Genomic DNA, 72,089 nt, shown 5'->3' on the forward strand with positions numbered 1-72,089 from the left:
GTGAAACTATGTAACATAACCTTTCACATGTGGATTAAAATTTTCACATGAGATTTCACAGGTAATGCCATGCAAACAAAAATGAGGAATATGACACAGTGATTTTACAATGTTTTCAACTCACATATTTGACACACATGAGTCATGACTACTTTGTGTATTTTTATTCATACAGTAGTTATTTTTCAACTTGTGCTTAACTGGGATTTGAACTCTCAACCACTTGGTTCACGACATTCCAATCTTCCTGCTACGCCACCATGTCTGTGTCAGTAACTGATTTAACCTATACTCCTACACTTTGGACTTCTAAGTAAATCTTAAATACACTGAAGAAAAACAATTATATTTTATCATAGTGATTCAGAAGTAACATTAAAGCAGAACAATTATACCCTACAAACATTAGACAACTATACAGAAAAACGTAAATGAAATCAATGATGTGAGAATAGTCAGAATAACTGATAACTAAAATAGCAGCGCAGATGGAGCTCTTTTGCTAAGTGCAGAGATATATTATAGGTAATGAGTGTTTAGGTGAATGCTACAGACTTTGTGGCTCAGCAGAACGATTAACGGTACCTTAAATCCAGATGTTGTGAGTTTAAGAGAGATCAGCCACAGATTTATTGGCAAGAATACATTTCTGCACTTTACTAAAAGTAGCCCGGAATCAAGTCAGTAATTGTGCGATTATCTGACAACACCAACTAAAAAGTAGCAGTGCTCAGGGACACTTGACATTAAGACCTAGATTCAATCAGATAAAGCGTAAACACGTGATAGCGTTAGAGCTGTCAAATCGGTGAGTGGCTGCTCGTGTGGTCATTGTCACGAAGCCACACCCATTCTACTTGAGTTAGTAGTTCAGATCGAGAAAATGTAGGCTATATACAAATAAGGACACTCAAATTGAAAATCATTAAAGAAAATAATGAGAATTTCTATCAGTCTTATCGAGGTGTCGAATACATCACATTCAGAGATTATAGAGTTCAAACACCATATTAATAGATTGCTTTTTATAAATAATGTTTTGTTGTTACATTTAACTGACTAAAATGCTGTTATCGAGGTCATTTCCTTAGTAGGTGATGTCAGAGGTCAGCATGTGGGAGAAGTCGGAGCTCAGGGACGATAGACGCATTTCTCACCAGTTGGAGGGCCGTTCAAGTACATTTTTCCCAGTCGTATGTGATCATTTCCCTCTACCCACTTGGCTATGAATGCAGCATTAGGTACACTCATTACTGCACTTTGAAATGTAGGTGGGGCAATTTGCTGTGGAAATGTTGTACCAGTTTAAGTGGTTTTATTGTTATGTTGCTCAAGGTTGAGCACCTCTTTTGACATGGTCAGTTCTGCAGTCTTTGTATGAACTTGTGACACTCAAGAGCTGTGATGTTAAGAGGTTACTGTGCATTTTTCAGTAGCTTAGTGGCAGCTAGTTCACAGAAAGTTAATGTTTTAAATTTCAATAACTTACTGTCAACTACACAAATTTCAAAGATTTACATGTTGCATTTATATTTTTGTTAAGTATAGTTAAGTGGGTTATTGTAAAATGCACCTGACTTACTGTAGCTGATCAATCACACTCACCAACCTGATGGTCTGGTAGGACATGACTAGCAATAAATTAATTATTGTTTGGTTCTTTGGTATCACATGCATTCATGTCAGCCTTTAACAAGGCTACAGAACTGACAGTGTACAAGCTTAGAGTTTATGAAGAGGCCAGATTAATTGGGGTGACATTCCCTCTTATGGGAGACCGAAAAGAGCTAGCTCAAAGCCACACCTCGAATAAGCCATGCCTGCAATCTTCTGATAGGCTGCCGCTGTTACAGTATGCTGCCAATCAGCAAGTGAGGTGCATGTTGCCAACAGAAGAGTCAGTGAAGGCACAGTAGGTTACTAGCAAGATTGCGAGTGTCCGCAAGTGTCCTGTAGGTTACTGGCAAAATTTTGCCAGTAAGTTATGACTTTTACAATAGTAGTTTCCATTTATGAAATTACTCATTCACAGCAACAACCTGCCGTTAAGTTATTGGAAAATGCACAATAACCTCTTCACATTGCAGCGCATTACTGACACATTCTCATACAAAGTTTGCAGAACAGACAGTGTCAAAAGAGGTGTTCTACTTGCATAGGCATAACCATCAAACACTTAAACTTTCACTGATGGTTGGGCATGGTCAAATACACATATATTTGATTATGCTAATGATCCCAACCAGTACATTGCCCCCACCTATCAAAGCGCAGTGATGATTGTACCTATATAAAAAATATTGGGTAGAAAAATGTCCCATTATACCTACAAGGTACCAAACTGTACCATGTGAGTTTTGTACCCCAGGTAACAACACTGTAGTGTACCCTAACCATACACTTATTTTTTGAGAGCGTGTTAATATATTTTCCAAGCTATTAATATGAACCTGGTGGCACTGCATAAACATTGATGCACTCACAACCAAAAGGTTGCAAGTTCAAATAATTATTGTATATGCTACGATAATCATTTACTTGATTCTGGGCAGCTTTTAGCAAAGTGCAGAAATGCATTCTTGCCAATAAGTCTGTGGTCGTATATCTTTCATGCTCACAGATCTGGTGGTGTAGCTGCACTGTCGCATGGTATTTCAGGTTGCTGACGACCAAGAGGTTATTAGTTCAAATCCCATTTAAAGCTGATTCCCAATTGTGGACGCTGTTGTGTTCAGTAATATGGTGTCGTAGCGCCCACATCTGGTCTGATTCCGGCATGCCAGATCTAAAACTGCTGGCCCAGGTCTGGCTGCCGGATCCAGCCTGAGTCCGATATGAATGACAGTACAGGCTAGGCCTGAGTCATTCAGCCCTGAACTGAGCCAGAGCTGCCAGAATCGGCATCGGCCCAGCAATGGCCCAAATACACTCGATTATACTCACCCCCCCCCCCCTCCTCAAAAAATACATGTAGGTAGTAATATTGCAGCTATCAACTGAACAACATAAACATTAACAAATACATTACATTTTCTCATTTTAAAAGTGTGCAAAGCTGTCATCAAGGCAAAGGGTGGCTATTTGAAGAATCTCAAATATAACATATATTTTGATTTGTTTAACACTTTTTTGGTTACTACATGATTCCATATGTGTTATTTCATAGTTTGGATGTCTTCACTATTATTCTACATTGTAAAAAATAGTAAAAAATAAAGAAAAACCCTTGAATGAGTAGGTGTGTCCAAACTTTTGACTGGTAGTGTATACATACTTTATTTTTACTGCGACTTTAGGCAAAGGGCAGAAATGTATTTGTGCCAATCTACATTATATCCACAGACCTGGTGGTGCAGCAGGAACTTCAGGTAGAGTTCAAATCCCAAGCGAGGTTGAGTCCGAGTAATAAACCTACAGCAGCATACTGTCCATTAACACCTGAATTAAGGTGTAAGTAGTTGTAGATTTACCATATTTTCACTGCAACTAGACAACAACCTCCAGGGGACCATGACATAACATTCTAAAAAAGTCCAGTTGAGACGTTTTTGGAACAAACCAGGAACTAGACAAAACCTGCAGGGGACCAGGACTGTTTAAATTGAATTCATGTAAATTATGCCTTTAAAAGTAAAATATTCTAAATGACATTTGAGACACCTGGGTTTTCACATGTGCTCAAATGTTGTCACGTGTAGTGTCATGGTATCACATGTTGAAATGTTGCATCCCCATGTTGTCACATATATTTCACATTAATTACACGAGATCATGTTCTCACGTTCTCACGCTGTCACATGTGTACAGTCGTGGTCAACAGTTTTGAGAATGACACAAATACTAATTTTCACAAAGTCTGCTGCCTCAGTTTTGATTATGGCAATTTGCATATACTCCAGAATGTCATGAAGAGTGATCAGATTAATTGCAATTAATTGCAAAGTCCCACTTTGCCATGAAAATGAACTTAATCCCAAAAAAACATTTCCACTGCATTTCAGCCCTGACACAAAAGGACCAGCTGCCATCATGTCAGTGATTCTCTCGTTAACACAGGTGAGAGTGTTGACGAGGACAAGGCTGGAGATCACTCTGTCATGCTGATTGAGTTAGAATAACAGACTGGAAGCTTTAAAAGGAGGGTGGTGCTTGAAATCATTGTTCTTCCTCTGTTTACCATGGTTACCTGCAAGGAAACACATGCCGTCATCATTGCTTTCCACAAAAAGGGCTTCACGGGCAAGGATATTGCTGCTAGTAAGATTGCACCTAAATCAACCATTTATCGGATCATCAAGAACTTCAAGGAGAGAGGTTAAATTGTTGTGAAGAAGGCGTCAGGGCGCCCAAGAAAGTCCAGCAAGCGCCAGGACCATCTCCTAAAGTTGATTCAGCTGCGGGATCGGGGCACCACCAGTGCAGAGCTTGCTCAGGAATGGCAGCAGGCAGGTGTGAGTACATCTGCACGCACAGTGAGGCGAAGACTTTTGGAGGATGGCCTGGTGTCAAGAAGGGCAGCAAAGAAGCCACTTCTCTCCAGGAAAAACATCAGGGACAGACTGATATTCTGCAAAAGGTAGAGGGGTTGGACTGCTGAGGACTGGGGTAAAGTCATTTTCTCTGATGAATCCCCTTTCCGATTGTTTGGGGCATCCGGAAAACACCTTGTCCAGAGAAGACAAGGTGAGCGCTACTATCAGTCCTGTGTCATGCCAACAGTAAAGCATCCTGAGACCATTCATGTGTGGGGTTGCTTCTCAGCCAAGGGGGTGGGCTCACTCACAATTTTGCCTAAGAACACAGCCATGAATAAAGAATGGTACCAACACATCCTCAGAGAGCAACTTCTCCCAACCATCTAAGAACAGTTTGGTGACGACTAATGCCTTTTCCAGCATGATGGAGCACCTTGCCATAAGGCAAAAGTGATAACTAAGTGGCTCGGGGAACAAAACATCGACATTTTGGGTCCATGGCCAGGAAACTCCCCAGACCTTAATCCCATTGAGAACTTGTGGTCGATCCTCAAGAGGCAGGTGGACAAACAAAAACCCACGAATTCTGACAAACTCCAAGCATTGATTATGCAAGAATGGGCTGCCATCAGTCAGGATGTGGCCCAGAAGTTAATTGGCAGCATGCCAGGGCGGATTGCAGAGGTCTTGAAAAAGAAGGGTCAACACTGCAAATATTGACTCTTTGCATAAACTTAATGTAATTGTCAATAAAAGCCTTTGACACTTATGGAATGCTTGTAATTATACTTCAGTATACCATAGTAACATCTGACAAAAATATATCATAACACTGAAGCAGCGAACTTTGTGAAGACCAATATTTGTGTCATTCTCAAAACTTTTGACCACGACTGTAGTTTTTTGTTATCACATGTTGCTTCACATGTCACGTTATCATATTAACTTCACATCAAATCACGTGATCACATGAGATCACATGAGATTACACAAAATCACGTGTTCACGTGAAATTCATGTGGTTTATCCATAATGGTAGGCAGCAATTTTCAAGTCTTGCCATAGCTTTTCAAGCAGATTTAAGTCAAAACTGTAACTTGGACACTCAGGAACATTCACTGGCTTCTTGGTAAGCAACTCCTTGGGTTGTTTGGCCTTGTGTTGTGGTTATTGTCCTGCTGAAAGGTGAATTCCTCTCCCGGTCTCTGGTTTAAAACAGACTGAAGCAGGTTTTCTTCTAGGATTTTGCCTGTGCTTAGCTCCATCCCATTAATTTTTATCCTGAAAAACTCCCCAGGATTTGCCGATGTCAAGCATACCCATACAATTATATAGCCACCACAATGCTTGAAAATAAGGAGGCAGTTACTCAGTGATTTGCCCCAAACATAAGGCTTTGCATTTAGGCCAAAAATGTAATTCCTTTGTCTGTTTTTTCAGCATTACCTTGGTGCCTTGTTGCATACAATATGCATATTGTCACGCCCTGGCTCTGGGGACACTGTTATGTTGAGCCAGGGTGTGTATTCTATGTTTGTATTTCTATGTTGGCCTGAGTGACTCCCAATCAGAGGCAACGAGTGTCAGCTGGTTGTCTCTGATTGGGAGCCATATTTAACTGTCTGTCTTTCACTTTGTGTTTGTGGTTTCTTGTTCGTGTTGGTTTGTGTTTAAACCATAGACGTCACGTTTTTCGTTTGTTGTTTTGATCGTGTGATCATTAAATAAATATAAATATGTTCACCTGCAACGCTGCGCCTTGGTCTCTCCCTGACGATCGTGACAGAAGAAACCACCAAGATGTGACCAAGCAGCGTGTCCAGGAGCCATCGCCAGGGAGATCCCTAACAGATCTCCTTCGCCTCCTCGACTGGGTCAAGCCGAGTGAGGAAGAGAAGGGCTTGACATTATGGCAGAAGGGCGAAAGGCTGGCGAGGGACATGGAGACCTGGTCCACGGGTAGGGGAGACGCCCAGAAATTTTTTAGGGGGGGGCTAACGCCGTGGACGACGGGCCAGCAGGAGACCGCGGCAGAGCGGCCCAGCGGATTGGCAGAGGAGGCCGCCAGGTTACGGGGGCCACTGGTCGAAGAGGGGGTGGAAGATGTAGAGGCACGGCGAGAGGTACTGGCGTGTGTTGCCAGTCCGGTCCGGCCTGTTCCTGATCCCCACGTAGGGCCAGTGGTGTGTGTTCCCAGTACGGTCCGGCCTGTTCCTGCCACTCGCACCAAGTCTACGGTGCGCATCGCCAGCCCGGTCCGGCCCGCTCCTGCTCCCCGCACCAAGTCAGTGGTGCGCGTCGTCAGCCCTGTCCGGCCCGTTCCTGCTCTCCGCACCAAGTCTGTGGTGCGCGTCGCCAGCCCAGTCCGGCCCATTCCTGCTTCCCGCACCAAGTCTGTGGTGCGTCTCGTCAGCCCGGCTCGGCCCGTTCCTGCTCTCCGCACCAAGTCAGTGGTGCGCTTCGTCAGCCCGGCTCGGCCCATTCCTGCTCCCCGCACCAAGTCTGTGGTGCGTTTCGTCAGCCCTGTCCGGCCCGTTCCTGCTCTCCGCACCAAGTCTGTGGTGCGCGTCGCCAGCCCAGTCCGGCCCATTCCTGCTCCCCGCACCAAGTCTGTGGTGCGTTTCGTCAGCCCTGTCCGGCCCGCTCCTGCTCCCCACACCAAGCCAGTGGTGTGCGTCGTCAGTCCAGCACGGCCCGTGCCTGTTCCCCACACCAAGCCAGTGGTGTGCGTCGTCGGTCCGGCACGGCCCGTGCCTGTTCCACTGGTGCCTGGTCTGGCACCGGTCAGATGCGTTACGCCGGAGCTAGAGCAATCCGCTCCATCAGTGTGCAGTCCAGCTCCGGCCAGCGGGGCCAGACCGGACCAGGGGTACTTTGGGGGGTTGGAGAGGGAGTGGGGATCAGGCCCGGAGCCGGATCCGCCGCCAAGGCGGAGTGCCCACCCGGTCCCTCCCCTGTGGTATTTAGTTGGCGCGGTCGGAGTCCGCGCCTTTAGGGGGGGGTACTGTCACGCCCTGGCTCTGGGGACACTGTTATGTTGAGCCAGGGTGTGTATTCTATGTTTGTATTTCTATGTTGGCCTGAGTGACTCCCAATCAGAGGCAACGAGTGTCAGCTGGTTGTCTCTGATTGGGAGCCATATTTAACTGTCTGTCTTTCACTTTGTGTTTGTGGTTTCTTGTTCGTGTTGGTTTGTGTTTAAACCATAGACGTCACGTTTTTCGTTTGTTGTTTTGATCGTGTGATCATTAAATAAATATAAATATGTTCACCTGCAACGCTGCGCCTTGGTCTCTCCCTGACGATCGTGACACATATTTGTATTATTTTCACTCATTATTGTGGAGTCACTACAATGTTGTTCATCCATCCTCAGTTTTCTCCCATCACAGCCATTGAACTCTGTGGCTGTTTTAAAATCACCAATGGCCTCATGGTAACATCCCTGAGCAGTTTAATTCCTGTCCAGCAGCTCAGTTCAGAAGGACGACTGTATTTTTGATGTGTCTGGGTGGTTTACATAATCCACAGCATAACTATTAACTTGACCATGTTTAAAGAGATATTCCATTTCTGATTTGGTATTGTTACCCATCTACCAATCACTGCCTGTCTTTATGAGGCTTTTGAAAAGCTCCCTGGTCTTTGTAGTTGAATCTGTGCTCAAAATGCAATACTTGACTGAGGGACATTACAGATGTTGTATGTATAGGGGACAGAGGAAGGGTTGATAATCAAAAAATCATGTCAACCCTTATTATTTCACACAGACTGAGGCCATGTAATTTATTATGTGAGTTATTAAGCCACATTCTACTCCTGAACTAATTTAGGCTTGCCTAAACAAAGGGGTTGAATACTTATGCAACGACTCTATTTAGTTATGATTTTCTTTATTTATATATATTTTTTTAAATAAACATCTTCCACTTTGACATTACAGAGTATTATGTGTTGATTGTTGACAAAAAATTACAAATACATCAATTTTAATAGAGAGCAATCGAAATAGGACAGAAGTCGAGTTTCGAAAGCAGTTGTAAGAGGTTTTTGGTTCATAGTATGTACAAGGGACCTTCTGATAGGAAAGGGAGAGATAGAGACACGTAATAGGTGCGGTCTGTGGTTGGCAAACTACTTTTAATGAACTCATATGGAGGAATACTTCATTGGGATCATATATTTTGAATACTGCATTAATAACATTAAGAGGATGGTAAATCTATCAGGGCTTTGGTCGAAGAGGTCTAGCAGCAAAATCAGTTTCCCAAATAGCGACCAATTCCTACCAATGTACTTGGTCTTGGCTTAAGACTATACCGAGTTATGGCAAAAATTTGACTTGTTCATTTGACAAGTGGGTCACCAAATACCCCAAAACACTTCAGGTGGATCATGGGCATGGCACAATACAGGATCAGAAACCATTGGTTTGGAAAGCTCTTCGGTATCTCAGATAGTGCTCTCACTGTCCCTGTCCAGATCATCTTTGTTCTTAAAGATGCTGACCATGGCATGTCCATTGGGATTGTTGTTCCCGTTGGCCTCCAGGGCTGTAGCCTTGGCCTGGCTTCGCAGTACCAACTTATTCTGCCGCTTGGACAGCTGCCAGTACAGCACCCCCCACAGCAGGTAGGCCAGGCTGTATAGACCATAGATCAGACCCAGGAACGTTCTACAGGGGAGAGAAGGGACATAGGTTATAATAAAGTCCATCCATCCATCCATTTATCAGTTGAGTTCAGTTGACTGTACCTGAATGCATGTGAGTCGTAGAGTCTGCATGCTCCTTGACCCCCACATCGCTTTAAACCCCACTTCAGACACGTCCTGTCAATCAAAGCTCCAAAGTATATAGGAGGAAGGATTCCACCTGCAAACACACACACAAGTTACTGAAGTGTTTTACTTTCTCAAGTTCCTTAACCATAGAAATTGAAGGAAAATATAACATTTCGAGAATGTTCCACAAGGTTCTAAGAGTGTTCATACCCTCCACAAACTCATCTTACTTACCCAGAGTTCTGACTATCAATGTCTGCATGCCAAGAGCCAGTGATTTTAAATCGGGGTGTATAGATCTGAAACAAAACAAAAGCAACACATTGAGGGTAAACAAAGCTTGCAAACAAAATCAATACAAAAGTGATTGCAATCACAGGTGGGCAGTTCCAGTGGTGTAAAGTACTTAAGTAAAAATACTTGAAAGTACTACTTAAGTAATTTTTTGGGGTATCTGTACTTCACTATATATATTTTTGACAAGTTTTACTTCACTACATTCCCAAAGAAAATCATTTACTTTTTACTCCATACATTTTCCCTGACACCCAAAAGTACTCATTACATTTTGAATGCTTAGCAAGACCGGAAAATGGTCCAATTCGCACACTTATCAAGAGAACATCCCTGGTCATCCCTACTGCCTTTGATCTGGCAGAGTCATTAAACCAGTACCCAATTGCAGTGGCGGCTCCTGAAAAAATTCTCAGGAGGGGCAATTTTTCTGATGATTTAGGTGACCTACACACATTTAAAAAAAAGATATGTCCAGCAACAACATGAAGACAGGGGCAGCATATAAGTCAATACCAGAAGCATTTATTGACTGATCTCAAAAGTGTTGGCTTACCAGGGTTGGTGGAGCCCTCAGTTTCATCTTTGCCTCGCAAAGCTAACTCAAACACTCCGCAAAACTTCACACACTGGATTAGCCGGCTGAGGATGTGGCGGTTCTTGCTAATGTCGTAGTAAATATATTTGTTATAGTGAATATGGAATATGATATGTTGAGTAAAATGTTGTGCTAAGATCTATTTAGGTCAGGAGCTGGTTATAAGTTCTGTTCCTATCCAATAACAATGGACAAAAGGGTCCTATCTTGTCAGCCTTGTCAGCAGGTGGCCAAGGACAACACCCACGCCATAGGCCTCTCAGTTCTTCCAACTCACGAGTTCTTGCTCTGAGGACACACACACACACAAACACACACACACACACATCATCACTGTTAAACACACACACACACACACACAAAAATCCCCTCTCTTAGGCTGAACATTTGAAGACAGAGAACCCGACTCAGAGCCAATGCAACAGTGACAGTAGCCTGGAGGTGACCTCGCCCAACTCATCAGGACCAATCAGAAGATCAGAACTACTAGATTGAACCTACTTCATTTATTGCATAAAATGTCTGCACACAATGTTTCGGGGCTCTCTTCAGATAATAATAATAATAATATGCCATTTAGCAGACGCTTTTATCCAAAGCGACTTACAGTCATGCGTGCATACATTTTTGTGTATGGGTGGTCCCGGGGATCGAACCCACTACCTTGGCGTTACAAGCACCATGCTCTACCAGCTGAGCTACAGAAAGTGGATACTCATGGATGCGGATTGCAATTGTAAAATGTCAACACAATTGGAGACACCACGTCATTTTTGGAGACATGTTATTGACAGTAAACTATTGTAGATGCGACTGCTAACTAAATAAAACATTTTAGCTGGCTAGCTAATCATCTTAGCTAAATGTGGGGCAAACAATTCAGTTATTTACCGTTAATTTGAGGGATTGGGGTGAAAGAAATCGAGTTACATAGTGATACTTTACGATATACTGTATTGACAATATCGCAATATTTTAGCGCTAGTTGGCTGTACCTGCACCAAAACACCATTATTGTTCCTTCATAGCTTGTTCTCAATCTTTTCACATTGGGAGCCAATTAGTTTTCAGCACTTTTATTTCCATGACTGATCAAAACTCGTTCTCATGGCTTTCTGATCCCTCTGCAACAGACATATGGTGCGCAATAAAATCACAGTATCGAATCGCAATACGTATAGAATCATGAGACTCGCAATGCTGATGCATATATCTTATCGTGAGGTTCCTGGCAATTCCCAGCCCAAGTTCATTTGCCACAACAAATCTCTTCGCTAGCAAACGCGATGTCTTCTCCAAAACGACAATGTGTCTCCAGCAATGTTTACTTTTTTGACGTTCTATGGCATCTCCACTTTCCAAGCATATATGACCACATGTAATATTTTGGTAAGTGATGCAAATAGTGAACTATGTAGGGCCAGGATGTAAAATATATGTAGCTGCAGCAATTTCTCTTATCTGATATGGTAAGTAATGGGGCTTAATTTATAGCTCCCTAAGAGTTTGACGAACGGGTCCGTGAACGCGATTCCAGATATATTTACCTCTGAATAAACTGCCTTTATTACACCATATCCACATCCAGTAAACTTGTGATTATCAACACTAACCTCATCGTTGTGGCGGCGGACAGCTAGCCTGTATCCCTCGTCATCCAGTTGAGTGAGTGGCAATGTCTTTTTTCGTTCGTACCAATTTTTGGAAAATCCTCGGGTGTAGGACTTTCCGCCTTTAGTAGAAACCTGTTGAATTATTAAATTTGGTCTGGGAGGTCCTAATTGTTTCGTTGCCAATTTATCTTAATTTGTTCGCCGACAAAAAGGAACTTCTTTCAAAGACACAATCGAGTTGGACTGAAGCCTAGCCATTTTGATAGTAGTAGTGAATTGATTGAGGCTGCTACCTGGTCTTTTCTTAGTTACGTTCATTCGTGGTTACGTTATGTATGACGAAAGCGCGTAAGTGCAAGCCCACAGACACCCATAGAGAATGTATTGAAAGCTTTGAAATGTGAAAAAAATAGATTTTACATGACAGGCTATGAGAGACTTCTGGGCGATTTTCAACCTGACTGAAATCGCCCAAAAAACGGGCGGGGCCATTTGAAGCACGACTTTAGCCTGATTTGACATTTAGTGGCTGTCAGATCAGACGTGAACACTGATAACTGCTGTTGCCGTGATATAATTTTTTATAAATTTATAAAAAAATATATATATTTTTTTTTTTTTTTTTTTTTTATAATTGATTAGAAAAAAAATCCCTTCCTTTTCCCGTTTGGCAGTGCGTCGCCCATATCGCCCTATTGAACAAGCCGTCCCTGCCCAATTGTCATACTTGAGTAAAAGTAAAGATACCTTAATAGAAATGACTCAAGTAAATGTGAATCACCCAGTAAAATACTACTTGAGTAAAAGTCTAAAAGTATTTGGTTTGAAATATACTTAAGTATCAAAAGTAAATGTAATTGCGAAAATATACTTACAGTGGGGGAAAAAAGTATTTAGTCAGCCACCAATTGTGCAAGTTCTCCCACTTAAAAAGATGAGAGAGGCCTGTAATTTTCATCATAGGTACACGTCAACTATGACAGACAAATTGAGGGAAAAAAATCCAGAAAATCACATTGTAGGATTTTTTATGAATTTATTTGCAAATTATGGTGGAAAATAAGTATTTGGTCACCTACAAACAAGCAAGATTTCTGGCTTTCACAGACCTGTAACTTCTTCTTTAAGAGGCTCCTCTGTCCTCCACTCGTTACCTGTATTAATGGCACCTGTTTGAACTTGTTATCAGTATAAAAGACACCTGTCCACAACCTCAAACAGTCACACTCCAAACTCCACTATGGCCAAGACCAAAGAGCTGTCAAAGGACACCAGAAACAAAATTGTAGACCTGCACCAGGCTGGGAAGACTGAATCTGCAATAGGTAAGCAGCTTGGTTTGAAGAAATCAACTGTGGGAGCAATTATTAGGAAATGGAAGACATACAAGACCACTGATAATCTGCCTCGATCTGGGGCTCCACGCAAGATCTCACCCCGTGGGGTCAAAATGATTACAAGAACGGTGAGCAAAAATCCCAGAACCACACAGGGGGACCTAGTGAATGACCTGCAGAGAGCTGGGACCAAAGTAACAAAGCCTACCATCAGTAACACACTACGCCGCCAGGGACTCAAATCCTGCAGTGCCAGACGTGTCCCCCTGCTTAAGCCAGTACATGTCCAGGCCCGTCTGAAGTTTGCTAGAGTGCATTTCGATGATCCAGAAGAGGATTGGGAGAATGTCATATGGTCAGATGAAACCAAAATAGAACTTTTTGGTAAAAACTCAACTCGTCGTGTTTGGAGGACAAAGAATGCTGAGTTGCATCCAAAGAACACCATACCTACTGTGAAGCATGGGGGTGGAAACATCATGCTTTGGGGCTGTTTTTCTGCAAAGGGACCAGGACGACTGATCCGTGTAAAGGAAAGAATGAATGGGGCCATGTATCATGAGATTTTGAGTGAAAACCTCCTTCCATCAGCAAGGGCATTGAAGATGAAATGTGTCTGGGTCTTTCAGCATGACAATGATCCCAAACACACCGCCCGGGCAACGAAGGAGTGGCTTCGTAAGAAGCATTTCTAGGTCCTGGAGTGGCCTAGCCAATCTCCAGATCTCAACCCCATAGAAAATCTTTGGAGGGAGTTGAAAGTCCGTGTTGCCCAGCGACAGCCCCAAAACATCACTGCTCTAGAGGAGATCTGCATGGAGGAATGGGCCAAAATACCAGCAACAGTGTGTGAAAACCTTGTGAAGACTTACAGAAAACGTTTGACCTGTGTCATTGCCAACAAAGGCTATATAACAAAGTATTGAGAAACTTTTGTTATTGACCAAATACTTATTTTCCACCATAATTTGCAAATAAATTCATAAAAAAATCCTACAATGTGATTTTCTGGAAAAAAAAATCTCATTTTGTCTGTCATAGTTGACGTGTACCTATGATGAAAATTACAGGCCTCTCTCATCTTTTTAAGTGGGAGAACTTGCACAATTGGTGGCTGACTAAATACTTTTTTTCCCCACTGTAAGTATCAAAAGTAAAAGTATAAATAATTTCAAATTCCTTATCTTAAGCAAACCAGAAGGCACCATTTTCTTTTTTTTATTATTATTTACGGATCGCCAGGGGCACACTCCAACACTAAGACATAATTTACAAATGAAACATTTGTGTTTAGTGAGTCTGCCAGATCAGATGCACTAGGGATGACCAGGGATGTTCTCTTGATAAGTGTAAATTGGACCATTTTCCTGTTCTGCTAACTAGTACTTTTGGGTGTCAGGGAAAATGTATGGAGTAAAAAGTACATTATTTTCATTAGGAATGTAGTGAAGTAAAAATAAAAGTTGTCAAATATAAACAGTAAATAAAGTACAGATACCACAAAAACGACTTAAGTAGTACTTTAAAGTATTTTTACTTTAGTACTTTACACCACTGCACTAAACACAAACGCTTCATTTGTAAATTATGTCTGAGTGTTGCGTGCCCCTGGCTATCTGTAAATAAATAAATAAAATATATATTTTGCCATCTGATTTGCTTAATTTGAAATTATTTATACTTTTACTTTTGATACTTAAGTATATTTTACCAATTACATTTACTTTTGATTCTTAAGTATATTTCAAAACAAATATTTTTAGACTTTTACTCAAGTAATAGTTTACTGGGTGACTTTCACTTTTACTTGAGTAATTTTCTATTAAGGTATCTTTACTTTTACTCAAGTATGACAATTGGGTACTGTTTCTACAACTGGGCAGTTCCATCCATCCTATTGTCTTGTTTTACCTGAGCAGGACGATATATCCAGATGTGCCCCCACAGTCAGAGACGAAGGCCCCCAGGACAGAGACAGCCATGTAGAACTTAATCATCCTGTCACAGTCACTCTTCCTGGGGCACTGGCCCAAGATCACTGACATGTTGGTTGGTAGAGCCAACATTTTCCCCTTCAGCTCCCCCATACATGTGCAGTAATGGAACTCCTGTGGAGGAGAGGGAGAAGATAGAAAAACAGAAGGAGAAACAGTGACTTTAAATTCATCAAAGTTGGTTATGGGTTCGACCCACAGGGTGTGCAGGTTTTTGCTCCAGCCCGGTACTAACACACCTGATTGTGTGGTATAGTATATAACATTCAGAAGTGTTCACTGGAGTTCTACACTCATATGTTATCCTTATGGACACACATAGTGTTCCTAAAGAGAGTATTGTGTTTTAAAAGTGAGATCTACTGTATGTGTAAATAAACAAGGTAGGAGGAGTTGAGAGTAACTAAGAACACATTTAGACATTTAGTCATGAGATGTCTCACCATCTCCTTGCCTACGCCAATGGAGGTCTGGCAGCCAGCAAGACAGGGGGAGGCGTAGGTCATGCCATTGCTGGCACACACAGGGTCCCAGTGTTTCAGGGAACAGGAGCAGCCCATATTACACTGAGACAGCAAGCTCTCCTGCTGGTAAGACACCTCTGGAGCCCTGGGAGACAAAGGTAACAATGTAGCTATGAGTCAAAAGCATGACAATGTTTTGTGTTAACTGTTTTATATGGCAGTGCATAGATAATGAAGACAAAGATCAAAGTTTGTATTTTGTTATCTTATATTATCTAATTTAGTAGCAATAGCAATAGCAATAGTCAAGCGAAATATAATATTTGATGAAGCACACTCACACTGTGCTTTAGGCCTTCTCTTAGAATCAGTGTATAAACAGTAAGTCTCTAGCTATTACAACATTTCTACTAAATAATTTACTCTATTAACGTAATATGAACTAGAGTACATGTATTTACCCTTGGTAGGACAACACTGTAGGAAGTATTGGATGAGCAGGAGGCAGAAGGAGAGGAACTAACCTTAACCCAACATTACTTTATTTACAGTGCTTTCAGAAAGTATTCATACCCCTTGACTTATTCCACATTTTGTTGTGTTACAGCCTGAATTCAAAATGGATTAAATACATTTGTTCTACACACAATACTCCATAATTGTCAGCTTCCTGCTTCTCCTGTTTGTCTCCGGGCCTCTAGAGGTCAGCTGTGTTCCCCTCTGCCTTAGTTCTTCCTCGTGTGTCCTCATTAGTTTGATCCAGGTCACCTGTGCCTTGTTTTCCCTTTAGTATTTTAGCTGTGTGTTTTCCCCTTGTTTCTCACTTGGTTATTGCGTCCTGACTATGTGTCTCCTGCTTTGTCCCACCGTGTCTGTCCTAGTAAGCTGTTCGAAGTTATCTTTAGTTTGTTTTTCTCCCCTCGTGGAGTTGTTTTGTTTTGCCTCCTGTTTTGGAACATTAAATCAACTTACCTGGAGTATTGCCTTGGGTGTTTCATTTGGGTCCTACAACACCTCCTCTGTGGCTAAGGGGTAGTACCCCCAGCTTTCCACATCTGAGACCGGAGTTCTAGCCCGGCTTGTGACAGAATAACCAAGTCACTCATGGACCCAGAAACACTCAGTTCCCAGGACCTGTTGGCGGTGATCACTCGACATGAGGCTTCTTTCCAGCGCCATGAAGCCGTTCTCAGCCGACAAGAGGAGCTGATGGCTAGTCATTCTCAACTCCTGGCCGAAATGATGAGTTCCCTCCGCCAGCTCTTTGAACGCCTCCCTGGTCCTCTCCCTTCCCCCAGGTCACCCCCCAGTGACGACCGGCCTTCTCGGTTGGCGGAGCCCCGACTACCACCTCCCAAGCCCTTTTCTGGGGATCCAAGCTCTTGCCAGGGTTTCCTCACCCAATGCTCCCTCACCTTCGAGCTCCAACCCTCAAGTTTTCCCACTGACCGTTCCAAGATTGCCTACATCATTACCCTTCTTTCAGACAAGGCGCTCGCCTGGGCTTCTGCGGTGTGGCAGTCCCAGGAGGCCTGTTGTGACTCCCACGCTGCATTTGTAGAAGAGTTCAAGCGGGTGTTCGATCATCCTGTCAGTGGGCGGGAGGCTTCCAAGCGCCTACTGTCTCTCCGTCAGGGCTCCCGAAGCACGGCAGATTTTGCCATTGAGTTCCGGACCATAGCAGCAAGGAGCGGATGGAATGATGAAGCGCTGAGGGTCTGCTTTCAGGGAGGGTTATCTGAGCCCCTTCAAGATGAGTTAGCCACCCGGGAACCAGCTGGAGATCTCGAGTCCCTCATAGCCTTGGCCATCCGCCTGGACAATCGTCTAAGAGAGCGGAGAACGGCTCGCCGTCAGGTGTCTCAGTCCCAAGTTCCTCTGAGCAGCTCTGTTTCTCCTGTTTGGACTCCGTCATTCAGAGCTTCCCCGGCTCCTGAACTGCTCCAGGATTCCCCGGAGAGCATGCAGTTAGGCCGTTCCAGGCTGTCTCCCAACGAAAGGGAACGTCGCATGAGGGAGCGTCGGTGCCTCTACTGCGGGGTTGCCGGCCACTTCCGCTCCACTTGCCCCGAGCTTTCGGGAAACGCCTGTCCCCGCCCAGCTACAGGAGGGCTGTGATGGGGAGAATTAGAGCGCCTCCTACTAACGCTGTCCTGGCTATTCCAGCCACTCTGTCCTGGGGGGGCCACCAGCATCGGGTCCAGGCTATGATCGATTCCAGTGCCGCAGGTGATTTCCTGGATGTAACCTTGGCTAAGGAACTTAAGATCCCTACCCAACTACTTCCTCAACCCCAGGCAGTTACAGCCTTAGATGGCAGACCTCTGGAACCAGGAAAGGTTACCGAGGCGACTCAGTCCCTGCGACTTACCATCTCTCAACACCAGCAGGAGGAGACCTTCTATCTTATTGACTCTCCCGAGTATCCTATTATCCTGGGTCACCCTTGGCTATGCAGACATAATCCCCAGATCGACTGGCCTACTGGCACCATTCTAAGCTGGGGTCCCACTTGTCAACTCACCTGCATGCTTCAGAGTCCCTCAGCCCCTAGGACCCAGTTTCAAGAGTCTGTTGACGTCTCCCGAGTCCCCAGTGTTTACCATCGGTTCAAGGCAGTGTTCAGCAAGGCCCGGGCTACTGCCTTACCGCCTCATCGCACGTATGACTGTGCCATTGATCTACTCCCTGGGTGCTGCCCTCCTAGAGGTCGGATCTTTTCCTTGTCCTCCCCCGAGCACGCAGCTATGGACACCTACATTAAGGAGTCCTTGGCAGCCGGCCTCATCTATGCCTCTACTTCCCCGGCTGGGGCGGGCTTCTTTTTTGTTGAAAAGAAAGACGGGGGTCTTAGGCCTTGTATTGATTACCGGGGACTCAACAAGATCACGGTTCGGAATCGATACCCCCTTCCTCTCATGGCCACTGCTTTTGAGCTGCTTCAAGGGGCTTCCATTTTTACTAAGCTGGATCTCCGCAATGCTTACCATCTCGTGCGGATCCGGCAAGGAGACGAATGGAAGACGGCGTTCAACACGCCCACGGGGCACTATGAATATCGGGTGATGCCGTTCGGGCTCACCAATGCCCCCGCAGTATTCCAAGCCCTGATTAATGATGTTCTCCGGGATATGCTTAATCTGTTCGTCTTCGTGTACCTGGACGATATCCTCATCTTCTCGAGGTCACTGAAGGAGCATGAGGGGCATGTTAGCCGGGTTCTCCAGAGGCTCCTTGACAATCACCTCTACGTTAAGCCTGAGAAGTGTGAATTTCATGTTTCTCAGACTCAGTTTCTCGGGTTTATTGTCACTCCTGGGCACCTAGAGATGGATCCCACGAAGGTCAAGGCGGTCCACGATTGGCCCACACCTGCCACGGTCAAGGAGGTTCAACGGTTCATTGGCTTTTCTAACTTCTATCGGAAGTTCATCAAGAATTTCAGCTCGGTGGTAGCCCCCTTGACGACGCTTACCAAGGGAGGAGGGACCAAGATTCACTGGGGTCCGGAAGCAGCAGGGGCCTTCGAGGATCTCAAGCGCCGCTTCACTTCTGCTCCGATTCTGGTGACCCCTGACCCAGAAAGACCTTTCGTGGTGGAGGTGGATGCCTCAGAGGTGGGGGTGGGAGCCGTCCTGTCACAGAGGGGTGCGGATGGGAGATTACACCCTTGTGCCTTCATGTCTCGCCGCCTGTCTGAGGCCGAGCGCAACTACCACGTGGGGGATCTAGAGTTGCTTGCGGTAAAACTGGCCTTGGAGGAGTGGCGCCATTGGCTTGAGGGGGCTCAGCACCCTTTCCAGGTTCTCACAGACCACAAGAACCTGGAATATCTCCAACAGGCTAAGCGGATGAACCCTCGGCAAGCACGATGGTCCCTTTTCTTCAATCGATTCCAGTTCCTCCTGTCTTACCGACCTGGCACCAAGAACGTCAAGCCGGATGCCCTGTCTCGAGTCTATTCTCCCGAGGTACGAGAGAAGCCCTTGGCATCGATTATTCCGAGGTCTAGGATCGTCGCACCTCTTCAGTGGGAACTAGAAAGAGGGGTACGAGAAGCTCTTGTCCATGAGCCCGATCCAGGCGGTGGTCCTGCCGGTCGCCTGTACGTTCCTCTCTCTGTTCGGGCCCGCGTCTTGCAGTGGGGTCATGAGTCGCCCTTGACATGCCATCCAGGCAGTGCTCGCACACTGGAGTTCCTCCGACGGCGGTTTTGGTGGCCGTCCATCAAGAAGGACGTGCAGGTCTATGTTGAGGCCTGCCCGGTGTGCAACCAGGGAAAGTCGACACGCCAGCGACCCCAGGGACTGCTCCATCCCTTACCTGTTCCTCGAAGGCCATGGTCACACCTTTCTCTGGACTTTGTTACGGGACTTCCTCTATCCCAGGGCAACACCGTCATCCTAGTGGTGGTAGACCGTTTCTCTAAGGCTGCCCGGTTTATTCCCCTGCCCAAGCTGCCCTCGGCTAAGGAGACTGCTGAGCTCCTCATGAACCATGTCTTCCGGATATTTGGTATTCCCCTGGACGTGGTCTCTGACCGAGGTCCCCAATTCTCGTCCCGGTTTTGGGGGGCCTTCTGCAGGCTTGTTGGGGCCACAGCCAGCCTATCGTCAGGGTTCCATCCAGAGTCTAATGGTCAAACGGAACGGATTAATCAGGATCTGGAGACCACCCTGCGGTGTATGGCGGCCAGTAATCCCACGTCTTGGGCCACCTATATCATTTGGGCTGAATATGCCCACAACACCCTCCAGTCCTCAGCCACCGGATTGTCCCCCTTCGAATGCCAGTTCGGTTACAACCCTCCATTATTTCCAGAGGAGGAGGCGCAAGTTGGTGTTCCCTCGGCCCAGCGCTTTGTCCAACGCTGTAGGCGGACCTGGAAGAAGGCCAGGCGTGCCCTCCTTCGGACCTCCCAGAGATACCAAAGTCAGGCTAATCGCCACCGCCGGACGGCCCCTAGTTTCCGAGCTGGTCAGAGAGTTTGGTTGGCCACCAAGAACCTGCCCCTCCGGGTCGAGTCCAAGAAGCTTTCCCAGAGATACATCGGCCCTTTCCGCATTGCTAGAAAGGTTAACCCTGTGTCTTATCGTTTGGTTCTCCCTCGTTCCCTTAGAATTAACCCCACTTTCCATGTTTCACTTATTAAACCTGTCTTGTCTTCTCCCTTTGCCCCCCCACGCAGACCCCCGCCACCTCCCAGGATCATTGACGGCCAGCCAGCCTACACAGTCCGCCGGATACTGGACTCCCGGAGGGTCCAGAACTCTCTGCAGTATCTGGTGGACTGGGAGGGCTACGGGCCAGAGGAGCGCTCCTGGGTTCCAGCCAGGGACATCCTGGACCCAGGGTTGATCCGAGATTTTCGCACCCGGGGGCCAGGGTGTTCTGGAAGGAACGTCAGGAGTCGTTCCTAGAGGAGGGGGTCCTGTCAGCTTCCTGCTTCTCCTGTTTGTCTCCGGGCCTCTAGAGGTCAGCTGTGTTCCCCTCTGCCTTAGTTCTTCCTCGTGTGTCCTCATTAGTTTGATCCAGGTCACCTGTGCCTTGTTTTCCCTTTAGTATTTTAGCTGTGTGTTTTCCCCTTGTTTCTCACTTGGTTATTGCGTCCTGACTATGTGTCTCCTGCTTTGTCCCACCGTGTCTGTCCTAGTAAGCTGTTCGAAGTTATCTTTAGTTTGTTTTTCTCCCCTCGTGGAGTTGTTTTGTTTTGCCTCCTGTTTTGGAACATTAAATCAACTTACCTGGAGTATTGCCTTGGGTGTTTCATTTGGGTCCTACAACACCTCCTCTGTGGCTAAGGGGTAGTACCCCCAGCTTTCCACATCTGAGACCGGAGTTCTAGCCCGGCTTGTGACAATAATGACAAAGTGAAAACATGTTTTTAGACATTTTTGCAAATGTATTGAAAATTAAATATCTAATTTACATAAGTATTCCCACCCCTGAGTCAATACTTTGTAGATGCCTCTTTGGCAGCAATTACAGCTGTGAGTCTTGCTGGGTAAGTCTCTAAGAGTTTTCCACACCTGGATTGTGCAACATTTGCCCATTATTATTTTCACGCTCTTTCAAATTGGTTGTTGATCATTGCTAGACAACCATTTCCGGGTCTTGCCACTCAGGAACATTGGCTCATGGTGAAATCCCTGAGTGGTTTCCTTCCTCTCCGGCAACTGAGTTAGGAAGAACACCTGGGTCTTTGTAGTGACTGGGTGTATTGATACAGCATCCAAAGTGTAATTAATAACTTTACCATGCTCAAAGGGATATTCAATGTCTGCTTTTTTTACTTTTACCCATCTACCAATAGGCGCCCTGCTTTGCGAGGCATTGGAAAAACCTCCCTGGTCTTTGTGGTTGAATCTGTGTTTGAAATTCACTGCTGGACTGAGGGATCTTACAGATAATTGTATGTGTGGGGTACACAGATGAGGTAGTCATTCATAAATCATCTTAAACACTATTATTGCACACAGAGTGAGTCCATGCAACTTATTATGTTGACTTGTTAAGCAAATTTGTGCTACTGAACAAATTTAGGCTTGACATAAAAAAGGGGTTGAATACTTATTGACTCAAGATATTTCTGCTTTTCGTTTTTTGTAAACATTTTGAAAAACATAATTCCACTTTGACAATATAGGGTATTGTGTGTAGGCCAGAAAAAAAATCTGAATTTGATCCATTTTAAATTCAGGCTGTAACACAACAAAATGTGGAAAAAGTCAAGGGGTATGAATACTTTCTGATAGCACTAGCATATTATGAACTACAGTGCTTACCCTTTATAGGTCATGGTGAGGCCAGCCACCTCTGAGTTTTCACACTGTAGGAAGTACTGGATGAGCAGGAGGCAGAAGGAGAGGAAGGAGGAGATGGAGAGTCGGGCTGCTCCCAGAATACTCAGCTTGAACCGCTTCATCACATAGCCTCCCACGATGACCCCAATTCCCACCGCAGGCAGGTTCATCGAACCTGGACAGAGACAGACAAGTCAAGTTTGTAGTACATTTGCCATGCATCACATTTTACAACCACATACATTACAAACAAACACAAAAGGCTAAATAGAAAGATTTGTAATGACTGTCAGGAATGTAGTAGAATATATTCAGTTTGGAAGCATAGATGGATAAATGTGTTTCAGTATGATTTATAATGTCTAGCATGTGTAAAACTAATGCATAGCAGAGTATTGTAAACACACTAATGTTACTGCTGAGAGTATAAGTTGTGTGGGAAAGGTGTTGCATGACAGTCATGTACAGTATGAGCTAGATACTCGTGGTGGTGAGTAATCAGGTTAGCTACTGTACTATCTAATAACAGTTCAGAGTGCTCTTTCAGTTTAAAGTTGCCGCCCGCACATGTACACACAAACTTGTAGTCATGTTAATCTCAGTCACATGTTCTTTCAATGACAACATTGCTTCGGCTTTCTTCTGAGTGAAGGAGAGTAAAGGAGAGATAAAGTGTCTGTGTGTGTGTGTGCCTCCTGTACTGTAGCCTACCTATCAAGAAGATTGCCTTGGAGGGAGACTGCCCGTAGACCTGCTCCATGAACTTGGGTTTGAAGGTGATCATCCCTATGAAGCCATTGAATGCCACCACGGACGTCAGGATGATCAGCAGGTAAACTTTGTTCAGCAACAGTCTTTTCAGGGACGGCCCAAATTCTGGAAATAACAATAAATAATACAATTCAGAAAGCATTGAGAAAGGCATATTGTAATATTCAGTAGCATCAAAATAGTTGGAGGCAGGAAAATCAAATGTTTTTAGGGTGTATCATGCTTCAACAATACATTGATCACTCTAGTATAATTTCATAGATAAGGTATCCACCATATAAATTAAATGTGGTCAATGGAATGTTGTATTTGTAATCATTTGGCTGCAGTCAGAGTCTGTACTGTCGCAAGTAGTGGCCAAAGCATAAGTGACCAGCACTAAGGTGTCTGTGTTATAGCTCGCATAAATTAGTGATTAAATGGGGTCAGGTGTGGGGGTCTGTTAAGGGTCAGTGGTCAGACTCTGGGTCAGGTTTGTCTAGGCTGTAATGTCCATCAATGATTGAGGACACTGCAAGAATTCTACTGCCCCAGTTCCATTAGTCACTAACCTCTTTCCCCAGCACCTAACAACTGTGATCACAGATTTGAAAGTATTGGACAGATGAAGGTTAGTTAGCAGAAACTCAATTTTGGGCAAGGTGGAGTCATTACTACTTCCAGCACCTATCCCACCTTCTCTGAAGCTAGGTGAAGGGGCTAGGAATCTAAATGGAACCAATCCCACAATACCTTTAGCCATGGCAGCCATGGTGACAGGCTTTGGTGCATCCTCCTCAGTATTGTCCTCTGGTAGGAAACTGCCCTGCTCCTGCTCCTCCTCTTGGGTGTCAGAGGAGTTCTTGGCCTGTGTGTCCTCCTTCTGTTTCTTTTTGCTGGGGCTCTTGCCCTGCTTAGGCAGAGTATTGGGGAGGAACCAAAATGGAATCCCAGCCAGGAGCATCAGGAAGCCAGATACCAGGAAGCCTAACCACCAGGCTCCCACCCAGCGAGAGTCCTTGTGGTTGATGGAGATGCTCTCTGTGGGTAGGACAGAGATAAAGATGTGGGTGAATATGATGGTGAACATGGTCAATTGATCAGACATTCCCTTAAAATAACTAACTGGACAGCTGAATTTATAATCTGAAATAATATCAATAATATCAATGTTATCAAATAATGCTCAAAATATGGAGAATCAGTTATATGGCTCAATTAGCTCTACAGAAATCCCTGGTAGTCTTAGCTCTCTAAGGAGCATCATTACTAATGTTTGTACAAAACAAATTCTCCAGTTGAATAAACGCTGAGAGTGTTACATTTAACACTGTTCCAGTGTCTATACGGGTCCACCCTTTTCAGTGTTAAATTAACACTTTGCTTAGTGTAAAGCCTTATTTGCATATTTCCCAGTGTGCCTTGCCTTGTGTAAAATGTAGAGTTACCACCAATTACTGTATTTGTTAGTGACAGAGACATGGTTGTTGCATTCATTCATTTTCAATCCTGTGGCCTTCACCAGGTGAGATCCTAAGCAAATATTTGTTCATTAAAATGCAATTCGATAAGACTGAGTGTACAAAACATTAAGAACATCTTCCTAATATTGAGTTGCCCATTCACCCTCTGAATGGCACACAATCCATGTCTCAATTGTCTCAAGGCTTAAAAATCATTCTTTAGCCTGTCTCTTCCACTTCATCTACACTGATTGAAGAGGATTTAACAAGTGACATCAATGTGGGATCATAGCGTTCATGTCACGGATTCAGCAGAGGCTGCTCCTCCTCCTTGCTCGGGCAGGCTTCGGCGTTCGTCGTCCCCAGAGTTCTAGCTACTACCGATCGATGTTTCGGTGTTTGTCTTGTTTGGTCTTTATTGTTTACACCTGTTTCCCATTATGTTACATTGAATTCCCTTTAAGTATCCCTGTCTCTCATTGTTTGTTGTGTGTGATTGTTTTCCGTGAGGTCGGCAGTTGCTGTTTGTATGCGCATATTGTTCCTCCCTGTTAAGAGGTTTTGTTTTGTATGTTCCTTTACTGTGCTAGTAAAGTACGTCTGCCAGTAGCTCGGTGTCCTGCGCTTGACTTCGTTCACCGCATACACGTCACCTTGGCAGTAGAATGGCCTTACTGAAGAGCCCAGTGACTTTCAACGTGGCACCGTCATAGGATGTCACCTTTCCAACAAGTCAGTTCGCCCTGCTAGAGCTGCCCCGGTCAACTGTAAGTGCTGTTATTATGATGTGGAAACGTCAAAGAGCAAAAATGTCTCAGCTGCGAAGTGGTAGGCCACACAAGCTCACAGAACGCCGACATTGGACTCTGGAGCAGTGGAAATGCGTTCTCTGGAGTGATGAATCACGCTTCACCATCTGGCAGTCCGACGGACGAATCTGGGTTTGGCGGATGCCAGGAGAAAGTTACCTGCCCGAATGCATAGTGCCAACTGTAAAGTTTGATGGAGAATAAATAATGGTCTGGAGCTGTTTTTCATGGTTCGGTTTAGGCCCCTTAGTTCCAGTGAAGGTAAATCTTAACGCTACAACATACAATGACATTCTAGACTATTCTGTTTTTCCAACTTTGTGGCAACTGTTTGGGGAAGGCCCTTTCCTGTTTCAACATGACAATGCCCCCATGCACAAAGCAAGGCCCATACAGAAATGGTTTGTTGAGCTCGGTGTGGAAGAACTTGACTGGCCTGCACAGAGTCCTGACCTCAACCCCGTTGAACACCTTTGGGATGAATTGGAACACAGACTGCGAGCCAGGCCTAATCGCCCAACATCAGTGCCCGACCTCACTAATGCTCTTGTGAATGGAAGCAAGTCCCCGCAGCAATGTCCCAACATCTAGTGGAAAGCCTTTCCAGAAGAGTGGAGGCTGTTATAGCAGCAAAGGGGGGACCAACTCCATATTAATGCCCACGATCTTGGAATGAAATGTTCGACGAGCAGGTGTCCACATACTTTTGGTCATGTAGTGTAGATAGGCTAATTCCTATCTTAATGAAAACAGATTTAAATGTCTCTCGGTTTAGAAATGACCTTCAGCACCCAACAGGTCCCAACCAATAAACCGAGATGACCCATCAGCAAACAGACCATACACAAACAACTATCCTCTCCCATGATTTAGCAACATCACAGAAGTTAAACGCAACATGTAAAGTGTTGGTCCAACGTTTCATGATCTGATAGAAAGAAAAAAAATCGCAGAAATGTTCCATACGCACAAAAAGCTTTTTTCTCTAAAATGTTGTGCACAAATTTGTTTAAATCCCTGTTAGTGAGCATTTCTCCTTTTCCAAGATAATCCATCCACCTGATAGGTGTGGCATATCAAGAAGCTGATTAAACAGCATGATCATTACACAGGTGCACCTTGTGCTGTGGACAGTAAAATGCCACTTTAAAATGGGCAGTTTTGTCACACAACACAATGCCACATATGTCTCATGTTTTGAGGGAGCATGCAATTGGCATGCTGACTGCAAGAATGTCCACCAGAGCTGTTGCCAGAGAATTTAATGTTAATTCCTCTACCATAAGCCGAGGAGGCAATGTCGTTTTAGAGAATTTGGCAGTACGTCCAACCGTCCTCACAACCGCAGACCACGTGATCTTCTTCTTGATTTGCACAAGACAGCTTATATAAAATAGACAATGTATGATTTGTTAATTCAAGGGTTGGTTACCTAAATTCACAGAGCCAATATCCACATATATCTTGGCACAGAAGGCGCCAAACGTGAAGCCAAATACAGGCCCCAGGATGCCAACAGTCTGTAAACATGCTGAGGAAGAGGAGACAGAGAGAGTTGGTCAGATACAGTTCAAGCAAAAGAGAAGACAATAGATTTAACTGAAGTCCGATCAGTAGTTTGGCCATATTCGTTTGTCATATGGTTTGCCATAGCTGATACATCTAAATCAGCTACTGATATTTGTAGGATAGAAGATTTTGATATGGAATGCCTGAAAAGGTTGTTTCTAACCAAGGTTAACATGATTTGCCAGACTAAAATACAGTTTGATACAAATCAAGTTACACCAGCTCACATTTTGATGTGTTAAGTGTTGGGTAAAGTTGCCCCAAGTTGCTGATCTTGGGTCAGTTTTGCATTTCCCCCACTAATGGTTAAGTTTAGGATTGAGGAGGGGAATCCTAGACCTACGCTTAGGGGAAACTTCAACCGGGAGCGATGTGGTATGGAAGAGGTTGAAGAGATACAGTATAGTGTAAAAATATGTTTACTATCCAATGTTGATATGGTACACCTGACAGTTTTTTTTTTACTAACCAAGATAGATGGCATTGTTCTCCTTTCGGGCGTAGTCGTCCAGATAGGACACTCCTAAAAGCATGACAGGCGTCTCTCCAATCCCACGCAGCATGTTAACCAGGAATACATAGATCCACATGGACGAGCCTGCCTCCTTCTCACACGTTGTGGGAACACAATTTCTCCTTAGAACACTGTTTCTTAATCCTGGGGACCCAAAGGGGTGCACATTTTTGTTTTTGCCCTATTAATAAGACACTTGATTCAACTGATCTACTCAACAATCCTTTCATTTAAATCAGGTGTGTTAGGGCTAGGACAAAAACAAAAAAGTACACCATTTTGGGTTCCTAGGACCAGGATTTGGGAAAAAATTGCTTATATAACTAGGATAGGGTAGCATCAACTTTTCTGGAATGGAATGAATGGAACGGAGTCAAACGTACTTTCCATAGGTTCGATACCGTTCCATTTATTCCATTCCATATATTCCATTGAGCCCGTCCTCCTATAGCTCCTCCCATTAGCCTCATCTGGTTTGCCTGTAATACTTTATCTACACTTAAATTCATAAGAATCATTTACCTAACAAGGTTCCCAGACACAGCCAGACTGATGCTGTAGTGATGGTGATTGACTCGTTACCTGCTTTACTCGCAGCTGTAGCCTGATCATTTATGACAAGATGACTCGTGTTGGCCAGACAAGGCAGAATACTCTCTGTAGTGTTTTCCTCAGGTATATGTGACAGGGTTGTTTCATATACATACCTGCATGGGAAAGAAATGAAATGTATCTTTCCTCTATAAAGTGGTACAGTAGTTTTGAGAAGTTATGTGAAGCCACATATCCCTTCTTTATATCCAAGCATTTCTTTGTTGCTTTTTGTACCACTTCTTCAGAAGTGTTAAGATTTTCTTTAAATTCTTTATTGTCACGCCTTATGTTTACTTACATGGTTATACTATGCACAAATATACAGTCTATAGATAGTCAATAAACCAAATAAGAGGTAGACTTACTTTCCCTGGAAGAAGTGTGGCAGAGCGGTGAGGAAGGCCCCAGCAGCCATGATGAGACAGCCAATCCCTATCAGTCTGGGCCTGTGGAGCTTCGCCCCAAAGTAACTCACAAATGCTATCACCAGCAGGTTACCTGGTAGGAGAGAGAAGAAACAACCATGGTATAATCAATGAGTAATGTTTATGGAGCTAAAGTTAAAAGGCAAAACCTCACAGGGCACAGGCTTTTATTGTTCAGAATCAAATAAACCCCTATATTTCTTGGATTATATATCTGAAAGGATTGTGAGAAAATTCAACCTAGCCCATCACAGTGCTTTAACTTTCAACCTTATTTGTCCCAGAGGAATTTTGGTTGTGCAGCAAGACCACACATAAAAACACCCAAAATAGGTGGAGCCCTATAACTGTACTGCTTACACACTTTCAGATGTTCAGGACAAGTATCTCGGGCTAAGGGCGAGGGGTTGATGTCCTCTTGAAGAACAATAAACATCATCTATTGATTTCGGGGACTGGGTAAATACGGCTTTAGGACTAGGTACTTAGGAAATTAGGATTTAGGTCTACCCATCTCAAAGCTGCCATCGATGAATCCTATGAGTGAGCTTGGGATGTCGAAGCGTCTCTCTATCTGGGTGATAGAACTCTTCATGTAGCTTCCCCCGAAGTCTTTGGCGAAGTACACAAAGGACAGGGAAACCAGGAACAGCTTTGAAAATAAACACAAAGCAGAGTTAGATGAAGCCAATGTCCCTAGAGTCTAGATGTTGATCTGAGGCCAGATGTGTGTTTCCCAGATTATGGTTAATATTGGGGTTTGGGAAGGATAAACTGATGTCCTAAAACGACCCAGAGCACACAAAACAACATTGAGGGGTCAGGAAAACATGAGTTTGGTTTGTTTGACACCACTTCCACTGTCCTACATTCAGTTGACTGTTAATCAGACAGAACATCTACTGTAGTTCAAGACAATCCTAAATCAACGAGTAATACCTAGACACAGAAAACAAGACTCTGACCCATTTGGAATAGGTGTTTTCATCCAACCATGTGCTCATGTCGCCTGAGTTATTGAGTCATAACAGACAAAGTAGCAGGTTATCCACCAGATCTAGGGAATAACTTGTGTATGCATCTATTAGTGAATGTATGTGTGTATACAGTGTGTATGGCTGAATAAATACAAACCAAATGTTTAGGTTGAAAAACTACTGGATGACACAGCAAAACATGTAACTCTTGTATCTGCCCCCTCCTCTCCACCCCTCCTACTTTTTCACCTATTTCCCCATTTAGCATCCCTCTCCATCAGTCCCTTCAGTTCAGATATACACTACCGGTCAAAAGTTTAAGAACACCTACTCATTCAAGGGTTTTTCTTCATTTTTACTATTTTCTACATTGTAGAATAATAGTGAAGACATCAAAACTATGAAATAACACATATGGAATCATGTAGTAACCAAAAAAGTATTGAATGATGAGGTGACTTATTCCTTATTGCTCCTAATGAATTTAAGCCCAGTGTTGGCAACATTAGTTCTGGTCCAACAGGTGGAGGGGAAATCCCTCCCTATATGAGTTTACTTATTCCTTTGAGCTCCTAAATAGGGTTAGAGTTAAGGTAAGGGGTTTGTGGTTAAGGCTAGGTTTTGAATAGGATTGTGTTTTAGGCCTGTGTGCACTGGAAAGCAAACTAGCTGACCTATCTCCTATTCATCCCCCTCCCTTATTTCTGATCCAGCAGGTGGCAATGAAAGCCCTCCCTATATGACTTGACTGACCAGTTAGTTGACTGACTCCTTATAGCTCCTAATGATTTTAAGCAGTGTTGGTAACATTACTTCTGGTCCAACAGGTGGAGGGGAAATCCCTCCCTATATGAGTTTACTTATTCCTTTGAGCTCCTAAATAGGGTTAGAGTTAAGGTAAGGGGTTTGTGGTTAAGGCTAGGTTTTGAATAGCATTGTGTTTTAGGCCTGTGCACTGGAAAGCAAACTAGCTGACCTATCTCCTATTCATCCCCCTCCCTGTAATAACACATCTGTTATTTTGTATGTAATACTACTCCAATGTTATTGGTCACATACAATGTCCTCAGAGCCTGAGGAGGAGTCAGAGGGAGGAGAATCCTGGTGTTCAGGGGCCTCAGGAGGGTCACAGCCGGTGGCGGACGAGGCACCTGACCGGGCTGCCACAGAGGTGGAGGACGAGGCGACTGGCCTCCTGAAATCACTCGTCCTCCAAGGGTCCCTCGGTGGTCTGGGCGTACAGGTACTCAACACCAATGAGTTCCCCTGCGATGTAGTGGGAGAGCACACAAAGCTTAATGACATAAAAACGCATCACACGTTTACACAAACCTATGACATGATCAACGTACCTGTGTACACACCAGGCTTGGTGAAGTCCTCAACCTGACCTGAGCCATGCACCCTTTGACTGAGCTGGGTGAGGGAGTGCTGCAGGTTGCCACTGTAGCAGAGCAAAGGCTGCTTCTGTCGTTGTGTGAAGAGTCATCTCCCTCCTCCCCAAGTGGCTGTAGACCTCTGTGTCAATAAGGCCAACCATTCGCAGCTTCCCCAGCTCGGACCACTTGGCCTCCAGCAGTTGACGGACATCTCCTGCATCCCATTCAAAAATGCAGGACGACAGCTACCGCATGAAGGCCCTATACAGCTGGTGGCTTTCGGTGGTGACACCTGCTACGAACCGCAGCAGCAGATGCCAGATGTCAAAACGAACCACGAGCTGGTCCCATTCAGGAAACATGGAAGCTGTCTTCGATCCGCCAAAGCTGGAGCAACAGTCCCGGTCCACGTACATGAGCTGGGGGGGTGGTACCCCAGTGAGTTGGTACCGCTTCATAAGGCCCTCGCCCTCACCAGCAGTGAGGACATGGTTGAGGACATGCCCGTGTTCATTCCCCACGTTTGTGGCCCAGGCAGCCGTGTCCGAAGCATAACCGGCGAGCTTCTTGGTCACCTGAAAAGAGAAAGAGAGGGGGAGAGAGTGAGCATCAGTGGGATGCGGAGGAATGAAATGATGGAATACTTTCAATATGGTGTGACAAAAGTGTTACCTTCTTCGTGGAGTCCATCTTTAAGATGGACCTGAAGACAGAGGTAACCCTGGCCTTCACCTCGGCAAGCCGCGACAGCACATCCATGCTGTACACTGTCAGCAGCCAGACGGGTGAGGGCACCACCAGCATTTCTGGTAGTGGTGGGAACTGTGGCCGGATGGTGCCCGAGGCCAGGAAGTGCTCGAACTCGCCGAGGTACTGTATGGACCGTCGCATCCAGGCTTCGCTGTGGCCCTCACACAGCTTGTTGTATAGCTGAGTTGCACTGTTCCCCAAATCACGCTCCCTCAGCATTCCCACAACTGCCAGGTCACAGGAATGCCTGGAGAGAGGGGCAGTGAGAAAAGGGTGAGGGACATTTAGTGTACTCAACTGTCTTACAGCAGTAAAAATAAAATTATGCATTTTAACACTTACCTGTAGGTCAGAATCGCTGGAAACTGGCAGCGATGCGCAGGGTCCAGCTGACCCAGGACGTCCTGCGACCAGCCCGCCACCTTCTTCTTACACCGTGGGCACTCCAGGTACTCAGTGGCCATGAGATACCAACCCTTGATGTCCAAGACCCTCCGGATAGTCTTGTAAAGCCCAGCGTTGGTGAGGGTGGTGTTACACACAGGCTGGGTGCATGTCAGCTTGAATGCCCACATACGAACGGGCATCCAGAGGAACAGCGGACATGCAAAGAAGGGGTCGGGGAGGGTACCACCACGGACGCAAGTCTGTGATGAATAAGGACCTCCCTGAGCTGCTCCTGGTAAACAGTGTCCAGCCAATCCACCGCTGCTGCTCCTTGTTGAGAGTTTCCCGCTAGCTCTCTGGAAGCTGCAGCTGCATTAAGAGAGAGGAGTTAAAGAGAGTTCAAAGTACAATAAATGGAAGATTCATTTTCCAGCATGACACAATAAAAATATCCAATTACCTTTTGTAAGATTTGCGATGTTACTTTATTCACCTCAGCACTTTCTTGGGCAGGCCTTGGAGGCAGGAAGGACAGCCGGGGCACATCCCCCTCTTCTTCTCTTCACCCCACCAGGGTATGGACAGAAGCCTGGGATAGATTCAGGGGGTCCCGGTCCAGGGAGGCACGGGATGGGTCATCAGCTGGACGGGAGGCAGGAGGCAGTGGTGCAGGGACCTGTACGTTCAAGGCTTCATACCTAATACATAAATCAGCAAAAAGTGATGATTATGCTCCCCAAGGATGTGATCAGGACAACAGAATCAGTTAAAGCAATATATTGATTTAGGGTTAGGGAATTGAAACAAGTTAAGCTCAGGTTGATGTCAGAAAAGCAGGAAAACACTGGAAAAGAGCATTGGAGTGGAAACAATGTCACAATGTGTTCGGAATCTAATCTATGTTATAGATTTTTTTTAAATAACATGGCACATTTTTTCACAATGTGAGAGTAACATCATGAAAATACCAAGTAACAACTACAAATAATATTAGTATAAAAGTTGGAAAAGAATGGAGAGTGATACCAAGTGCCAACTACAAATAATATGAGTATCAAAGTTGGAAAATAATGGAGGGGGATACCAGCACCATGACAGGAAATGCTTTGATATGGAGTTTCTCACTCAAACCTACCTTACCCAAGGTACCTTCCTTAGTCTGATGAATATTACAGCGACAAAACAAAATAGGTTACATTACATAAAAAGGTTATTTCCGTCAGTCAGAATCCAAAACTTGATTTAAAAATATCATTATTGCAGTAATTAACTTACACTTTTCAACTTCTATGGCCACAACGACCAGCTCTGCATCTGAGGTCTCTGCGGGTTGCAGAGCTGGTCGCAGATCTGTTCGGGAAGCAGACAGCCCTTTACGACAAAAAGAACAGAGTATGAGATAAATGGTTGTCAAAAAAAGATTGAGATCTCATTACAATGCTCCAGTGTGTAGACACTTACTTGGAACTGCAGTCTTCGGGGCCAAGATCTTCTTCACCGTCGACTGCAGTTTGCCTGGGGGCACCGAACGCTGCCCCAAAAACACTGCGATCGCTGGACCAAGTGGTCTTTAATAACAAACAAAACAGAGACAACAAGCACCGTTATTCTCTATAAAAATCAAATAACTGGTTGTTTTTATCATTACTGATACCACATCTAACTCTGGCCATCATCTCTGCTTTCTCCTCATCTGTTACTGCCATATCCTCCCCACTCGTCAACACTGGATAATCCCACTCCCTTCTGATCCCACTCATCCTCTTAATCATCCCCCACAGGTGTCGCCCTTCCAATGGTGTCACAGAACCGATGCCAACATGACCTCCTTGCCTGACGGATAGTTCTCCTCACCATGGCCTGGTCCTGCTTATACTGAATCAGATGTTGGAAGTTATGCGTCCTTTTCAGTACTCTAAATGCCCTGTTCCTAATCCTCACCATTGCCCCACATTCCTCCGTACACCATGGGACTGCTTTCCTCCTCCTCCTCCTCCCTGGACTCTTAGGTATAGCCTCAGTAGCTGCCCCCGCTAACGCTGTTCTCACCCAGTTATTCATACTATCTACATCCCCTCTCATAGCCATCACCTGCTCACGCAGCTCCTGAAACTGATCCCACTTTGCCCTTCCAAACACCCACCTGCCTACTCCATCCACGAATACCTCCTCCTCCCTCCGGCCTACTGTGCATACAATGGGGTAATGATCACTCCCTACTGTCGACTCCTCCCATACCTCCCACTCACATATTCCTGCCATCGCACTAGATACCAGAGTGAGGTCTAAGGCAGACTCTTTCCCTGTGGCTACATCAATCCTGGTCCCTCTGCCATCATTCAGGCACACATTTTCCATCACTTGGCCATTTCCATCCATCCGCCCCCCCCCCCCCCCCCCCAAAGCGTGTTGTGGGCATTAAAATCCCCACACCACATTACCTTACTTCTTTCCTGGCCCTCCACCCTCTCCAGCACTTCCATGTCCAATATCTGACACGGATTATAATAATTCACTACCACCCCTCCTCTCATCCACACCTCCACCACCACATACTCCTGTTCAATACCTTTGCCTATCATTTTGTAGGGAATTCCTTGCTTTATGAAGGTGGCACACCCACCCTCCCCCTATATCTCGGTCCCTACGAACCACTACATATCCCTGTATGATAAACCACATTCAGTTTGAGCCATGTTTCCTGCACACAAATCACATCAGGCTTAGCTATCGTATCAACAATGAACTGCTTGAATTCCTGCCCATTAGCCAACAGGCGTCGAGCATTCCATTGTAGTACTACCACCATAACTAAGATCCAGTAATACATGACTCCACCATCGGCTGATTGAGGTCATCTCGAACCTCTTCCCATGTCAACCCTGTCACTCAAATGTCTCCCAGCAGCTTTCACTATTAGTTTAATCCTCTCCGTTTTAGACTCTCCTTTATCAGTGCTATTGATAGCTCCTGCTATAAACATCACCAGCTTTCTCTTTTCTATGTATACCATATCGCTGCCCACCTGCTGATTGCCAACAAGGGTTTTGCCAGAGGGGTCAAATACTTATTCCCCTCATGCAAATCAATTTATAACATTTTTGCATGCGTTTTTCTGGATTTTTGTTGTTGTTATTCTGTCTCTCACTGTTCAAATAAACCTACCATTAAAATTATAGACTAATCATATATTTGTCAGTGGGCAAACGTACAAAATCAGCAGGGGATCAAATACCTTTTTCCCTCACTGTAGATGGTAAATGGTTGGTGGTTGTCGTCTGTGTTGAAGTCAAAGTCGTCAAGCAGTTTGAGTCGTCTATGATATTTGGGAGTGTCCCTGTGAAGTTCCTCCCAATCAAATTTGGTTGGGCGAGGGATGAATGTCAACCCTCACTCCAAAAGCTGTGCCTGTGCTGTGGGGATAACCCTAACCCCAACTCTAAACTAACCCAACTCTAACCCAACTGTAACTCCACACTGCCCTAACCTTAACCCCCTTAACCTAACCCTATCTCTAACTTCAAACCTAACTAACCTTAACCCTACTCCACTCTAACCCTATTTCACCCTATCCCCAACCCCTACTCTAACAGAAGACCAGTCGGAACGGAGGAGCCACTGATGTAGCAACAACACAAACAACGGACCAATCGGAAGAGCCTCTATTACCTGGAGTCCCGCCCACCAGCCCTATACAAGCAGCGTACCTCCACTCTACTCTATATATACACTCTGTTACAAGTCTCTCCACGAACATCTGGTAATCATCATGGTCACTTCCATTCTTTGATGTTATTACTCTTTAACCCAAGTCAGTATATCCTGTCCATCAATCATGCTATCATAAACATCAGTAATTTCCTTTGACATAACGGAATGTAGACTCCGTGACACCAAGCCACTTATCTAGTAACTCTAACCTGGTCCCCACTATACTATGACATGACATCATTACATAACCTAAACCTAAATTGAATTGGACACCAGAAGCTTAAGGACCATGTCCTGGACACATTGAACGTGTAATGTAATTGCACCATAATTTTGGGAATATAGGCCTCCTGACAACATTTTTGAGTTGGCCTCCATCCTCACCCTGTCACCGTTCAAATAGGTTTGGCCCTAACCAATTGGGGCATTACTACACTTAGCAATCTGTATTATTCTCACTGTTAGGCTGCCTACATAATGCCAAAGAGTAAGCATGTCTACCACCTAAACACCACATACAGTGAGGGAAAAAAGTATTTGATCCCCTGCTGATTTTGTACATTTGCCCACTGACAAAGACATGATCAGTCTATAATTTTAATGGTAGGTTTATTTGAACTGTGAGAGACAGATTAACAACAACAAAATCTAGAAAAACGCATGTCAAAAATGTTATAAATTGATTTGCATTTTAATGAGGGAAATAAGTATTTGACCCCTCTGCAAAACATGACTTAGTACTTGGTGGCAAAACCCTTGTTGGCAATCACAGAGGTCAGACGTTTCTTGTAGTTGGCCACCAGGTTTGCACACATCTCAGGAGTGATTTTGTCCCACTCCTCTTTGCAGATCTTCTCCAAGTCATTAAGGTTTCGAGGCTGACATTTGGCAACTCGAACGTTCAGCTCCCTCCACAGATTTTCTATGGGATTAAGGTCTGGAGACTGGCTAGGCCCCTCCAGGACCTTAATGTGCTTCTTCTTGAGCCACTCCTTTGTTGCCTTGGCCGTGTGTTTTGGGTCATTGTCATGCTGGAATACCCATCCACGACCCATTTTCAATGCCCTGGCTGAGGGAAGGAGGTTCTCACCCAAGATTTGGCGGTACATGGCCCCGTCCATCGTCCCTTTGATGCGGTGAAGTTGTCCTGTCCCCTTAGCAGAAAAACACCCACAAAGCATAATGTTTCCACCTCCATGTTTGACGGTGGGGATGGTGTTCTTGGGGTCATAGGCAGCATTCCTCCTCCTCCAAACACAGCGAGTTGAGATGATGCCAAAGAGCTCCATTTTAGTCTCATCTGACCACAACACTTTCACCCAGTTCTCCTCTGAATCATTCAGATGTTCATTGGCAAACTTCAGACGGGCCTGTATATGTGCTTTCTTGAGCAGGGGGACCTTGCGGGCGCTGCAGGATTTCAGTCCTTCACGGCGTAGTGTGTTACCAATTGTTTTCTTGGTGACTATGGTCCCAGCTGCCTTGAGATCATTGACAAGATCCTCCCGTGTAGTTCTGGGCTGATTCCTCACCGTTCTCATGATCATTGCAACTCCAGGAGGTGAGATCTTGCATGGAGCCCCAGGCCGAGGGAGATTGACAGTTATTTTGTGTTTCTTCCATTTGCGAATAATCGCACCAACTGTTGTCACCTTCTCACCAAGCTGCTTGGTGATGGTCTTGTAGCCCATTCCAGCCTTGTGTAGGTCTACAATCTTGTCCCTGACATCCTTGGAGAGCTCTTTGGTCTTGGCCATGGTGGAGAGTTTGGAATCTGATTGATTGATTGCTTCTGTGGACAGGTGTCTTTTATACAGGTAACAAACTGAGATAAGGAGCACTCGCTTTAAGAGTGTGCTCCTAATCTCAGCTCGTTACCTGTATAAAAGACACCTGGGAGCCAGAAATCTTTCTGATTGAGAGGGGGTCAAATACGTATTTCCCCCATTAAAATGCAAATCAATTTATAACATTTTTGACATGCGTTTTTCTGGATCTTTTTGTTGTTATTCTGTCTCTCACTGTTCAAATAAACCTACCATTAAAATGATAGACTGATAATTTCTTTGTCAGTGGGCAAACGTACAAAATCAGCAGGGGATCAAATACTTTTTTCCCTCACTGTACACTGACAGAGTACAACGTTATAGAGGGCCAGATTAGAGTCAGCACACAAGTCATTGCAGAGGACAGTACATCAGCACAATCTACTCTGTCTGATGAGAGACTATAGGGAGGACAAATTGTGTAAGGCATAAAACATTGACAAAAGAGTAGAGGGCATGAGAAGACCTCAGCAACCATTTTCCACACCCTTTCATTTCTTATCCACATGATGTGGCTGGTGTGTGTTGTGGGAGGAGACAATAGGAGACAAGTAAGATGACAAGGCATATGAGGAGAACAAACAATAGGCAGGAAGAGGGACTGTCTTAGACCTCACTAGCCACCTCTTTCCTAACCGTGCCATTTCCCTAGTTTCAAAATTATGTGTGTCTTAGAAGTTAGGCCTACTAACAGTGATGTTCAGATGCACCAGTTAACCCTATTGTGGAAAACAATTTTATGCTGTGCAACAAACAGGCAGATGCCACCCAACATGCCAAAATCAATTATCGTTGGAGCACTGCTGTTAACACTGCCTGAAGATGTACCTGGAGACCATGAGCTCCCTTAACACCACAATATTATAACACAGACAGATGACTGAGTATATTACAGTATAGACTGCTATATGAATGTGCTCAGTATTAGTACTGTAAGTAGAGGTTATCATGACGGCATGTTCTCTCAAAGCAAACCAGGGAGCAAAGTTCAAAGCCAAGCCAAGCCATTTAGCAGTTCATCATGCGTTGCTTTGTAAACGTCTAATGACTTCAAGATAATTAATACGAGTCATTCAACAGAAGAGTCATTGTCTGTTCTTTTGAGTTTTGATGTTGAGTCTTTGCCCTACAAAGTAATGTTAGGATATATAAGTTATCCTGTAAGAGCTTTTGTGCCGACTACATTACGTTGTTACAGGTGTCAAGCTTATGGGTATGTGGCAGCAGTGTGTAGGAGGGAGAAGTGTGCAGAAGGGCATGAGACAAAGGAATGTGTAGCTTTGGGGAAAGTAGTGGTATGTGTTAATTGTAGGGGTGCCATGGGGCTTGGGATCAGAAATGTCCTGTGCGAGAGATGCAGGTTGAATTTCCAGGGTTTGAGTAGTGCAGAAGTTGTCATATGCTGAGGCAGTGAAGAAAGTAGAGGAAGATGGGTCAAGGGGGAGGGATCCTAAGAGGAGTGGTGTGAGTAGTAGAGCTGTACCATTACAGAGGGATAGGCCAATAAGTGATATATGTTTCTTTAAGATTGGATTTTTAGCGTTCATAGCAACGGTTATTAATTGTACTGCAGGGATGGAACGTAAGTCGAAGAAAATTGAGGTTGTGGTGGCAGCTGCAGAGAGGTATTTGGGTGTGCGAGACTTGACATCAGAAGAGTTACAGGGAGTGTTAAGTGGTGATGTCCCATAATTTCAGGTTGAGGGCATGAGGTAGGAATGAGTATATTTAAATAGTGGAGAAGGGTGGTGTTAATTATTAATAACAATTTTGAATTTGTGAGAGTAGTGTTAGATGGTAGGGTATTTCTTTATTTTATTGTATTTTCTAAAGCAAAATATAAGGGAGTTGTACTCCAGTCTAGTAGGTGGCAGTAATGCAACAAATTGCCTGAGAAACTGCAAGAAAGGTATGTTAGCTTGTTTGACTAACGTTGACTAGTTAACTACATAAGCTAGCTATGACCTAAAAACTCTACTAACATAATTTAGATCTATAATATTGCTGCCACGATTGTAACGGCAATTAGCTATCCAATATCCGCAAGTACGTTGATGATAGAAACATGGTTAACTAATGTTACTAGTCTAGCAAGTTAGCTAGCTAACTTAGTTTGTTTGGAACTGTATCAAGTGCAAGCAAGATGGCTACATGTACCTGTCTTCGATTTTATATCTGTTTTGGATTGGTTTATTGAAATATTTCCAGCCACAGCAGCGAAAGAGAAAGGGGGAGCAGGGACAATAGTGTCAGGTAACGTTAACGTAACTAGCTAACATCGAATCAACCTAAATTAAATTAAAATACTTTTTTTTTTCTTTTTTTTTAGGGGGTAGATCAGCTTTAATATTTCAGATAGATTGTAACTTCCATCAATGTAATTGTCTGCATCACTTCCAATCCCCCATGTTTTTTTTCTCGCAAATATATATACACACATATACTTACACACACATCCTTTTTAAAATTATATTTCCCTTCATTACTTTCCAACCTCACCCCAATTGGAGTAAACTAGTGAACAACAACAACACTTTGGCCTCTACTTCGAGCCCATACATACTATATACATTTTATGGACACAGTCAAATTCTACAATAATTATATTTTGTTTGTTTTTACTCCTGAACTTCCTCCAATCATTTTCATGATGTCCATCTGGTTTGCTTCAATATGCCATTTTTCTAACTGTGCTCTTTCACAAAAGCTCTCAACCTAGAACCTATATACTTATTATGGACACAGTATGCTTTACATTAGTTATCTTGTTGTTATTAGTTGTTGTTATTAGTCCCATCTTTCAGCTCCATTCAACACCTCCCATCTATCTCTTAACACCATCCATATTGGATTTCTATTTGCCATATATTTTTCAACTGTACTGTGATGTTTTACAAAAGTTCTGAACCTTTGTATTCTCATTGTTTCTACAGATTTTAAATCGAAAATAAACATTGTTGCTAAAATTATTATTATATTATTGATCGATTGACTATGACTTTTCAGATCACCCAGTAGTGCTATATGCAGGGTTAGCTCCAGGTAAATATTGCAATCCTTTAGCCATTCCTGGACCTGTGTCCAAAAACAAGCTACAAATGGACAGTACCAAAACAAATGATCTAATGATTCTGTCTCTTTGCAGCAAAATCTGCAGAGCTGGGAAGATTGTATCCCCCATATAAATAACATTTTATTGGTAGCAAGAATTGTATATAATAATTTAAATTGAAAAATTATAAGTTTTGAATCCGGCGTCGTTTTGCGTATCAATTCATAAACACTATGCCATGGAATCGGTACGTCAATAATCTCTTCCCAACTATTTTGCAATCTATATGGGACGGCTGTCAATCCTTTGGTCCTTAAATGAAACTGGTATACTTTTTTATTTATCACAATTTTCTTTAACCAATTATGTTCTTTAATGCAAGGCCGACAGACAAGTTCCTTACTTTTTCCCCCTTCCACTTCCACTTTCATCTTTTCCATTTTTGTGGTAATGCTGCAATTATTTGGTTGTAATTTGGGGTATATCAGACATTTCCATATGTTTTTGTTAGCTGCATGTGTGACAACTCCACCAGTCCTACCGATAATATCATTTACGAAGATTTTGTCACAAAGAAAAGGTTTTTTATCAAGTAGTATATTTGAGTTTAACCACAATATTTGTTGCATTATCTGTTTTGTCGTTTCTGGAGGATTCAATTGAAATTGCAACCAACTTTCTATGGCTTGTTTTAGAAATAGTGATATTTGGGAGATTATTTCCTTTTTAAATGACTTAAAGTGAGAGATTGTAATCTGAATAAAGGGGAAAAGGCCAATCTTGAACATTGGTTGAGACAATCTTACGAATTTGCTAGATAACCAATTCGGATTTAAGTATAACTTTTGTATGACTGAAGCTGTTAGTGATAGGTCTAATGCTTTAATATTTAATAATTTCTGTCCTCCGAATTCATATTCATTATATAAATAGGCCCGTTTAATTTTGTCTGGCTTACCGTTCCAAATAAAATTGAATATTTTTTTCTCATATAATTTAAAAAACTGTTCGCTAGGCGTAGGCAAGACCATACGCAAATAGGTAAACTGGGATAATACTAAAGAGTTAATCAGGGTGATTTTTCCACAAATTGACAGGTACTTACCTTTCCATGGTAGCAAGATCTTATCTATTTTTGCTAACTTTCTATTAAAATGTATTGGAGTGAGATCATTTATTTCCTTTGGGATATGTATTCCGAGTATATCCACATCACCATCAGACCATTTTATTGGTAAACTACATGATAATGTAAAAATTGTATTTTTTTGTGATCCAATACGTAATATAGTACATTTATCATAATTTGAATGTAATCCAGAGAGGTTAGAAAATGTATCTAGATCCTCTATGAGGCTTTGGAGGGATTCAAGTTGTGGATTTAAAAGAAAACATGAATCATCAGTGTACAATGACAGCAAAAGAGAAAGGAGGAGCAGGGACAATAGTGTCAGGTAACGTTAACTTAGCTAGCTAACATCGAATCACCCTGAATTAAATGAAACTCTTTAGTTAACTAATTATTTAAAAGCTAATCTATCGTTTTTATAACATGGCTTACTTTACTAGACAGAGAAGAGGCAGATTCCCGGGAATTAGGTAGAGATGCATGAGGGTCAGAATGGAGGAGAGGAGAATGCCAGGAGGGGAGCAGTGGAACAGAGGAATGGAGCTAGCCAGGAAGGGAGATGGAAGGAATGACTAAAATGTAAATGAAGGGCAAAAGGAGAGAGCAGAGTGGAACAGACGAAAGGAGAGAGCTGCTGGACCTTGCTGAATTGCTGGGTTTGTGAATGAGTGCTCCACAATTGTGTTTTTGTTCATATTTTCTTCACTTGATATTTAAATTTCACCAGACTTATTTCACATTGTTGTAATTTACTTGAAGATTGGCAAGAACACAAACTACAGGTCACACATAATAGTGGATGAAATGTTGAAGATTCTGGAGGAGCCTGTCCTCCATACCATCCAGACATCTGTAGCCATTGGCCTGGAGGCTGATGAAACTACAGATGTGGCAACTAATAAGCAGCTGGATTTACATGTTAGGTATTATTTCAATAAGAGTTAGAACATTATTTTTAATAGTGATATTCTACAGTCACATCCATGAGTAATAATGAAATAGTGTATGGATTTTTGTATGTTTTCACATATACATGGACCAAGAGGGACACCTTTACATCCAGTTCCTGGACCTGGTGTCAGTCCCTGATGGCAAGGCAGACACCATCGTTGCCGCCATCAAGGAGGTGCTGCACATCAAAAACTTACCAACAGAGAGATTGTACGTCCTGGGCCCTGATGGGGCTGCAGTGATGACTGGTATGGACACAATACAAAGTGTTAGAATTAACTATTTTTTCTTTTACAGTATGTCTTGTGATACAAATTATTTTCCTCATCTTCAAACAGGACAACATAGTGGTGTAGCAAAACAGCTAAAGGATGCCTTCCTGTGGATGGTGTCTGCTGCCCACCGCCTTGCTCTAGCCTGTAAAGATGCATTAGCTGAGGTCCCTTATATGGACACTTTCAAATAGTTACTTTTCCAAAAGCAGTAACAAGACAGAATTCTTGAAAGCTGCTTCAGCGATCCAGGGCTTTCAGTACTTAAAAGTGAAGGTGAGATTATGCATCACATTTCTTCACTTGGCTACTCTGGTCTTATCTTGTTTACCTACTGCATCTACCCTCAAATTAAATGTATTTTGCAGGAAGTAAAGGATGTTCGCTGGCTGTCCCAGCACCTGGCCGTGGATAATCTTCAGTGAAACCTCAGCGCAGTGTTGGCTGCATTGGCAGAGGAGGTGGAGGTGAACCGGTGCCCAACTGCTAAGGGCCTCTGCACTTTCTGTGCCATGTACAGGTAGGCCTACATGTATTATCGATTATAGTGGACTCCAAATTAAATAATGTACTATGTTGCTATTACTGCTTTCAGTGTCTCAAAACTATTTGAGTGGTCCACAATGTGGATTTCTTAACATGTTTTGTATTGTCAAATGATGTATCATTGTGGAGTGACATACTTTTTTTCTGTGATGGATAGTTATTACTGAAATAAACTGTTGTGTCTAGTTGACTTCTTGCAGATTAATTGTGTATTTAACCTTAGTTGAGAATGTTTAGGAAATCTGTAAATAGTTGAATGTCGTCAGGCCAGGCTCCTATTATATCGTCTAAGAATCGGTAATAAAAGGTGGGTTGGTATGGACACTTGGCCAGTGCCTCTCTCTCCATTCAGCGCCTCTCTCTCCCATTCAGCCATGTATATATTTGCGTATGCAGGTGCACATTTTTTACCCATAGCTGTTCCCGCCACCTGTAGGTAATAGTGATCGTTGAATAAAAACATATTGCTAGTAAGACTGATTTCTAATAGTTGTAGTATTTCTTTGTCCGGTCTAGTGTTAACTGGATATCTCTTGAAAATGTTTCTGACTGCTTGTATTCCTGTTGCTGTAGTTATATTAGTTTATAGGCCATCAATATCTATTGTGAATATGTGGGTTTGGGAGGGAAAAACTATGGGTCCAATCCTCTCCATGAAGTGATGTGTCCTTAAGATAACTGGGGTGCTTAGTGGAGAGGGGGTTGATATAATAGTCAATGTATTCTGAGATGTTCTAGGACTCACTGTTGCAGTCAGAAACAATTGGTATTCCGGGGGGAACCTCAAAGGGAACTATCCAGGTTTCTGGTTCTTTGTGTATTTTCGGGAGTAGGTGAAACAGTCTAGGTCGTGGGGTGTCTGGTCCAAAGAGAAAGTTCTGTTGTTTAGCAGTGATATGTTTTTCATAGAGGGTTTGAATGATTTGCCTTAATTGTATTTGTGTCTGTAGTTGCATACTGTTGTCTATTGGTTGATAGTGTTTAGTGTTGGATAATTGTCTGTTTGCTTCGTATGTGTATTGGTGTTTATCTATTATAACTCTTTTTGATCCTTTGTCTGCTGGTTTCGGTATATTGTGTGGGTTGTTTTCAAGTTGTTTTCTGGCCTCTCTTTCTATGGGGGTGAGATTGTCTTTTTTGTCTGTCTGGGGCTGGTCATTGTGGAGAGTATTTTTGTCTGTTCTGATTAGCCGCTTAATCCTCCCATCCACCTGGGACAACTTTGCTTCCCTGGTGGAAGGAAGGGTAAACGGCAAGTGATTGTCATTAGTCTCATAGTCAAAATAGTCTAAAAGTCTTAGTCGTCTGTGGTACTTGTGGGTGTCCCTTTGAAGTTCCTCCCAATCGAATCTGTTGGGGAGGGGAATAAAATAAAAAACATTTTCCAGGAATTGGATCTGTATTGCTGTTGGCTGAAAAGTTTTGGATAAATTCATGATGTTTGATAAACCAGGTGTAGTTCTGCCCTCTGCTGGGGGATCTGAGGTAGTGGCTGTGGCCGCAACAGTGAGGGAAGAGGGAAAGAGTTGTGAAAATATTCTGTTGGTGTGGCTATGATTGTCCAAGCTGTGGATGGAAGTCAATGTAAATTTAATGCTGGCACCAGTTATTGAATATCAGTCTTGCTGTGGTTGTTGTCCAGTGTATCAGATCTGGAGACGTATGGATTGTATCATGCGGTATCTCTAGGAGGGTTGGGAATTGTGTGGTGATGTATCCATTCATGATTTTCAGGTTGCGTTTCTGCACTGGGGTGAGGAACTGTGAGTGGTTAAGGATAGGGATATAAATAATAGCATTTCGAAAAGTGTTTTTTGCTTCTTTATACATGGCTGCCAGCTGTTTGAGGGAGGTCTGGTAGGGATCATGGTCCTTGTTGTTTATACCCACGAGAGAACCACCTGGCTGGTGTCTAAGTGCACAGGTGTCTTTTTCAGAACCTTGGCAAAATGATAAAAAGTTGCACCTGGGTAGCTGTTGATTTGTATGTTTGGGTTATTGAATGGGGGTATTCTGTTGAGGTTGAAATCTCCTAGTATCAGTGTGGATGCTGTGCCTATGAAGTTCCAGTCTGCCACTTTGTATTTGGGTCTTGCTTTATGGTATGTAGGTGTTTGGTGTGTCAGTGTGGGTGCAGACCGAGGCTGGGGTTGGGGCTGGTACAATTGGAACTGTGTCTGGGGTGGATGTGCTGAGGTACCAGTTGTTTCGGGGTCCCGGTCCGGCAAGGGCATGGTGTTTTCAGGGACGGGCTCAGATTGTTTTTTTGACTGGGTTTTCCCATAGTTTTTCCCAAAGTTCGTCATGTACCCTATTAGCTGCCCTGTCCGTGACTGGACCCCTGAACTGGTGCCTCCTGTTGGTGAAAGAGAGAAGAGGGGTGAGATGCTTTCCATGTTAGTACTGCTACATTGCTGTGCCTCTTTCGTGTGTTTGCTGGTAGGGGAGAGTGGGAGGATGTTGTTGCTGTTGGTTGGCTGCAGTATCTGTGATGTACCATGACGGGTATGTTAGTATTGTTCGAGGACTTGGGAGGTATGGGTTCAATATTGCTGACATCCATCTGTAATTGCAGAGGAGTAGTGTGATTGTGCGGGGTTGTGGTACGGTTCTCTTTTATTGTTGTATGAGAACCCGGTTGTGTCTGGGGAGGGGTGTGAGAGTGGGGATATTTTTCTATGCAGTCCTTTGCTATTGAAGACCGAGTGGGTACTGCGGTTGGGGCAGTGGTTAGAGGGGTCGGTTGTGCTCTTTCATTAATAGTGGCAGTGGTGTCAGTGGTGTCAAATGCTCTTGGGCATGGTCCAAGTGAAAGTGAGCGTTTGTATGGCATCTCCCATTTGGGTCGAGGAGGGGGCTTGGGTAGGGGAGGGTACTCATCAATTGGTGGTAGGTAGGGGGCTGGGGCGGTAGCCGGTTTAGTAATTACCATTCTGGTTGTTGCTATTTTCAAAGGGGCTGCGGGAAATGGCAAGTGGGGTTCTGTACTGTGGTGAGAAGGGGTGTTCCTAGGAGCTTGACTATTGCTTGTGGCTGGGGAGGGATTGAGAGTTGCCTCTACTGTAGTGATGGTGGTCAATGTGAGTTTATGTGCGTAACGTTTCTCTGCCCAGCCCACAGCTATATTAAGTGCCAGAGAGTTTAATGTGTTTTGTGGTTGTGTGAGTGATTGGATGATGTTGTTGTAGTGTATTTGTAATATCTGCATGTTATTGTTCATCCATTGGTTAGTGTTTGCTGCTACCAGGGCTGTGGTGTGATCTATGTGAGGAGGGTTTGATGAAGGTGGTGAAATGTTTCACCTGTCTCATCATTCCAACAGGGAACATTTAGGTTGAGATGGCCTTCTCGATTATTGCTCTGTGGTTACCTTAAAGTACACCTTGGCCATCTGTCTGGTCACATCATCGAGAGGTTGGTTGAGTTGGGGCTGTCGGTGGATAGGCCATGGTGGGATTGTGTTGGTACGGGGTTGTTGGACTCTATAGAGTAAGCGTTGTGTTGTTCCATGGGGGAAGGGCTGTGGTGTTCTGTTTGTGTGTGAACGTGTCACTATGTTCATCAGGGGCTGCATGATGAATTATAAAGGGTGTGGTCCTAAAACTATAGCAAAAGGTGTTATCAATAGGCAAAATGACAAGACAGTTTGTCCCCCCCACATTGGTATGAACTATATTTTAAAACAGGATGTGAATCTTCCCAACAGCACAAGGCATGTGCTGTCGGGAATGGGTTCTTACCACCTTGATATTTGTAGGCTGGTTGCTCCTAGGGTTGGAATGGTGTTGCCTGGTGGATGAAGTCCTGATAAAACAGATTCTTCTGGCAGTTAAAATGTAATTGACGTTATATCAACAAACCCCTGAACCCTTCACCTCCTGTTGTTAAAACATAACTTTTAATAAATTATTTAAAATCAAGTTCAATAAAGAAAACCAAAACCAAGATGAGGCCCACTGTGTCGTCCCATTTTAAAATCCTCCTGATGTTTCGCTGTGATACTGCTTCTTCAGAGGACATTTTACCTATTGAGCACACCCTAGTGCTTTTAAAAGAGTGTAGTTGGGACAGGGGAGGAGAAACTCTCCAATTGCTCTTATTTTGGGGGAGGGCCTAGCTGTTTCCCTTGCTGTTGATTGGCTGGCCATGTTATACCTTAGCCTATCGACCTTCTACTAGATCAGCCTATCCAAACTATTGGTTCATTTGAATTTTTATGTAAATGTTTATGTAAATGTTCTAATTTATTGTCTTAAGAGTGCATCTGTAAGATCTAGGTCTTTCCCTCTTTGGCCCTAACTGTCCCTACCTCCCCCTATTTTCTGTTCTATGTTGCCCTTCACTATCCCTGTTCTCACCCTCTCCTGTCCCTATCCTATATAAATGTTCATGTAATATGTTTTCTGTGTTGTGTAGTTCATTTCTCTGTCCCTCTGTTAATTTTATTGCTTGGTTGTTGTATATGGTTCTGGGTGAAGTGGGTTCCCTGTGGCACAATGAGACAAATAAAATAATAGGAAAAAAATGAACGGAGTAGACAGACAGAAAGGAAGGGTTATTGCCAAGGTCACTGGTCTAGTAAATCTCTGTTTTTCGGCCCTATCCCTGTTTTTCATTTAAACCCTCTGGCGTAATGGTTTTTAAAACTCTTATCCAATTGTGTTCTGCTGTCCCCCCGGTCCACCCAGCAGGATACCAACCCTGGTTGGGGTAAGGATTAGCGTTAAGAGCAGGATACAAGCTGTGGTAAGGGTAAGGCTTAAGGTTAGGGTTGGGGGTGGGAGTGGGAGAGGGATGCGAACTCTGGTTAGGGTAAGGTTTAAGGTTAGGGTTGGGGTTGGGAGCGCGAGCGGGATGCGAACCTTGGTTGGGGTAAGGGACAGGGTTGGGTAAGGTTGGGTTCAGACAAAGAATTGGATGGGTTTGTGTTGTATCTTGGAGTAACCTCGCCCTCTAAGGACACAAAATAAGGTTGAGATGGCATGGTCCAAGTCCTGTTGATGGGAGGAGATTCTATTGAAGCGAATTAATTGTGATTTCACTATACCTTCACTATACCTGTAAGTAGTGCCTACCATTAAACATGAAGTCATTGCTCGTCAGGCTGATCTCTAATAGTTCTAAAATGTTGTTGTCCGGTCTATCCCTAACTGGAAACCTATTCAAAAGTGTTCTAACTGCCTCTATCCCTACTACTGTGTTGATATTGGTGTATAAGCTATCTATATCAATGGTGAATATATATATATATATATATACATACAGTGGGGAGAACAAGTATTTGATACACTGCCGATTTTGCAGGTTTTCCTACTTACAAAGCATGTAGAGGTCTGTAATTTTTATCATAGGTACACTTCAACTGTGAGAGACGGAATCTAAAACAAAAATCCAGAAAATCAAATTGTTTGATTTTTAAGTAATTAATTTGCATTTTATTGCATGACATAAGTATTTGATCACCTACCAACCAGTAAGAATTCCGGCTCTCACAGACCTGTTAGTTTTTCTTTAAGAAGCCCTCCTGTTCTCCACTCGTTACCTGTATAAAAGACACCTGTCCACACACTCAATCAAACAGACTCCAACCTCTCCACAATGGCCAAGACCAGAGAGCTGTGTAAGGACATCAGGGATAAAATTGTAGACCTGCACAAGGCTGGGATGGGCTACAGGACAATAGGCAAGCAGCTTGGTGAGAAGGCAACAACTGTTGGCGCAATTATTAGAAAATGGAAGAAGTTCAAGATGACGGTCAATCACCCCTCGGTCTGGGGCTCCATGCAAGATCTCACCTCGTGGGGCATCAATGATCATGAGGAAGGTGAGGGATCAGCCCAGAACTACATGGCAGGACCTGGTCAATGACCTGAAGAGAGCTGGGACCACACTCTCAAAGAAAACCATTAGTAACACACTACACCGTCATGGATTAAAATCCTGCAGCGCACGCAAGGTCCCCCTGCTAAAGCCAGCGCATGTCCAGGCCCGTCTGAAGTTTGCCAATGACCATCTGGATGATCCAGAGGAGGAATGGGAGAAGGTCATGTGGTCTGATGAGACAAAAATATAGCTTTTTGGTCTAAACTCCACTCGCCGTGTTTGGAGGAAGAAGAAGGATGAGTACAACCCCAAGAACACCATCCCAACTGTGAAGCATGGAGGTGGAAACATCATTCTTTGGGGATGCTTTTCTGCAAAGGGGACAGGACAACTGCACCGTATTGAGGGGAGGATGGATGGGGCCATGTATCGCGAGATCTTGGCCAACAACCTCCTTCCCTCAGTAAGAGCATTGAAGATGGGTCGTGGCTGGGTCTTCCAGCATGACAACGACCCGAAACACACAGCCAGGGCAACTAAGGAGTGGCTCCGTAAGAAGCATCTCAAGGTCCTGGAGTGGCCTAGCCAGTCTCCAGACCTGAACCCAATATAAAATCTTTGGAGGGAGCTGAAATTCCGTATTGCCCAGCGACAGCCCCGAAACATGAAGGATCTGGAGAAGGTCTGTATGGAGGAGTGAGCCAAAATCCCTGCTGCAGTGTGTGCAAACCTGGTCAAGACCTACAGGAAACGTATGCTCTCTGTAATTGCAAACAAAGGTTTCTGTACCAAATATTAAGTTCTGCTTTTCTGATGTATCAAAAACTTATGTCATGCAATAAAATGCAAATTAATTACTTAAAAATCATACAATGTAATTTCTGGATTTTTGTTTTTTGATTCCGTCTCTCACAGTTGAAGTGTACCTATGATAAAAATTACAGACCTCTACATGCTTTGAAAGTAGGAAAACCTGCAAAATCGGCAGTGTATCAAATACTTGTTCTCCCCACTGTGTGTGTGTGTGTATATATGTGTATATATATATATATATGTGTGTGTGTGTGTATGTGTATATTTCATTCCTATAGAACATTTGTGGGCAGAACTGAAAGAGCGTGTGCGAGCAAGGAGGCCTACAAACCTGACTGAGTTACACCAGCTCTGTCAGGAGGAATGGGCCAAAATTCACCCAACTTATTGTGGAAAGCTTGTGGAAGACTACCCGAAACGTTTGACCCAAGTTAAACCATTTAAAGGCAATGCTACCAAATACTAATTGAGTGTATGTAAACTTCTGACCCACTGGGAATGTGATGAAAGAAATAAAAGCTGAAATAAATCATTCTCTCTACTATTATTCTGACATTTCACATTCTTAAAATAAAGTGGTGATCTTAACTGACATAAGACATGGACTTTTTACTAGGATTAAATGTCAGGAATTGTGAAAAACTGAGTTTCAATGTATTTGGCTAAGGTGTATGTAAACATCCGACTTCAACTGTACATATCCTTTTTTAAAATATATTTCCCTTTATTACTTTCCAACCCCACCACCCCTTCCCTAATTGGAGTAAACTGGTGAACAACAATGCTTAGGCCTCTACTTCCAGCTTATACATACTATATACATGTTATGGACACAGTCAATTTTACAAGAATTCTATTTTTGTTGTTTTTACTCCTGAACTTCATGATGTCCATCCGGTTTGCTTCTATATGCCATATCTTTCTAACTGTGCTCTTTCACAAAACCTCTCAACCTATAACCTATATATTTATTATGGACACAGTATGCTTACATTTTTAGTTATCTTGTTGTTGTTATTTGTTATTAGTCCCATCCTTCAACTCCATTCAACACAACCCATCTATCTCTTAACACCATCCATATTGGATTTCTATTTGCCATATATTTTTCAACTGTACTGTGATGTTTTACAACATTTCTGAACCTTTCTATTCTCATTGTTTCTACAGATTTGTAAATTGAAAATATTTTTTTTTTCTAAAAGTATTATTATATTATTAATCGATTGACTATGACTTTTCAGATCACCCAGTAATGCTATCTGCAGGGTTAGCTCCAGGTAAATATTGCAATCCTATAGCCATTCCTGGACCTGTGTCCAAAAACAAGCTACAAATGGACAGTACCAAAACAAATGATCTAATGATTCTCTCTTCGCAGCAAAATCTGCAGAGCTTGGAAGATTGTATCCCCCATATGAATACCATTCTATTGGTAGCAATAATTGTATATAATAATTTAAATTGAACAATTCTAAGTTTTGAATCCGGCGTCGTTTTCCGTATCAGTTCATAAACACTATGCCATGGGATCGATATGTCAAAAATCTCTTCCCAACTATATTGCAATCTTTATGGGACGGCTGTCAATCTTTTAGTCCTTAAATGAAACTGGTATACTTTTTTATTTATCACAGTTTTCTTTAACCAATTATGTTCTTTAATGCAAGGCCGACAGACACGTTCCTTACTTTTTCCCCCTTCCACTTTCCTCTTCCATTTTTGCGGTAATGCTGCAATTATTTGGTTGTATGACGACCTTGTTAATGTTGTTCCTTCAATTTTGTTCCTCATATTTCTAAAAGGACAAAGCTGTTTCTGTGTGTTCCCTTGTCTCCACGTTCACCACATCCCTTGATACGTGCAAACGGAGCATCTATATCAGGGATGGGCAACTCCAGTCCTCGGGGCCTGATTGGTTTCCCCAGCCCCAGCTAACACATTTGACTCCAATAATCAACTGCTCATGGGCTTCAGTTTAGAATGCAATTAGTTTAATCAGCTGTGTTTGCTAGGGATGGAGAAAAATTGTGACACCACTCCGGCCCCCAAGGACTGGAATTGTCCATCCCTGATCTAAATGGTAGGACCAGTACCAGACCTGAATGAATGTGTCTGTTTTGAATATTCACGGATACAGAATGATGTGGTTGATAGCAGAGACGTCATGCCCATTTTAAATTTTTTAAATTTTAGTCATTTAGCATGCTCTCTTATCCAGAGCGACTTACAGTTAGTGAGTGCATACATTTTCATACTTGCCCCCTCAGATTTGTGATGTTTAAATTTGTCCTGTTGTTTTATCTCTGTCATATTACTAAGTTAGATAGCCCAGATAGGTTCCCAATCTCCCAAACTAATAACTACACTGAACAAAAATATGAATGCAACATGTAAAGTGTTAGTCCCATGTTTCATGAGCTAAAATAAAAGATCCCAGAAATTTTCCATACGCACAAAAAGCTTATTTCTCTCAAATTGTGTGCACAAATTTGTTTACATCCCTGTTAGCGAGCATTTCTCCTTTGCCAAGAATAATCCATTCACCTCATAAATGTGGCATATCAAGAAGCTGATGAAACGGCATGATCATTACACAGGTGCACCTTGTGCTGGGGACAATAAAAGGACACCCTAAACTGTACAGTGTTGTCACACAACACAATGCCACAGATGTTTCAAGTTTTGAGGGAGCGTGCAATTGGCTTACTGACTGCAGGAATGTCCACCAGAGCTTTTGCGAGAGAAGTTCATGTTACTTTCTCTACCATAATCCGAGGTGGCTTTAGAGAATTTGGCAGTACGTCTAACTGGCCTCACGACCGCAGACCAGTTGTAAGGCAGCGTGTGGGCGAGCGGTTTGCTGATGTCAATGTTGTGAATAGAGTGCCCCATGGTGGCAGTGGGGTTATGGTATGGGCAGGCATAAGCTACGGACAATGAACACAATTTCATTTTATCGATGACAATTTGAATACACAGAGATACCGTGGGATAGTGTGCGTGCACAAACTGAGTGTGCAACATGTATATCAATCTTGCTTGTTGTTCTTTATAGTTACTACTATTGCCTATTGTAAGTTGCTCTCTGTGTTTACTGTGTTGTGTAATACTCTGCAGGTAGCATTATGCCATTAATACAGTCCTTCCTTTGTTAATAGCGTTGTTGCTCTACTTGTGCTATCAGTTATTGTGCATATTCATTACCCCTGTTATCTGTCCATTACAGGACCACTATCATTCCACTACCTTTCCATGTCCATTTCATCCGTGTGTGTCAATAAAGTATCCTTGAACGTAACTCTGAGGTTGCCTTATTCCCCCCTTACTGGGGGAGGTGATAGCACAACCTGGTCTCAGAACATTTAGTATTATTCTATATGTACAAAGCTGTCATCAAGGCAACGGGTGGCTACTTTGAAAAATCTCAAATATATTTTGATTTGTTTAACACTTTTTTGGCCATATGTTTTATTTCATAGGTTTGATTTCTTCACTATTATTCTACAATTTAGAAAATAAATAAGATACAGAGGAGGAGGAACTATCCAACACCCTGGGAGACAGAACGAGTGACCTCAGTTGAACTCACAGCCAGAAAGAGGCATTAGATATAGGAGAGGAGGAGGTTATGCCGGATGCCATCCCCCCTGCTCCCGTGAGCAAGGAAGGAGAGGGGAAGCCTTCTGATCAGGCCAATGGGCAGGCGGAGGGAGAGGTCATACTGATAGTGATTCACACCCAGAAGAGACAGACAACCCATACAACCTCTTGGCTGAGATTAACCAAACAGCGGTAGATGCAGAGGGCCTTCAGTGCTAGCCAGTCAGCCTGCCTGCTCTGATCCTCAAGTAATTTGTATTTAAATTAATATTCATTAAAGATTTTTAGTCAAGACTTGAAAAGTGCCATTTATTTCAAATGATAATTATTCAGTGTCTGCAACCCTCAAGAACAAGGGTGAGTCTGGGTCACCCTTTTACTGGGCAAACACAACTTGCATTTCGTCATAGACTAGGCCGAAACATTAACCTTTTAACCTTGCTTGAATAAAACAATGCATTTTTAATAGTGAGCAAAAGTTGCGCTTTTCCTTTTCTATGATTTCTCAACATTGGTTGAGCGCCCTCCACTTTTTTGTCAAATAATAATTTTTTTTTTAAATGTAATAAGTACATTTTTTTAAGAATTAAAATTGGGATTGGGATGTTTCCCACTTATTTACACAATCTACTCCACAACGCTTAGAGAAATAATCTGAAATTAATTTAGAAGTAAACAGAAGAAAAGCAGAATTGAAGGCAACAAAATAATTGATTGGTCTCTGATTCAAACCTGTTTCTGAAGGTCTCATGAATAATTAATATTTTTCCTCTTCCTTGTGACAGGCGCAGCAGCACACTGCCCTCCAAAGTCTGCAAAAAAATCGCCGGACTGCCCCTTTCCTCGCCCTGAATGTAACATCCAAGGTCACATCCTTGGTGACGTGTGGGGTGACGTCCGGGGTGACCACAGCAATATCCTCTGGAAAGGGAAAAAAGAGGGACAGAATGTTAATAAATGCAAACCGTAGGTTCTAAACACTGGCCAGTTGAAAGGCTCTACTAAGATGTCATGACAAACGGCACTTGTCAGAGTGTTTTCTATAAGTCACTCACCTGCTTAGATGGCAGAGTGGCGGAGACGGCCACCATGAGAGGCTTTTCTTCAGGTGTGACATCCACAACCTCCAAGAGGGAAGAAGCCGGGTCTGCATCTGTATTAGGGGTGATGTCCACAACCTCCTGCTGAGAACAAGTCGGGTCTGACTCTGTGTTAGGGGTGATGTCCACAACCTCCAGGTGGGTAGAAGCCGGGTCTGCCTCTATGTTAGGGGTGATAATCACAAATTCCAAGTGGGAATAGACGGGTTCTGCCTCTGTGTTAGGGGTGATTTCCACAACCTCCTGGTGGGAAGAAGCCGGAACTGGCTCTATGTTAGGGGTGATTTCCAAAACCTCCAGGTGGGAAGAAGCCAGGTCAGCCTCTGTGTTAGGGGTGATGTCCACAACCTTACGGTGAGAAGAAGCCAGGTCTGCCTCTGTGTTAGGGGTGGTGTCCACAACCTCCTGATAGGAAGAAGCCGGGTCTGCCTCTGTGTTAGGGGTGATGTCCACAATCTCCAGATGGGAAGAATCTAGGTCTGCCTCTGTGTTAGGGGTGATGTCCACAAGCTCCAGGTGGGAAGATGCAGGGTCTGCCTCTGTGTTAGGGGTGATGTCCATAACCTCCAGGTGGGAAGAAGCCGGGTATGCCTCTGCGTTAGTGGTGATGTCCACAACCTCCATGTGGGAAGAATCCGGGTCTAACTCTGTGTTAGGGGTGATGTCCACAACCTTCAGGTGGGAAGAAGCTGGGTGTGCCTCTGTGTTAGGGGTGATGTCCACTACAACTAGGTGGGAATAAACCAGGTCTTACTCTGTGTTAGGGGTGATGTCCATAACCTCCAGGTGGGAAGAAGCCGGGTATGCCTCTGCGTTAGGGGTGATGTCCACAACCTCCATGTGGGAAGAATCCGGGTCTAACTCTGTGTTAGGGGTGATGTCCACAACCTTCAGGTGGGACGAAGCCGGATCTACAGTATCTCTTTTTTAGGGGTGATGTTCACAACCTCCGTGTGGGAATAAACCGGGTCTGACTCTGTGTTAGGGGTGATGTCCACAACCTTCAGGTGGGAAGAAGCTTGGTGTGTCTCTGTGTTAGGGGTGATATCCATTACCACTAGGTGGAAAGAAACCGGGTCTGACTCTGTGTTAGGGGTGATTTCCACAACCTCCAGGTGAGAAGAAGCCGTGTCTGCCTCTTTGTTAGGGGTTATGTCCATAAACTCCAGGTAGAAAGAAGCCGGGTCTGCCTCTATGTTATGGGTGATGTCCACAACCTTCAGGTGGGAAGAAGCCGGGTCTGCCTCTTTGATAGGGGTGATGTCCACAACCTCCAGGTGGGAAGAAGCCAGGTGTGCTTCTTTGTTAGGGGTGATGTCCACAACCTGCAGGTGAGAAGAAGCCAGGTCTGACTCTGTGTAAGGGGTGATGTCCACAACCTTCAGGTGAGAAGAAGCCGGGTCTGCCTCTGTGTTATGGGTGATTTCGACAACCTTCAGGTGGGAAGAAGCCAGGTGTGCTTCTTTGGCCACCACCATACGTGTTATGTGGGAAGCTTGTCTCTCCCTTTTCTGTTTCCCTTCCTCCTTGTTTTGTCCCCTCTTTGTCTGTTGTATCTGTATGTGTGTTTGTCCCCATTATGTTGGTGCGTCTGCCGGTGTGTGTCTGGAGTGGATCGGGGGGCGTGCTCAGGATCTGCCTCTCCTGTGCAGCCGCGGGTTGTTTCCAGTGATTCCTGCCTACGCAGCTGCATCCTATTCTCTCATCAACCTGCACTACTAATTCCTGGGCATGGCTCTCCACCGGCGCCAGATCGTTGTTCTTACTAGAGCGGTAACTTGGCTCACCAGTAGAGTTAAATTGTCTTTGTCTTCAGCCTGGCTCTTTACTCTCCTTAACCTGTCGTTTGTTTTGTCTTCAGTTCAGACATACCTCCCAACCTTCCTGCCTGCCTGCCTGCCTGCCTGCCTGCCTGCCTGCCTGCGTGCCTGCCTCAGCCTCTCCTTCCTCCGGAGCCGACTAGCCCACTCTGTTCCTTTTCTTCAGTTGTTTTTTGGACTAAGACAAATTGAACTTTTATTAAAAGCATTTTTGTTTCTTCCACTCCCTTAGTCGTGTTTTGTTTCTCTGAGTGCTGGGTTTAACCATAGCCTAACAATACGGCCACCACCATACCCACGGCCATTCCACTTAGGAGGATGGGGTGCTCTGAATGGCCTTCCTCTGGCTGAAGCCACAGGGCCAGGAGTATCCTGGGCACCAGCTCCACCACCACCTGGAATGGGCTGAGCAGGTTGCTACGGGGATCATTGGACAGCCCATCCAGAATGCTCCTCACAGCTCTCTCCACAATGCTGTGGACCTTAGGGTCGCTGAAATCAACAAAAAGGAGAAGAGAAAGCTAAACGATGTGCAATGTTCACACAGAGAACACTGCCCTAATCTTTTTCTGCATAGCTCCAGATGTGTAGATGAATGGAGCAAGCCGTATACGGGGCAATACATGGAACTCACATGTCAGCGCCAGCTGGAGAGGTGGGCTGCATGGAGCTGCGGAGCTTGCAGACGGCCTCGTGCTCCATGTCCATCATTTTTAGGCAGGTGTTTACTTCCCAGGTCTGCCGTAGGAAACAGGAAGTCCCATTAGTGTAATTTTACAACAGATATATTCTGCTGTCTTAACTACTTGTTGAAAGGCTAGAAAATAGCTCACTGACTGAAAGTCTAAGTCTCTAACTCTCATTCTCTTACCAGCCGAGCGAGTTCGGTCCCCTCCTCCAGGGTTTCCTTCCACACCCTTCAAATAAAACAATAGCAATTCAACTTTCCTGGCTTCCTATTTTTCTGTTGTTTATTTTACCCACACCTCCTGGAGTGCTGCTGGTGACAGAGAATGGCAGTGAAAGTGAGAACTGACGTGGTACTCACCTCTCCCTAAGGGATTTTTTGCCCTGAGACACCAGCCAGTCGCTCATGTGCTCCAAGGTGACATGGGGCGAGACATGGCCTCGACTCTGGAGCAGCAGATAGTGGACCATGAGCTTCTTCTGCAAGATGAGGTAAGGTGTGAGACCGTGCCACTAAAGACCATGTAAAGCGCTTTCAGAAGGGCCTCTCGTAACATTTCACAACTGCTCATGCCTCACAATTTGCAAGTGATATTAAGAACTCTTATGACCATCTTCTCTATACTGTCTTGAAATAAAACTCTTGTTTTGGGATTTAATCTCTTTTTTTTCTGTTGTTCCTGTTTTTGTAGGATTAATCTTACCTGTTTATTGTTATATGCTTCCTCCCAGCAGACCTGCAGAGTCTGAAAATAAAGGCTGCTTCTACAGAATTCCTTTGAAGAGAATTAAAATAATTATGCTTTGTAGGCACATTATGCACAGGCATTTACAGTATGCTAAAATTAATATACCCTAAAATTACCTTTGTGAGACCATAAGTGAACTCAGGAATGCTCCCAACCCTATCCATGGTCAGATGAGGACGAAATGCAGCGCTATAGATATACGGGATTCTCTAGAGATAACAGGAATGACTTAAAGTCGCCAATGATCAATGGCTGTGGAGTAGTCCAATATGCTAAACTGAGAATTGAGTTGTAGGCGATATTTGGTTATGTTTGGCGCAAAACACATGTTTACATTCTATTGCCATGGAGAAATGGAATTTGTAGAACCTGTAAAAATGCGTTTGCTTCTATGTCTTTATTTCGTAAAAGATGAAGCTCTTTATTTTGTCATAATGTGCATGTGACGCGGTTATCCAGGTGCATGTTGCATAGACCTACTAATCCAACCTTGGCTTACAAGTTAAATGAAATGTGTATATATGCCTATACAAATCTATTGACCACATCCATTTAAATCAATGATTGTCAATTGAAAATGTGGTTGTTGTGTTATCCTGTTGTGCGTGTCAGGGGTCCTCTTAAGCACGTTATTCCAATATTTGACGCAGGGTATACTTTTGCAAAGCTACTCGGTTAAAAATAAGAGTATGAATGACAATACAAGTATGACTTGAATTATATGCATGTAGTAAACAATATTGCTCAGCGTGGGATCTTTTGGTGGGGGGAAGTAGCCTTTATAAGTCTCCATGGCGCGTAAAGACCATCACTTCATTGTCTTGTTGGGAATAGTAATAATGCGTGACAGTACGCATTGTATTAGTATAACAGTTGTTTTTCATTTTGTTTCTCACATTAAACAGACATTTGAGAATGATTTGAGAAGGGAATTGCTTGCAGTTGTACCTATGACACACAGACACACTAAAGCTGTACAGTGTAGTTAAAAAAGTCAGTTTACATTATTTGCAGATTTATTCCCTATTATTTACAAATCGAAAAATGTAACATTTGAAATGAATGTGGCAGAACAGTTTAACATACAGCTCCTGTGGGAGTCTTCTCCTTCAGTCTTTTTGCCTCCTATGCCTCGTTTCCCATTAGATGAGATTTTCCCAGTGCCTACTTCTCCTGAGATGGCCGCTGTCCACTGTCATGTGGTGCTGAATTACAGATTTCGCTATCCCGATGTCACCCATAGTGCTGAAATATCCAATCTCGGCTATTTGCATACATACGACCATCCACACACACACGTTAATGCTAATCTCTCACACTTTTGAACATTGCACAACCTGCAACAAGACACTGAAACATCACTTAATTTCAAGTTTTGAATGAAGATGCGAAGAATGAAATTTGTACATTTTAGTCATTTAGCAGACGCTCTTATCCAGAGCGACTTACAGTTAGTGAGTGCATACATTTTTCATACTGCCCCCCGTGGGAATGAACCCACAACCCTTGCGTTGCAGGCGCCATGCTCTACCAACTGAGCTACAGGGGACTACAAGTCAATGTGTGGTAGGAGATTGGACAATGTATAGGCATTCCCTATACAGTGCCTTGCAAAAGTATTCATCCCACTTGGTGTTTTTCCTATTTTGTTGCATTACAATCTGTCATTTAAATAGATTTTTATTTGGATGTCATGTAATGGACATATACAAAATAGTCTAAATTGGTGAAGGGAAATGGAAAAAATAACTTGCTTCACAAAATTCTAAAAGCTAAATAACGGAAAAGTGGTGCATGTGTATGTATTCACCCCCTTTACTATGAAGCCCCTAAATAAGATCTGGTGCAACCAATTACCTTCAGAAGTCACATAATTAATTAAATAAAGTCCAACTGTGTGCAATCTAAGTGTCACATGATCTGTCACATGATCTCAGTATATATACACCTGTTCTGAAAGGCCCCAGAGTCTGCAACACCACTAAGCAAGGGGCACCACCAAGCAAGCGGCACAATGAAGACCAAGGAGCTCTCCAAACAGGTCAGGGACAAAGTTGTGGAGAAGTACAGATCAGGGTTGGGTTATAAAAAAATATCAGAAACTTTGAACATCCCACGGAGCACCATTAAATCCATTATTAAAAATGGAAAGAATATGGCACCACAACAAACCTGCCAAGAGAGGGCCGCCCACCAAAACTCACGGCCCAGGCAAGGAGGGCATTAAACAGAGAGGCAACAAAGAGACCAAAGATAACCATGAAGGAGCTGCAAAGCTCCACAGCGGAGATTGGAGTATCTGTCCATAGGACCACTTTAAGTCGTACACTCCACAGAGCTGGGTTTTACGGAAGAGTGGCCAGAAAAAAGCCATTGCTTAAAAAAATAAAATAAGCAAAGACGTTTGGTGTTCTCCAAAAGGCATGTGGGTGACTCCCCAAACATATGGAAGAAGGTACTCTGGTCAGATGAGACTAAAATTGAGTTTTTTGGCCATCAAGGAATACGCTATGTCTGGCGCAAACCCAACACCTCTCATCACCCTGAGAACACCATCCCCACAGTGAAGCATGGTGGTGTTAGCATCATGCTGTGGGGATGTTATCGGCAGGGACTGGGAAACTGGTCAGAATTGAAGGAATGATGGATGGCGTTAAATACAGGGAAAGTCTTGAGGGAAACCTGTTTCAGTCTTCCAGAGATTTGAGACTGGGATGGAGGTTCACCTTCCAGCAGGACAATTACCCTAAGCATACTGCTAAAGCAACACTCGAGTGGTTTAAGGGGAAACATTTAAATGTCTTGGAAAACCCAGACCTCAATCCAATTGAGAATCTGTGGTATGACTTAAAGATTGCTGTACACCAGCAGAACCCATCTAACTTGAAGGAGCTGGAGCAGTTTTACCAGTACACTGGTAAAGGGTTATTAAAGATGTTATTCATGCATGACCTTCAGTGAAAGTTACAGAAGAGAGTACATTCATTCGAGGGTGGCTCCTGGAGTGAGTAGTCATGCTGTACTTCGCTCCGCAGGTAATATGACACATTGCATTACAATGGAGAGATTTGATTAGTGTAATGTTAGCTAGCTACACAATTATCTTTGTATCAAAGATAAAGGTGTAGTATAGAGAAACTATCGAGGTTAGCTAGCCAGCTACATTCGTTCGCAGCGACTCCGTTTTTTCAAACAAAGTCAACACCGCAGCCATTGCTAGCTAGCCAACACCACCAGCTAACAGTACTGTAGCAACTAAATACAATATCATTTTAGCCAGCTACATTCGTTCGCAGCGACGCCGTTTTTTCAAACAAAGTCAACACTGCAGCCATTGCTAGCTAGCCAACACTACCAGCTAGCAGTACTATAGCAACTAAATACAATATCATTTTAGTCAATGAGAATTTTGCAACGTAAAGCTTCACTTTCTGAACATTCGAGATGTGTAGTCCACTTGTGTAGCTAGCATGACTGACTTTGTGCTAGCTAGCCAACATTTAATTATTTCTGCGTTATGAAAGGAACTAGACACGGACACAAATGATCTGTTTAGTGTGTTAACACACTATTGGTAGTTTGTTGTAACCAAGTATTGGTGCTAAACCGTGTGTTATTGGATGCTAGCATGCTAGTTACCTATGGCGTCATAGGATACGGTGCCCTGGGCGGTTTTCACGGAAGAATACTGTACCAGGTTAGCTAGCTGAATAAACTAAGTTAGAGTCTATTCCTAGAAACATTGAACCGCTGTAGTTTACAACAATTATAATTTCTAAAGTGGAAGTTGGGAGAGTTATATTTGAGTGTTTAAGTGAAAGGTAAGTGAGGGAGGCCCCGCTCTCTCACTTCCCCAGATGTTTAGTTAATGTTATTCCAATCTCTTTTGCAGTATTGTAGCCTTTTCTGTAGCCTGTCAACTATGTGTCTGTCTATCCCTGTTCTCTCCTCTCTGCACAGGCCATACAAATGCTTCACACCGCGTGGCTGCTGACACTCTAATCTGGTGGTCCCTGCGCGCACGACCCACGTGGAGTTCCAGGTCTCCGGCAGCCTCTGGAACTGCCATTCTGCGGCCAACAAGGCAGAGTTCATCTCAGCCTATGCTACCCTCCAGTCCCTCGACATCTTGGCGCTGATGGAAACATGGATTACCATAGAAAACACTGCTACTCCTACTGCTCTTTCCTCGTCTGATCATGTGTTTTCACATACCCCGAGAGCATCTGGTCAACGCGGCGGTAGCACAGGAATCCTCAACTCTCCCAAGTGGACATTCTCTCTTTTACCCCTGACCCATCTGTCTATCTCCTCATTTGAATTCCATGCTGTCACAGTCACTAGCCCATTCAAGCTTAACATCCTTATCATTTGTCACCCTCCAGGTTCCCTTGGAGAGTTCATCAGTGAGCTTGACGCATTGATAAGTTCCTTTCCTGAGGATGGCTCACCCCTCACAGTTCTGGGTGACTTTAACCTCCCTACGTCTGCCATTGACTCATTTCTCTCTGCCTCCTTCTTTCCACTCCTTTCCTCTTTTGACCTCACCCTCTCACCGTCCCCCCTACTCAAAAGGCAGGCAATACGCTTGACCTCATCTTTACTAGATGCTGTTCTTCTACTAATCTCACTGCAACTCCCCTCCAAGTCTCCGACCACTACTTTGTATCCTTTACTCTCTCGCTCTCCTCCAACACTACGCACTCTGCCCCTACTCAGATGGTAATGTGCTGTCAGAACCTTCGCTCTCTCTCTCTCCCGCTACTCTCTCCTCTTCCATCCTAACATCTCTTCCCTCTGCTAAATCCTTCTCCCTCCGATCTCCTGATTCTGCCTCCTCAACCCTCCTCTCCTCCCTTTCTGCATCTTTTGACTCTCTATGTCCCCTATCCTCCCGGCCGGCTCGGTCCTCCCCTCCTGCTCCGTGGCTTGACGACTCATTGCGAGCTCACAGAACAGGGCTCCGGGCAGCCAAGCGGAAATGGAGGAAAACTAGACTCCCTGCAGACCTGTCAACTTTTCACTCCCTCCTCTCTACATTTTCTTCCTCTGTTTCTGCTGCTAAATTAACTTTCTACCACTCTAAATTTCAAGCCTCTGCCTCTAACCCTAGGAAGCTCTTTGCCACCTTCTCCTCCATGCTGAATCCTCCTCCTCCTCCCCCTCCCTCCTCCCTCTCTGTGGATGACTTCGTCAACCATTTTGAAAAGAAGGTTAACGACATCCGATCCTAATTTATTAAGTCAAATGACACCGCTGGTCCTGCTCACACTGCCCTACCCTATGCTTTGACTTCTTTCTCCCCTCTCTCTCCAGATGAAATCTTGTGATGGCCGGCCGCCCAACAACCTGCCCGCTTGACCCTATCCCCTCCTCTCTTCTCCAGACCATTTCCGGAGACCTTCTCCCTTACCTCACCTCGCTCATCAACTCATCCTTGACCGCTGCCTCTGTCCCTTCCGTCTTCAAGAGAGCGAGAGTTGCACCCCTCCTCAAAAAACCTACACTCGATCCCTCCGATGTCAATAACTACAGACCAGTATCCCTTCTTTCTTTTCTCTCCAAAACTCTTGAGCGTGCCGTCTCTAGCCAACTCTCCTGCTATCTCTCTCAGAATGACCTTCTTGATCCAAACCAGTCAGGTTTCAAGACTGGTCATTCAACTGAGACTGCTCTTCTCTGTGTCACGGAGGCTCTCCGCACTGCTAAAGCTAACTCTCTTTCCTCTGCTCTTATCCTTCTAGACCTATCTGCTGCCTTTGATACTGTGAACCATCAGATCCTCCTCTCCACCCTCTCCGAGTTGGGCATCTCCGGCGCTGCTCACTCTTGGATTGCGTCCTACCTGACAGGTCGCTCCTACCAGGTGGCGTGGCGAGAATCTGTCTCTGCACCACATGCTCTCACCACTGGTGTCCCCCAAGGCTCAGTTCTAGGCCCTCTCCTATTCTCTCTATACACCAAGTCACTTGGCTCTGTCATATCCTCACATGGTCTCTCCTCTCATTGCTACGCAGACGACACACAATTAATTTTCTCCTTTCCCCCTTCTGATAACCAGGTGGCGAATTGCATCTCTGCATGTCTTGCAGACATATCAGTGTGGATGTCGGATCACCACCTCAAGCTGAACCTCGGCAAGACGGAGCTGCTATTCCTCCCAGGGAAGGACTGCCCACTCCATGATCTCTTCATCACGGTTGACAACTCCATTGTGTCCTCCTCCCAGAGTGCAAAGAACATTGGCGTGACCCTGGACAACACCCTGTCATTCTCCACTAACATCAAAGCGGTGACCTGATCCTGCAGGTTCATGCGCTACAACATTCGCAGAGTACGACCCTACCTTACACAGAAAGCAGCACAGGTCCTAATCCAGGCACTTGTCTGGAATCCCGTCTGGATTACTGCAACTAGCTGTTGACTGGGCTCCCTGCCTGTGCCATTAAACCCCTACAACTTATCCAGAATGTTGCAGCCCGTATGGTGTTCAACCTTCCCAAGTTCTCTCATGTCACCCCGCTCCTCTGCACACTCCACTGGCTTCCAGTTGAAGCTTGCATCTACTACAAAACCATGGTACTTTCCTATGAAGCTGTGAGGGGAACGGCACCCCCTTACCTTCAGGCTCTGATCAGACCCTACACCCAAAAGAGGGCACTACGTTCATCCACCTCTGGCCTGCTAGCCCCCCTACCTCTACGGAAGCACAGTTCCCGCTCAGGCCAGTCAAAGCTATTCGCTGCTCTGGCACCCCAATGGTGGAACAAGCTCCCCTACGATACCCCAGGACAGCGGAGTCACTGACCACCTTCCGGAGACACTTGAAACCCTACCTCTTTAAGGAATACCTGGAATTGTCCAACAGTAATCCTTCTACACCCCCCCTCCCCCAGTGGTGGTTGTCCCACTGGCTATCCTAAGTTGAATGCACCAATTTGTAAGTCGCTCTGGATAAGAGCGTCTGCTAAATGACTTAAATGTAAATGTAAGAATGGGATAAAATCCCAGTGGCTAGATGTGCCAAGCTTGTAGAGACATACCCCAAGAGACTTGCAGCTGTAATTGCTGCAAAAGTTGGCTCTACAAAGTATTGACTTTGGGGGGTGAATAGTTATGCACACTCAAGTTTTCTGTTTTTTTGTCTTATTTCTTGTTTGATTCACAATAAAACATATTTTGCATCTTCAAAGTGGTAGGCATGTTGTGTAAATCAAATGATTACAAACCCCCCAAAAATCTATTTTAATTCCCGATTGTAAGGCAACAAAATAGGAAAAATGCCAAGGGGGATGAATATTTTGCAAGCCACTGTAGCTATATTTGACTGGAGCATGATCAGATTGCTTTGTTTGAGCCAGAATAGAAATTTGGTCTGAGAAACTATGCCCATTATTTCATGAATATTTCAGACAGAATTCACTTTATGTTACCTGTTAAAAAAAATAAGGCAAGGTTTTTATGACCCCCTAACAAACAGTTACTTATTTATCACTTTCTTGCAGTGCCTTCGGAAAGTATTCATACCCCTTAACTTATTCCACATTTTGGATTAAATTATAATATTTTCTCTCACCCAGCTACACACAATACCCCATAATAAGAAAGAGAAAACATGTTTTTTGAAATCTTTGCAAATGTATTGTAATTGAAATGCAAAGATATCTCATTTACATAAGTATTCACAACCCTGAGTTGATTAAAGCTGTGTCTTTCTGGGTAAGTCTCCAAGAACTTTGCAAACCTGGATTGTAAAATATTTGCAATATACAATACATAGACAGCCATTTTTTTTGCCATAGATTTTCAAGCTGAATTAAGTCAAAACTGTAACAAAGCCACTCAGGATCATTCAATGTCATATTGGTAAGCAACTCCAGTGAATATTTGTCCTTGTGTTTTAGGTTATTGTCCTGCTGAAGGGTGAATTTGTCTCCCAGTGTCTGTTGGAAAGCAGACTGAAACAGGCTTCCCTCTAGGATTTTGCCTGTACTTAGCTCTATTCCGTTTCTTTTTATCCTAAAAAAGTCCCTAGTCGTTGCCGATAACATGCATACCCATAAAATGAAGCAGCCACCACCATGCCTGAAAATATGAAGAGTGGTTCTCAGTGACGTGTTGTGTTGGATTTGCACCCAACATTATGCTTTGTATTCAGGACATAAAGTTAATTTCTTTGCCACATTATTTGCAGTTTTACTTTAGTGGCTTATTGCAAACACAATGCATATTCTGTACATGTTTCCTTATTTCTCTGTCAATTAGGTTAGTATTGTGGAGTAACTACAATGTTGATGATTCATCCTCAGTTTTCTCCTATCACAGGCATTAAACTTTTTAACTGTTTTAAAGTCACCATTGGCCTCATGGTGAAATCCCTGAGCGTTTTCCTTCCTCTCCGGCAACTGAATTAGGAAGGATACCTGTATTTTTGTAGTGACTGGATGTATTGATACACCATCCAAAGTGTAATTAATACCTTGAACATGCTCAAAGGAATATTCAATGTCTGCTTTATTTGTACCCATCTACCAAAAGGTGCCCTTCTTTGCGAGGCATTGGAAAACCTCCCTGGTCTTTGTGGTTGAATCTATGTTTGAAATTCACTGCTCGACTGAGGGACCTTACAGATAATTGTATGTGTGGGGTACAGAGAATATGTAGTCATTCAAAAATTACTATTATTGCACACATAGTGAGTCCATCTAACTGATTATGTGACTTGCTAAGCACATTTTTACTCCTGAGCTTATTTAGGCTTGCCATAACAAAGGGGTTGAATACTATTAGGTTACTAGATACTAGACTCTGTCAATATGTTTTGGGTAGTGGCTCTGCATTTCTTGCATACACGTCTCTTCATGTAAGGATTATGACGACTCTGTTAATGTTGATCTCATATTTCTAAAAGGACAAAGCTGTTTATGTGTGTTCCCTTGTCTCTACGGTCACCACATCCCTTGATGCGTGCAAATGGAGCATCTATATCAGGGATGGAAAACTCCAGTCCTGGGGGCCTGATTGGTTATGACAAAAATATGAACGCAACATGTAAAGTGTTGGTCCCATATTTCATGAGCTAAAATAAAAGATCCCAGAAATGTTCAATACGCACAAAAATCTTATTTAGCTCAAATTGTGTGCACAAATTTGTTTACATCCCTGTTAGCGAGCATTTCTCCTTTGCCAAGATAATCCATCCACCTGACAAATGTTGCATATCAAGAAGCTGAATAAAACAGCATGATCATTACACAGGTGCACCTTGTGCGGGGGACAATAAAAAGCCTCCCTAAAATGTAAAGTTTTGTCACACAATACAATGTCGCAGATGTTTCAAGTTTTGAGGGAGCGTGCAATTGGCTTACTGACTGCAGGAATGTCCAACAGAGCTGTTGCGAGAGAAGTTTATGTTACTTTCTCTACCATAATCTGAGGTGGCTTTAGAGAATTTGGCAGTACGTCTAACTGGCCTCACGACCGCAGACCAGTTGTAAGGCAGCACGTGGCCGAGCGGTTTGCTGATGTCAACGTTGTTAATAGAGTGCCCTATGGTGGCAGTGGGGTTATGGTATGGGCAGGCATAAGCTACGGACAATGAACACAATTGCATTTTATCGATGACAATTTGAATGCACAGAGATACCGTGGGATAGTGTGCGTGCACAAGTGAGTGTGTAACATGAATGTCATTCTTGCTTGTTGTTCTTTATAGTTACTACTATTGCCTATTGTAAGTTGCCTCTCTGTGTTTACTGTGTTGTGTAATACTCTACAGGCAGCATTATGCCATTAATACAGCCCTTCCTTTGTTAATAGCGTTGTTGCTCTACTTGTGCTATCAGTTATTGTGCATATTCATTACCCCTGAAATCTGTCCATTACAGGACCACTATCATTCCACTACCTTTCCATGTCCATTTCATCCGTGTGTGTCAATAAAGTATCCTTGAATGTAACTCTGAGGTTGCCTTATTCCCTTCTTACCGGGGGAGTTGAAAGCTCAACCTGGTCTCAGAGCATTTCGTATTTTTCTGTATGTACAAAACTTTCATCAAGGCAAAGGGTGGCTACTTTGAAGAATCTTAAATCTCAAATATATTTTGATTTGTTTAACACTTTTTGGGATACTACATGATGCCATATGTTTTATTTCATAGTTTTGATGTCTTCACTATTATTCTGCAATGTAGAAAATACACAAGACACAGAGGAGGAGGAACTATCCACCACACTGGGAGAGAGAAGGAGTGACCTCAGTCGAACTCACAGCCAGAAAGAGGCATTAGATATAGGAGAGGAGGAGGTTACCTGTGAGCAAGGAAGGAGAGGGGAAGCCTTCTGATCAGGCCAACGGGCAGGCGGAGGGAGAGGTCATACTGATAGTAATTCACACCCAGATAGAGACAGACAACCCATACAACCTCTTGGATGAGATTAACCACACAGAGGTAGAGGCAGAGGGCCTTCAGGGCTAGCCAGTCAGCCTGCCTGCTCTGATCCTCAAGTCAATTGTATTTAAATTCATATTCATTAAAGATTTTTAGTCAAGACTTGAAAAGTGCCATTTATTTCAAATGATAATGTTTCAGTGTCTGCCACCCTCAAGAACCAGGGTGAGTGTGGGTCACCCTTTTACTGGGCAAACACGACTTGCATATCATCATAGACTAGGCCGAAACGTTAATCTTTTAACCTTGATTGAATAAAACATTTTCTATGATGATTAAAGTTTTTGGTTGCACCTCGACTCAACGTTGGTTGAGCGCCCACCACTTTTTCGTCAAATAATACATTTTTAATGTAAGTAAATTATTAAAAGCATTAAAATTGGGATTGTGATGTTTCCCACTGATTTACACGACCTACTCCACAACGTTTAGAGAAATATTCTGAAATTAATTAAGACGTGAACCGAAGAAAAGCAGAATTGAAGGCAACTATAATGCAAAGAATTTAATGGTATATGGTTCAATCCTGTTTCTGAAGGTCTAATGAATAATTAATATTGTTCCTCCTCTTCCTTGTGGCAAGTGCTGCAGCACACTGCCCTCCAAAGCCTGCAAAAAAATCGCCGGACTGCCCCTTTCCTCGCCCTGCATGAAACATCTAGGGTCACGTCCTTGGTGACGTGTGGGGTGAAGTCCGGGGTGACCACAGCAACATCCTCTGGAAGGGGAAAAAATAGGGACATAATGTAAATAAATGCAAAGAGTAGGTTCTAAACACTGGCCACTGGCCAGGCTCTACTAAGATGTTATGACAAACGTAACCTGTCAGACAGATTTCTATAAGTCTTCCTCACCTGCTTGGATGTCAGATGGCAGAGTGGCGGAGAAGTCCACCATGACAGGCTTTTCTTCAGGTGTGACGACCACAACCTCCATGTGAGAAGAGACATGTTCTGCCTCTGTTTTAGGGGTGATGTCCATAACCTCCAAGTGGGAAGAAGCCGGGTCTGCCTCTGTGTTAGGGGTGATGTCCACAACCTCCATGTTAGAAGAAGACTGGCCTGCCTCTGTTTTAGGGGTGATGTCCACAACCTCTAGGTTGGAATAAGCTGGGTCTGCCTCTGTTTTAGGGGTGATGTCCACATCCACAAGGTGGGAAAAAGCCGGGTCTGCCTCTGTGTTAGGTGTGATTTCCACAACCTCCAGTTGGGAAGAAACCGGGTCTGCCTCTGTGTTAGGTGTGATGTCCACAACCTCCAGTTGGGAAAAAAACGGGTCTGCCTCTGTGTTCGGGGTGATGTTCACAACCACTAGGTGGGAAGAAGCCGGGACTGCCTCTGTGTCAGGGGTGATGTCCACAACCTCTAGGTGGGAAGAAGCCGGGTCTGCCTCTGTGTTAAGAGTGATGTCCAAAACCTTTCGTTGGGAAGAAGCCGGGACTGCCTTTGTGTTAGGGGTGATGTCCACAAGCTCCAGGTGAAAAGAAGCCTGGTCTGCTGCTGTGTTAGGTGTGATGTCCACAAACTCAAGACGGAAAGAAGCCGGGTCTGCCTGTGTGTTAAGTGTGATGTCCACAACCTCAAGGTGGGAGGAATCCGGGTCTGCCTCTCTGTTAGGGGTGATGTCCACAACCTCCAGGTACGAAGATGCCGGGTCTGTTTTTGTGTTAGGGGTGATGTCCACAACCTTACGGTGGGAAGATGCTGGGTCTGCCTCTGTTTTAGGGGTGATGTCCACAACCACTACGTGGGAAGAGGCCGGGTATGCCTCTGTGTTAGGGGTAATGTCCACAACCTTCAGGTGGGAAGAAGCCAGATCTGCCTCTGTGTTAGGGGTGATGTCCATAACCTCCAAGTGGGAAGAAGCCGGGTATGCCTTTGTGTTAGGGGTGATGTCCACAAACTCGAGGTGAGAAGAAGCCGGGTCAGCCTCTGTGTTAGGGGTGATATCCACAACCTCCAGGTGAGAAGAAGACAGGTCTGCTTCTGTGTTAGGGGTGATGTCCACAAACTCCAGGTGGGAAGAAGCCGGGTCTGACTCTGTGTTAGGGGTGATGTCCACAAACTCCATGTTTGAAGAAGCCAGGTGTACCACTGTGTTCGGGGTGATGTCCACAACCACTAGGTGGGAAGAAGCCGGGTTTGCCTCTGTGTTAGAAGTGATGTCCACAACCTCTAGGTTGGAAGAAGCTGGGTCTGCCTCTGTTTTAGGGGTGATGTCCACAACCACTACGTGGGAAGAGGCCGGTTATGCCTATGTGTTAGGGGTAATGTCCACAACCTTCAGGTGGGAAGGAGCCAGGTCTGCCTCTGTGTTAGGGGTGATGTCCATAACCTCCAAGTGTGAAGAAGCCGGGTCTGCCTCTGTGTTCGGGGAAATGTACACAACCACTAAGTGGGAAGAAGCCGGGTCTGCCTCTGTGTTAGAAATCATGTCCGCAACCTCTAGGTTTGAAGAAGCCATGTCTGCCTCTGTTTTAGGGGTGATGTCCACAAGCACAAGGTGGGAAGAAGCCGGATCTGCCTCTGTGTTAGGGGTGATGTCCACAACCTTCAGGTCGGAAGAAGCTAGGTCTGCCTCTGTGTTAGGGGTGATGTCCATAACCTCCAAGTGGGAAGAAGCCGGGTTTGCCTCTGTTTTAGGGGTGATGTCCACAACCTCCATGTTAGAAGAAGACGGGTCTGCCTCTGTGTTAGGGGTGATGTCCACATCCACAAGGTGGGAAGAAGCCAGGTCTGCCTCTGTGTTAGCGGTGATTTCCAAAACCTCCAGGTGGAAAGAAGCCGGGTCTGCCTCTGTGTTAGGGGTCATGTCCACAACCTCCAGGTGGGAAGAAGCCGGGTATGCCTCTGTGTAAGGGGAAATGTACACAACCACTAAGTGGGAAGAAGCCGGGTTTGCCTCTGTGTTAGAATTCATGTCCGCAACCTCTAGGTTTGAAGAAGCCGGGTCTGCCTCTGTGTTAGGTGTGATGTCCACAACCACTAGGTGGGAAGAAGCCGGGTCTGCCTCTGTGTTATGGGTTATGTCCACAACTTCCAGGTGGGAAAAAGCCAGGTCTGCCTCTGTGTTAGGGGTGATGTCCACAACCTCCAAGTGTGAAGAAGCCGGGTCTGCCTCTGTGTTCGGGGAAATGTACACAACTACTAAGTGGGAAGAAGCCGGGTTTGCCTCTGTGTTAGAAATCATGTCCGCAACCTCTAGGTTTGAAGAAGCCATGTCTGCCTCTGTTTTAGGGGTGATGTCCACAAGCACAAGGTGGGAAGAAGCCAGATCTGCCTCTGTGTTAGGGGTGATGTCCACAACCTTCAGGTCGGAAGAAGCTAGGTCTGCCTCTGTGTTAGGGGTGATGTCCATAACCTCCAAGTGGGAAGAAGCCGGGTTTGCCTCTGTTTTAGGGGTGATGTCCACAACCTCCATGTTAGAAGAAGACGGGTCTGCCTCTGTGTTAGGGGTGATGTCCACATCCACAAGGTGGGAAGAAGCCAGGTCTGCCTCTGTGTTAGCGGTGATTTCCAAAACCTCCAGGTGGAAAGAAGCCGGGTCTGCCTCTGTGTTAGGGGTCATGTCCACAACCTC

General features: G+C 44.1%; 1 protein-coding gene across 1 annotated transcript; it reads right to left on the reverse strand.

Annotated features, from left to right (window-relative positions):
- Positions 1 to 8,878: 8,878 nt before the first annotated feature.
- Positions 8,879 to 34,559, reverse strand: LOC311140024 (solute carrier organic anion transporter family member 1B1-like; the record flags this gene model as incomplete). The annotated part of the gene is made up of 21 exons (XM_084174994.1): positions 8,879 to 9,150; positions 9,231 to 9,348; positions 9,492 to 9,556; positions 15,011 to 15,207; positions 15,537 to 15,702; positions 22,343 to 22,535; positions 23,072 to 23,236; positions 23,864 to 24,151; positions 26,815 to 26,913; positions 27,421 to 27,609; positions 28,048 to 28,172; positions 28,425 to 28,557; positions 28,995 to 29,136; positions 30,521 to 30,755; positions 31,090 to 31,415; positions 31,513 to 31,837; positions 31,933 to 32,346; positions 32,544 to 32,619; positions 33,253 to 33,348; positions 33,439 to 33,531; positions 34,424 to 34,559. The coding sequence occupies 21 exons, from the start codon at positions 34,557 to 34,559 to the stop codon at positions 8,928 to 8,930; spliced, it is 3,804 nt and encodes a 1,267-aa protein (XP_084031120.1). The 3' UTR covers positions 8,879 to 8,927.
- Between the last annotated feature and the right edge of the window lie 37,530 nt (positions 34,560 to 72,089).

Source organism: Coregonus lavaretus (assembly GCF_964263955.1).
Source record: "Coregonus lavaretus genome assembly, chromosome: 13".
Taxonomy (NCBI): domain Eukaryota; kingdom Metazoa; phylum Chordata; class Actinopteri; order Salmoniformes; family Salmonidae; genus Coregonus; species Coregonus lavaretus.